This window comes from Anopheles ziemanni, chromosome 3 (genome assembly GCF_943734765.1).
Source record: "Anopheles ziemanni chromosome 3, idAnoZiCoDA_A2_x.2, whole genome shotgun sequence".
Taxonomy (NCBI): Eukaryota; Metazoa; Arthropoda; class Insecta; order Diptera; family Culicidae; genus Anopheles; species Anopheles ziemanni.
The window spans coordinates 34878343-34940019 of NC_080706.1; the positions used below are offsets into that span (position 1 = coordinate 34878343).

Genomic DNA, 61677 nt, shown 5'->3' on the forward strand with positions numbered 1-61677 from the left:
AGGCTCAGCAAAAGAAGCAGAGGAAAGAAAAAAGAAAGCGAGCGAAGGATACGCTATAATGCATATACTATAGTTTTAGCTGTAATATTCAGAGCATTTTTTATTAATTAAAATTGGACATATGTCGGTAAAACAATACAGTCTTTTCAATGACAACGCATTGGTCAAGGAGTATTTTACCATTCTTTTCGAAATATGCTTCAAAAATAGGTTATAGTCAAAATATATTCAAGTTTTTCGTACTACCACCACTATAGGAACACGATAGCACAACTATAGGAACCATACCACCATAATAGGAGCAACCAACTAGGAAGAAAAATACGCTTTTTTTCGTGTATTTTGTACGGTTTACGGCAAACATAGATGTTTTTCAGGAGAAAAGTTATGTTTCGATCATAATTGATTCAAATATGTAGAATATTGTGTTCTTAACACTCATAAATTACACCTATTTGGTATTTACAGTACTAAGTGCACCACTATTGGTACAGTTACCCTATATCAAACATGCATTATCAAGCAATGCAAGCAATCAGATAGACAAAACTGTGTAAGTTTTTTAACGCATTCTTTTAGTTCTATGCTTGATATATTCCGAACCCTTGTTGTTTTGATGCAAATACATGCTTGTTTGCAATTGATTTATTATAAAACATGTTTTTTCATTTATCCTTCGACTCCGATTGTATACCCGGCTGTCCTTTCATTATTTTGTTTTGGTTTTTAGCATTAATTTGTTTTTTTTTTAAAGTGTCGAATATCCCAAAGTAGGTCTAGGCCTCATTCCGAAGAGAGTTACTGTGACTGATAGATGGTCAGTAATTTTACCCATTTTCGTAAGACTGACCCCATTACAATTTGTTACTTTTCGTGCATTTAAGAATGTTGATAAATTATTTAGAATATTTTTGAATCAAACTTGAAGTACTAAATCCGGTAACAACTGTCTGTATAATTTTCTAGCTGTCTGTATGTGTCAATACACATTTTAAAGCTCATAAATAAAGGAATAAAGTCTAGTCACCTATCGTATTGTGCATATTATATTGTAAGGACAAAATAATTGACAAATTAAATGAAACGTACTTACTGTTCTTTCTATTTTCATATTCCATTAATACGTCAATGGAATAAATTGGTGCCTGAAAAAGAAAACACTAGCAGTTCTTCAATTATTTATGAGTACGAATACTAACTTGCGTTTCTCCTTGTTAAGGGCGGTTCAATTTATTAAGCGTATTTGGTAATAAAACTAGAACAAAAAGATGAATTGAGATGTGTCGTCATATCGTTATTGTTCCAATTACAACGATACAATAGTTACCATGCAGGCTGTACAACATCTATTATGTTTTTGTTTTATATCATGGTGCTCATTTTCTAATTTAATGAATTTACAACTATATTTTTGTTTCCGTGTGATTTAGTTCATTTGTTTCAAATTATACTATGATGTTTACCCTTTCTCGACATAAAAAAACACTCGTGGCCGATAAAGCGAAACAACCACCGGAATTGAACGTGGTGGCTTTATTTACTGCACGTTTCTTTCTTTCAATCGATTGAAACGGGCTTCCTCCGTGGCATTATTTATGGTGGATATTTACATTCAGTGAATATGCATCCCAATCACGGTCGCCCTGAGGACGCTTTCCCGCATCGACATGTCAACCTTTCAACGATAACAACGTCGTCGTCGTCGTCGTCGTCGTCGTCGCAGGACGAGCGTGACGTGTTGATTCTTCACCCTCGTGTAATCACACCAGCTTCGCTGGAAATATTTCTCCACTATGGCAAGACAAGAAAGACCGCATGTCCTGTCAGGGGTGAATCGAGCGAACGGTGGTCTGGGTGCCCGATCAACCGATAGTTATTTTACGCGCTTCGATCAAAGACCGATGCCAATTGATTGTCACTCGTCCTCGCGACGAAAACGATGTAATGTGGTGATTGCAGTGGTTTTGATTGCTTAAGGGGGTCGTTAAAGTGTCCATACAAAAAATATCTTGTTGAATGTTTACCACTTTGTTAGATATTAGTTTACTGTATTGCTTGTTGATGAAATTATTTTATTTAATGCCTTACTAAAAACCAATTTAAATTCCAGAAAAATTATGAATTCTGTAATAGACAAATGGTATTTAATATGACATTTTCGACGACTACCAAAGCAACGCATAAAACCTTCCCTATACCCTTCGCGTGAAAGAGGCTCTGGAATCTTGACAGGAAATGCTAACAAGTGTTTGGCATGTAATTGTCGTTGGTCAAATCGTTACACGCGGCGATATTTCCAGGCACTGGAAACCACTGTTGTTTCCGTGACCGGATGTACCGGGCTAGTGTGTGCCCCTCCCCGTCACTCCACTTCGGCATGACTTCGCGCTTAATCACCGACCTGGCAACCGAGCGAATTATGTGCGGTGACCCTCTTCCGGATTGGCATGTGCAAGTAGTGAGTAAACTTCTCCGATTTGACAAGGATAAGCACCACGGTCGACGGAATAGGGTTATGTTGGTCTTGAGAACGTGGCAGGTTTAGGCAAGGTATACCTTAAGTTATAACTTCTTCCTTGATAGGGGAAAACGGGAATCGGGTGGATCAGATTAATCGGAGTGCGACGAGTCGATGGGAAAGCAAACAGTGTTGAATAAATGATGTCCCGTGTTGCGGTTCCGCGAGGTTTTGGTCTTGGTCACACCTGTGGAATGGTCCCGGTCTGATCCGATATAAAAGCGTCGACCGCCGGCACCGCTGGGCGGTAGTGTAACTTTGGCATCCGGACGCAGGACAAATGTCCTCGGCGGTGCTCGTGTGTCGTGTGTGTGGCGATCGCAGCTCCGGCAAACACTACGGCACGGTGTGCTGTGACGGATGTTCGTGCTTTTTCAAACGGAGTATCCGCAAACGGGCCGTCTACACGTGCATCTGTAGGTGATCGCGTCGATCGCGAAGTTGTTGGAAAAGGTTTGATTCGGCTTTGTCGGTTGCAGCTGGCCAAGGTTGCTGCTCGGTGGATAAGGCTAGGCGCAACTGGTGTCCGTACTGTCGCCTGCACAAGTGCATCCTGGTGGGCATGAATGCGACGGCGGTACAGCAGGAGCGGGGTCCCCGCAAGAGTCGGAAAATGGTGACCCGCAAAGTAGTGCTGCCAAGAAAGTGCGGCGTGGATCGCGTGCAAAAACTGCCAACCAGCGGACACACGGGTAATTTGGCTCAAAGCCATTGAGATGTTGCGTGTGTGGTTTTTTCTGTTTTTGTTTTGCGGTTGATGCCAAAATGGCGTCGGTCTATTAAGTACGTGTCAGTTTATAAAATGAATTTTGCCTTCGATTTTAAATGCTTGGGTTTAAAAAAGGCGTTTTTAGAATCCAGTTGAACCTGGATTAGAATTAATTTGTTGCATTTAAATGATGACTAAAGTTAGGGCAAGTTGCAGGGAAATTCTGCTTTTTAGTGTTTAGATCTGCATATAAATAAAACAACTGATTTAGTTTATTTATTTTAAACAATTTACTTTAATAACACATAAGAATTATAATATTACATGTGTCTAAATCTATTTTCAATCCCATCTTTTTAATAGATCGTTTGGTTAGGTCTTGATTGGTTTTGATAGTGTCAACAAAGATCTTTTGAAATTTATGTTATCCGTGTAGTGTGCCCTGGACTTTTTCATGGAATATTTTTTTCAATTTTATGTATTCCGTAAGGCCAAATAAATTTAAAGTCTTAGTTGTTCTGTTCTTGACTCACTGTGCATTTGTGAAAATGGCGGTTTTTTTAAGCAAAAGCAATTTTATCGTATACATTATCCATCATGCATTGGTAATGTTAAGGGTCCAAAAAAAATGTTTGTCAAATACAACATGTTGAAAAATAAAGCAGGGAGTTGAGATTCAAAGTTCCAACACATCTAACAATCCGTGAAAACCTGTATCTTAACGGTGTAAGCAAAGTCTACAGGTTATGAATCGAACAATGGAGGGATAAGAATATATGCGCATTTCAGTCATCAGTGAAGACAAAAAAGGTATATCAGAACTAGTATTCAATGAAGACCGATAGTATAATTTAAGATAATGACCAGCTGTGCCCGATGTTCTGCTGTCGTTCATCAACCTAGTTGGTATGCATTCTGCCATTGGCATCCGGTCATAATAGCAATCCGTAGTGTGTTGTGTAATGATCGCTTCACTCTATCCCTATACCAACATTCTATGATAGTCCAAAGTGATTGAGTTATTGCTAACTGGATGCCTATCGACATCGTCGTCCATCTGGTTGATTTTCCGAGCAGCCCGGACACTGGGTACGGAAATTAGCACCAGGTGCGAGGGTACGGGGCAAAGGGAATACATTACAACGATTCGATTCGATGAACTCGCTCCAGCGACCTGTTTGCCAATCAATCTCCACTCGGTCGAAAGATAGGCCAACCGGTTCTGCGAATCCTAGCGACGAATGGAGTGTGCAATGCTCCCGGCATCGGCACGAAAAACGTCAATTTTCTTCCACTCGGTTGAGCGTGCCCTGCTGCATGCCCTGCTACTTCGAGCCGAACGCTTCTGCTTCGGTGGCAAATAATGCTAATCAAACAGAATCGCACCGTTTCCCGGTCGACCTCACCGGTCTGTACTCACCAGCCTCTTCCGTTCGGCCAGATGGGTTCTCGGTGCAGATTCTTTCCCAAGTGCTGATGGCGTGCATCCGGCAGGTGCGCCATAACGAACACTTTGCCATCTTCAGCCGGACGCAGCAGAACGAAATCCTTAGGCACGTCTGGTACGAGTGTTTTCTGCTCCGGGTGGCCAACTGGTCCATCGACATATCGGCCCTGGTCGATCGGTAAGTGTCGAGTCTGGCCTCGAAACGTCTTCCACCGACGCTGATGATGGTTTGCTTCCTTCCCGCACCGTACACCATGCCAGCTGCTGCGATGCCCATCTGCGTTCGGTGCTGGATGACATTCGGGCGCTTCGGGTGGATCTGATTGAAATATCGCTCCTTGAGACGCTGATTCTCTGCCGGAAAGGTTTGTCTGCGGGTCCTTCCCGTTTGCTCACTTTTAGCTCGGCCATGCCGGTTTCTAATGCAAACGTTTTCTTTCCTCCCCAACGCACGAACCCGGACAACAGAGTACGCCCAGAGCGAGCGGGAAGCTAATCAGCTGGAACAACTTGCCGAGGGGACCCTCGCTGCCCTCAGCCACTACAGTGTGCAGCGCTCGGAGGCGACGACGAGTGAGCGGGCACCCCCCACCGAGGGGGGTGGGAGAGCACGCCCACTCTACTGCCTGGGGCGCCAGTTTCGGTGCACGGGCACCGACTCGACTCGCCTCGAGCCGTATGCACTGCACGCCGGAACCACTTCCGAGAGGTCACCGGTGCGCCTGGGGAAACTGTTGCTCGGCCTGCGTACGGTGGCAATGCGCTTTAACGAGTTTTCCGTCCGTGCGATGCTCCGGGAGGTAATTAGTGACGAGGGGCTGACGATGGAGACCATCCTGGCGAAGCTGTAGGGCGAGTGTCTTAAATGCTTCCCGTTGCCTTGTTTGCGAACCGTTTGCAGCAGGAATCTAATTATTTACACGAAATGTTGCCCCAGCGGCCAGTTTTCCAGGGGCTGGCATTCTGTTTTCCACGTGGGAAAATGCAAATTTGGGTCAACACAGGAAAGAAAAGTGCAGCGTTTGCAGCCGAACCGGAGCTAAAAGGGTGGTTTGCGTAAAGGTTGCCCGTAATCTATTTAATGAAATTTAACTGGACCACACAAATGGAGGAAAATAATTATGAGAGAGGAACTGGAAAACCAGATTATGTATTCGTTTAGTGAGATTAGTTTTCAAATCACGCAAACGACCGAAATGTGCGGATGTAAATTTTACAAAATGTATTTCTTGAGTAAAGAAAGTTTAATGGAAGATAAATTTAAGTAAAATAACATTACAAAAGAAAACATAAAAAAATAGAAATTATACAAAGATATATCAGCCTAAACAAAATTACTACTAGCAAAACTAGTTTTAGTAATTCCTAGTTAATTAGAAGTTTTATTCTTTAAGCCAAATCCTTATATGCGTTTAAAATTTCTTGTTTATTTTTCCTTGGTTCTAATCAGATCCCGCTGCTCATTACATGTTAAACATTTTAATTTTTTAAATTGGATGCCATATTTGATCTCCCTTTAAGGACATTACTGTAGACTATTGATGCATGGAAATGGTATATTGTAGATTCAAACCTAGCATTTCATATGAAGATCTCATTTTTCACAATATACTAGATACTAGTAAATTATTGTATAAGAAAATTTAAAACCTGCGTTATATAATTTCTTTCGTTTTTCATATTCTCACATAGATGGTCAAAGGATATGATCAAAATGATAAATTTCTTTGCAATACAAAATTAGTTGGAACACAAGAATAACACAACGGGAGATTTTTTTTAAACTACTTATACGTTTGTTGTTTTCTTTATTTTCATCCAATAATATTCTCGACTATTGGAAAATATAAAATAATCTCTAACATCCATACAAACAGTGGCGTGTACCTCACCTTCCGCATCGACCGAAGTGGCGGAATCGTCGAACCTCTCGGTTCGCCTAACGTTCTCCCTCTATCTATCCGGTTTTAATGCAGTTGACGCCGGTAAATGCTATGCTAAACTCTGCCCCCCGTTTCGACGACTACACAGCACAAGATGATATAAATTTGTTTCTCTTCGAGATTCAGCTGTACATTGAACAGGAAGGAAGAAGACGGACTCCTCCGGTCAAAATATCGTGCGATGGAAAATAGATATATCTAGACTTTTTTGTTTGCACTTTTTTTGCATTTCATCCCCGGCTCCCATATTCAGCTCCCATCAGCTCGGTTCAAAGGTTCGTCTCCACAGAGAGATAGAAAAATAAAACACAACAACGAGTGGCGGTTTTTACTCCGCAAAATCCGCTCAACGGCTGTGTAAACAGAAAACAGTGCACGAACGGTGGAACAAACTTAACATCTTAACATGTTGCCTCGGACCCAGACCACCGCCCCAGAACATTGTTAAAGGGGAGGGCTTCGCTGTAAACACACATATTTCTGCTAGATTTTGCATGAAAAACAATAGTCAGCATAGGACCACAGCTTACGACCATGACTCTCAGTTTAGCAGGCGAGAAACGTGGTGCAATCTGCCTTTGAGTTGGAGTTTTTTTTCGTCTCGTGTACGTGTGTGTATGTGTAAGTATGTGTTACACTAGGTTTCCTAGAAAGACACATTCAGACTCAGGTTGACTTGCGGTGTTTCGTATCTAAACACTGTGCGCTATGCTACCTCCTCGCTTACACGATCGTGCCTAAGCTACGCTGGTGATGTTTATTTGACTTCACTCCGGGGCGCACATCTTCTGCTTGCGGAAGGGATATCGTCTACGTGCACGGAACGAGCAAGGTGCTGTACACAACATACAAATCTAGAAAGTAACACAGCTTAAACACACGAATATACCGTACGGGACGAGCACGGTTTGCAGAGGATTATGGCTCTGTCAATCTGTCAGCGATGGTTTACTTTTCTCGTCTCATCTCTGATTTCGTTCTTTTATTTGTGTGACATTTTCGTTAGCTTAAACTTTATCGATATAGTACATTCAAAGGCTGTCGCCTTGGCACCAGCTTCTCGTAGGAATTTTCTATATATTTTCTGATTTAAAGGAGCAAGTACCGTCCATCAATTTTTCCCAACTTATCTCAGCTCGTATCATTTCTGATAATCACCTTCTTGCTGTTTTCTGATTTGCTACACAGGGTTGTTTAAAAAAATATATTTTTCACTGGTAAAAAAAAGTACAGAGCGCTTTTTTTCCTTAAAGTAAGTACGATATTGTTTTCCGATAATGACTTTATTATTCTTCTTTTCATTCGTCGGCCTCGGGACAATCTTTTAAATCTTATAGCTCATTGAATTTGATCATTTGCCTTCGGGTTGGCATCTAAGACACGTACACAGCGACAGACACATCGATTAATTACACTTTTATTTACACAACACGGTTTGCATGGGGGAGAAACAAGATACAGTCTCTGCCAAAGGTCCTAGGGAAAGCGGAAAGAATAAGAGGGAAATGGGCGCCCCCTACCAAAGCTCGGGTACATTTTTCTGTTAATAGTTATTTTCAATTTCGTAACGATTGCTGTAAATGTACAGTACACGGATGGCGGAGCGAACCGTGCCCGCTTCGTTTCGAAGTCACGTTAGTCTGTTCTACCGGGGTTTTTCCTCATGTGTATGTGGCTGACAACGAACCGTAAATGCCTATCGTATCGTTACCGTAAATGCATACGATTATTGACCCGTTGGGAGTTTCGGCGGACGTACGACGGAAAGTAGAGGCAGGGGAGTAAAAAACGGCCCACTTCTTTTTGGAGGCAATATGGGACAAACTAATGAAAAATGAATCGAGTTGGAAAAACATAAACCCAGCAACATGTTTTAAATGTTGGTTACATCTTCCTCATGGATCGCAGAATGTGATGTTAAATATCCGATAAATGACATTCCAATGACCATGATATTGAAACACATTGTTTTCCTTAAGTATGGATCCCGTTTTTTATGTGGCCCCCGTTTAGATTTGTTGCCAATGTTATATTCATTACCCATAAAACATATTTCGATGAGAGATATGACACTTAACTGGGACAGTTTCGTGTGCCGAAAGATAAAATAATGTGTCGACCATTGGCAGACTTTTATCACCAAAAATGGTATGGCCCCAAACCGTGTGTCATCCAGCTCCAGTCCCGTGTTAATGACCGATTTTCCGATTGCCGAACACCGGCCGGATTCCCTTTCCGACCGGCCAGCAAGTGTGACTAATGTCTGACGTTAATCGGCATCTCCGGGGGTTTTTGTTTTTATCGTAACATCGTTTACCCGCTCGGCGAAACAGTCGGCCAATGCTTGCGGCGGAACTCATCAACCGGCGTCGGGAAAGATCCCACGGGGAAGGTCACGATTTATAGATCGTAAATGCTGCAAGCAAACCGATGGCCACGTGAAAACACAGTCCGAAAGCGAAAGGCCCCCGTAGAGCAACCAAGCCAAGCCCCCGATGGTAACACCGATTAGCACATGCCATCAGGACCGCATGCCTGTGAGGACGCTCGCGGACGGATGACGCGGAGGGAGGGCCCGGTTTTAGCACAAGTGGCCATGAAAATAGTTAGAGACTAATTAATTCTACACCCGTCCGTACCTGCAGAACGGGGTTCGGAATTCTTCGTTCTTCTCGTCAGACGGGACCGGCGGAGACAGCGAGTTCGCGCAACATATCCGGCTTAGCGCCCGGTGTTTCTATTCGACGGAGAAAAATCTCTCAAGAACCGCTCTGTCTGACGGACGAGGGAGCGAATCGGTCCGGGAAATTGTTTGTCGACTTTTGTGAATAAATAAGTAGTGTTTAAATTAAATTACCCCGACCGAAGGATACGAAGGTTGCCAAGCGCCCCCGGAAAGGGTTTTTGGGTGCCCGTGTGAAAAGTGAACCGCATCCTTCATGGGTCGACTAGATTTGCTCGTCCCGCCCCGAGCAAGGCATCGTCGCCCGCAGACAGGAAAGGCCAGCACACGCGGGGCGTGAGAATTGGATTAATAAATGATGATGTTGCGTCGCCTTTTCGCTGAAGTCGAGAGAGAGATAACCCCGGGGTAAATATCGCGCTACTTTAGTGTTTATCTGCCACCTGCAAAGTGAATAAGCGTCACGTGTTTGTGCTTTGCTTCGGTGTGCCGGTGATTGCTCTTTATAGTGTCTTTTTCTTGAAAGAAAAGTGCCACTTCAAGGGCGGGGGCGGGGGACGCCCCGGCACATGTGAAAATGAGAGCTCTCCATTTTTGGCTCCAGTACGTTTCGCGGTAATCTTCTTTTCCGTGTAATCCGATCTTCGACGGTGAACATGTGAAGGTTTGTTTTCTTACTTCATTCATTTTAAATGGACGAAAATTGCTACCGGTTAAGTACCTCAAGCGATAAACGAGATTCATCAGAATGTGTGCCCTCAGTAATGATTGTTGGAAATCGATGTGTGTGGGTGTTTAAGTGTGGTTGCTATTATTTTAATCTTTTGTACAAACCATTGTTTGGCGTAGGTAATCGGTGTTGTTTTGTAGCGTTAAGATTCGAGGAACGTGATAAATAACCCTGATCACTGGAGCGCATGCATTTTTTACTAAGCCATCCATTGAAAATAATGTAATATTTTTAAGATCAAAAATAAAGCCACAAATGTACCTTTAACACGTTGACTGCCAAGGGTTTTTGACACACTTTTTTAGAACAAACCTTTTTAATATAATTTGTTCATAAAATTTGTTAAACCAACGATTTTTGAAGGCTAAATAAAACCTTAGCCTCCCAAAGAATTTATATAAAATATAACTATAATTTGTATGTTGCATTTTCATTTATTGATGGGTCAAAAACTTTTTAGAACTGAGTTTTGCTGTCACCCACTTTTGGGTGACATGGCAGTCAACGTGTTAAATTTGTGATTTTTTTAATTTTAAAAGTCACTATAATTATTGGCGTTACTTCCGATCTTTTACGTCAATTTATGGCGTCTTTTCGAATCTTAAAAATATGACTTAATTTTTTTAAAGATACTAAATGCTTTTCATCAGTAGTGCAAAGCATGTATTTTTTATATTTAATTATCATGTTGTAAATATAAAAGTTGAAAAGAACTTAAATTCGCTCAGTTTTGCCTTACACCAAACTAGCGTAATGATGAAGAGGTGCAAAAAAAAAAGCCATAACGTCAAAAGATAGTCAACAAATATACTAAAAAGCAGCCGTTTCATTATTTGGAAATCTTAAAAAATAGAAAAGTTATACCGTCTTAAAAATACGGTTCAAAATAACAAATAAAAAGCAATAAAGAGGTTGTCAACTTGGTTCTTGGATCTGGCCGAATGAAAAAAAATTAAATTTTTGTATTTTAGGAAAGGTTTTTTTTTATTTCAGGCGTTTTTGAGATATTAAATTCGAAAATAGCGGTCAAAATAACCACTATTTGGATTTGAGTGGTAAAATGATTGAAGTTTAACCCTGTATACATTTTAAAATCTAAATCTAAATTTATTAAAGCCAATTGTTTTATAAATCACAACTACCCAAATGTGTTGTTTGGAAAGCAATAAAAAAGCCCCCCCCCCGCGGCCTCCCGTACCACCATAAGGTACTCGTTTAGCAATCCAAAAGACAGTTTCGGATCAAAACCTCTTTTCGGGTAAATCTAAGTATTAAAGAGCTATAAACAGCTGAAAGAAAGCTATAAAAGCATGATGGTAATTATGGATAAAACCCCGTCGTGTCGAAATCAACATAAGGTTTACCATCGTCTACCGCTTTTAGTTGGTTTTTGACTAACACAACAGCAGCAAAGGTGGTGCTACTGTTTCCTAACGTTGATTTCCGTAGTTGAGTTCAGATTTACGCAAAAAATGAAACAATACTGTCGTAATATCCGCGAACCGTTCATTGTGACACAACCTGTCACTTTCATCCACCCCATTTATGGGAGCGCATAACGCTCGAACAAAGACTTTGATGGGATTAGAACGAGGATTTGCGAAACGTTACATCACCATTCTGTCGTTCATCGTTGGTCAAAGCAAACGATGAGGTTCACTCGCTCGATAGGAACCGATAATGACGTACGGATGGAGCGGGATGTAACCCGGTTGCTGAGATCGCACGCTTCGGTGAAAACGCGAATTCAATTGGCGGGCGAAGGCATCGGAAGGGTTTTACAATGCCGTACACGCGGTTTATGACGCATAAAACACCCGCGTGTCAATGTTGCGCCGCTATTGATTGAGCGATCGGCGAACGTCTAGGAATTCGGTGAATTGAAATGTTGTTGCAAACCATGGCCAAAGGAAAGCAAAATGGGGCACGCTCGGTCGGGCCTTGGCCTGAAGTGCCGTTTGAACTTATTTTTATCATCATTGTATCGCTCATCGGGTGGATGATGGACGTCCCGCACCCGGTTTCCCCCTCTCCCTCCTCCAGAGCCAGCCTAATTGCCGGAAAAGTCTCTCAACGCCGGTATGGGTCTTCGCGAAACTCCCAACCTCCACCGAACCCGCGGCCAGGGCGGTTGGTTTTTCTTGTGCGCCCATGGGAAAATAAACACTATATAACCTTCGCTTTGCCGCTGGATGGCTTGTTGTTGATGTAGACGAATGTTTACGATGCCGCGCGAGTTGTCCCGCGAGTTTTCCACCCCGGGACGGACTACGAGGGCGCAGACGGCAGATGAAATGGAAAAACATACCCGAACACGTGCGCTGTCACGTTGCCGGGTGTAAATAATATCCACCGCCGAGTCTTGACGTACTGCCTCTGGTGCTGCTTCCCTCCGGATTCGCTGCGTTTGTTTGCGTAAGTCTTCTGTTGTTGGCGTACACGCTGTTTGACACAGATTTGGACCAGGCGAAAGCTGATACGTTCGCTGGTTCGCACCCGGTGTCGTGAGGTTCCGGGTTCTCAGAGCAGCGACACGGAGCTGGTCTGGTGTACTCACCGAAGGCCGAGCGCCTCGACGCTGAGCCGCAGTTCCTTGCCGTTGTGGGCCCGCTCCGCCAGCGCCGTCCCGTTGCGGAACGCTCGCCCCCGCTCGTTGATCTCCGACTGCAGGCTCGAGGTGCTGCTGCTTCCGGTGGTGTGGTTGAGCACGGCGAAGGACTGCGGCGAGAGCGGGATCTCCTCGATCTTCTCCAGGTCCTGGGCGACGCTGGCCGACTGCTGGCGGTGCATGCCGCCGAGGCACCGCGGCTTCCCACCCGCCGTCCCCAGCGACGTCGACGTGGTCGAGCTGATCGACGGGATGGAGGTGAGCGTGCCCATGCGGGCGAGCTGCTCGCGGTCGACCGATATCGAGGAGATGGTGTCGAGGGTGGCACGGTTCTGACTCGCGCCGGAAGTGAGCGCAGTGCCGGTTCCAACTCCCGCGGGCGCCACGTCGTCCTTGTCGAGGCTGAACTGGCGACGGAGGAAGCGCGTCGAGCCGGGCTTGCTGGAGCAGCTGTCCGAGCGCAGCTGGTAGCTGCCGTAGCGCGCCTCCGTGCACTGGGCCAGGTTGTTCTCGCTCGGGCTGAGACACTTGTAGTAGTTGTACGGCGAGCTGAGATCGATCAGCTCCTCGATGCGCTTGAATAGACGCGTCGAGTTGGCGGTCGTGGTGGGCGAGGGCTGAAGCCGATCGAAGCCGGGGTGTGTGGCGGCCAGGAACGACGACCCGTCGGCAATGACCTCCGAGAGTTTGCGCTGCCCGGGGCTGGGCAGGGGGGTCGTCTTCGACGGTCCAAAGTCGCCCAGGTTCAGCGTGAACGTGTTATTGCTCGAGCTCGAGTCGATGGAGAACGATGTCGAGAGGACGGCCGCATCGTGCCCCGGACCCGAATGGCCTCCCCCATCACCGGACGCCGGTGGCACGGGCGGGGTTATCTCCACCTTCACATCGATCGTTTCGCCGGCGACGGAGGGCGAGTGGCTGGACGAGTGGTTCGCCGTCGAGCAGGTGTTACTCTGACCGTTCACCTTGGCATGGTTCTGCTGCGACTGGAAGAGCGAGTTCTTCAGGATCGCCACGTCGAGGCTGGTTAAACGCGGAGAGAAAGGGACCCGAAAAGGTTTGGATTCGGATTAAACATTCGTATAACTTCCCTCCCTTCCTGCCTTTCCCCTTTTGTACCGCCCCCTAAGCGTGTAGATTAGTTGGGAAAACTTACCCGTGCGATTCCCTGGTGGCCGCGCGGAGAGCGACGTGGAGGTGATGCAAACGAGTCCCGAGTTGGTCATTAGAGTTACGTTGTTCGAGGGTGATTTAGGGAGATAGAAAAGCGAGCAGTAGAATGTTTGTTAGAACCAACCGGCAAGGTAGAGTGGCGGAAGGGTGGCCGTTTCAGGTGTTGGATATTCGAGAGCCACAATGGACACGCTGCGAACTTAAAGTGTGTGACCCCGAAAAGTTTCTGTTTGCTCTGTCCTCGACCTTTTCCGAAACCTGCCGGAGCGAATCGCACTCAGACGCTGGGTTTATGTATTTAATTAATCTCTGCTCGGCCAGTCGCTCGGGCAAGGGGGAAATTGATTTATTTCAATGCATTAGTTTTCAGAGAGCGGTGGAAGAATTTTGGCTGCATGATTTCTGAAGCTTATAATTGGATTAAATTTTGGAACTCTGTCGAACTGCAAATTGAAACTCTTTTGAAATATTAAATCAGGTCTATAAAAATCATTCCAATAATTCAGATGAACCATGAAAAGTGATAAGTGAAGTGAATGCTATAGTTGAATTAATTACAGATATTTCTTCGATGTGGCTAAGTAAATTTGGTATGACCAGCTCCATCAAATAGTTACCTAATATTACCAACGTATTGTTATAGAACAAGTTTTAATTATCATTTTAAAAATCATATTTTGATATTTACAATTAACTGTTAGCATAGTTTTTGTTTGTTTATCCGAAGAATTGTGTCGTAACTTAACCCTCTGATTAACATAATTTTTTATCTGATATTTGTTACACTTATCATTTTCCTTCCATGCTTTATGATTTTTGTTATGCCTATTTATGTTACTCGTGTTTCGCTATGTTTTTATAAAAATAAAACAAAACATTCAAAGAGCTTAGATAACTCTCTATTAAAACAATAAGTTGACCAATGCGTGTAGGAATATGTTTCGAAAGATTGTTTTCTGTTTGCCGAAATGTAATCGTTAGCTTTTCAAGAAAAAATAAAACACATTCTAAACAGGTAATTTCTTTATGCACCCATTCCAAACATCAAGCATCAACCAAAGTTTCCAACGACTGGAATGGAAATGGTATGCATCGAAAACTGGGCTGCATTAAGGTACCTGGCGAGTGTTACTTAACATTCATTCAGAATGCAAGCCCCACAGTTTACAAATACCGTAATTGAAAAGGTTCCTCTTCGAATGCCATCCTAATGGATCATTGTTTGCTTTTGCAGATGCAAACGAATACCGATAAGTTGCAGTGCAGCGTACGGTGAGTACGGGGGCTTACCCGATCGGTGGTGGAGGTGGCAGTGCCTTGTCGAAGCCTTTCTTGCCGAGCAGCCAGTAGGTGTGCATTTTGCCTTTGCCCTTGATTTCGATGGGTCCCCGGGGCTCGATAACGTAGCCGCCGGCTTTCTCGAGCAAATTGCACGTCTGCTGGGACATGTGAATCCTCCAGGACGAACCTGTTCGTTAGTGTGGGTGGCGCGTGGGAGTGAGCGAGAAGGATAGAGAGAGAAAAAAAACAGATGGAAAGATTAAGAGGGAGTGAACGAGATATAAAGCGAATCCCACACGATTTGGTGTTAGATAGATGAATGGGGGTGAAATATGTGTGTGTGCTTTTTTATTTTTTTCGGTTTGCTCCCCTGGTTTTCATCGTTAGTTTTCATTTCCTCCGCCATTCAGCCCGGCCTGGGGCCGAGCAGGGGCTGAAGAACTGAGGGAACACGGTAATTGCCATCATTCCTACCCGTTCGCATGCAGTTGGGAGCGATGAAGGTGAATGCATGGATGAGACAAAGAGGAGACCGTACACCGAAACAAAAACGAGACAAAAAAAAGTCGAAAGATTTAGCATGTGACCGTGGGGTTCGATGGAGGCGCCTGGTGCTTTATATGAAATGATGGAAAAACTTGTAATGGAGAAAGTTGGTTGGGCAGGAATGGAACCGCTCGATGAAAGGAGTGTTCCCTCTTGAGGTGATCGTGGTGTGGATACGGGCCCGATGTTACTGCCAGTGCCATCGCATTCAATGGGTGGGATTTATGCAATTTTTCGCCAACCAAGCAGGTGAACTGCGATGACGTCCGTCATGATTGCGCACACGAATGCCAAATGGTGGTCCGCATGAGGGCGATGTGGATGACGTTCGCAAAACCGCACACGTCCATATTGGCCGTCCTTCGTTGCGATCGGTGGCGATGCAGTGTGCCTCCCTGTTAAAGGGCTCACTTTTCACCCGCCCTATCTGGCCCACGCAGGATGCACGCGGATCGTCCGTCGTGCCCGTCGTGATAACGAGGGGCGATAATAACGCACACGCTGCAAAGTAAACAGCATTGCGTAATAATCCACCGCAGGGGCCGGAACACATTTGCTAATTAATATGATTTTCGTTGGGCCATCGGAACACGCCGTACCGGTGCACCCCGGTTTTGACTGATTGTGCTTATTTCCGGCGCGGGGCATTGTCGAAGGCACGGCTGCCCGATAAGATAAGGCTAAATCGTTCAGTGACGCCTGTTCGAAACATAATTGATTCTTGCTCCGGTCGAGCGACGGAAATACCGAGTATCGATCATCGACGGCTCATAGCTTTCAGCAGGTCTTTTGCGACCAGCTTGGACAGTTTTCACCGACATGAAACGTGCCAGCTCGTGGAACGAGGATGATTGATGCAGTACAGTGTTCAGGTTTGAGTTTATTTAGCTCGTTATTACCCCCTTCCAAAAGTTAACAATTTTGTGTGATTTGTGGTCTGTTTTAAGTATTTGATGTACGATTACTCGGCGATATAATTATACCTAGCACGATAATATCCAACAAATGGGAAATAATAAACATCATCGTGAGACGTGAGTTTAGAAACATAATAAAAACTGTATATTCTATTCTGTACAGTTAAAGACTTGCGTAACGTTCACATTAAAACGTAGACAAATTTTCGTCGGCGATAAGAAAAAAGTTAATCAAGCTAATTCAGTGAAGTAAATTTTTATCGTAAAGTTACATCTTTTTAAAACTTTTAAAAAATATTCCGGCGGCCAGTAAAGCGGTCTTACGGTCCTTGGCCGTAACTTTAGACATAGCCTATAAAACCGATCGTTTAAGGATGTTTTTCAATTGTTGTGAGGGATACATGAACAAATGCTACTCCGTTTGGACTTTAAAATGTTGGAATAGGCCCTACCTTTCAGTGCTGTAAATGTTTTTTAGAATGGATGTAATCTAAACGCCTTCTCGCTGATTTTCAGTCATGATATGGCTGTTCAAGCTGGAAGTTCTAACATATAATAAAACGTAGTTGGTTTAATGTTTTGGCCACTACGGAATCAATTGAACTGATAAAGTGATAAAACTTTTTTTTGAATTTAAAAGAAATGCTACTCTTTATTTGGTGTTCAACAAAAAGATGCTAACGTTTTAAGTATTTGCATTAAATGTCGCTAAAATTTGTGTATTTTTTTTCAGTACAAATGTTATTTTAATATACATGTTCTGATTTATTCTCATTATAATTTAATTACATTAATTTAAATGACATTGTAGTGTTCATTTATATTCTTTGGTGCAACGCCTTTCTTCTTCTTCTTGGCGTAACGAGCTTTTTGGTCATGCCTGCCCGTTAAGGGCTTACGAGACTTGTTTCCCTGTTGTACGTGGATAGTCAATCCTCTCGTACAGGGGAGGGTCCGATCTCGGTTGGGGTTCGAACCCACGCCGTCGAGGTGGTGAGCCCCGGCGCTCATGGGCCGATTTTCTAGCCGGCGCTACCGCTCGGCTGTCGCGGACCCCCAAACGCCTTTAAAATGTATAATTATAACCCTTGAAAAACTTGATTGAACATTGCTTAAACTTTTGTCAAAAAGTACACCCTTGGTCCACGTAGCTAGGTCAATATTTGTCCCACAAAAAGTAACATCTGGAGTAATAGACCAATTTTCATAAAAACATTTGATAGAAGCCTCTTACGGTAGGGCAGCTAACCTTACACTTTATTTTCACCTTTAACGCTCGTAACAAATGAAAGGTGCCGTTTTGCTTGCCATTTTATAGTTTTCTTATCCCCCATCTAAATCCACTATAAATGTGCTGTTGAAGCGAGTCTGGACTCACAAGTCCGTACTGTCACCAACAATATTGAATGGCAGCAATACGGGCGAATAATGCGACTCAATGCAGGCACAAGAATCGGGATTAATTCTATAAAAAATAAAACAAATAGTTTGTTAATTTATATAACAATTTTTTGTTAATTGAATTGTATATTGCAAACGGTTAAAATATGTCTCAAGCGCTTCGATTTTGCACTTTGATGTATTTTTTACTAAAAGCAAATCAACGGTATGAAACGAGTCAAAAAGACCCCGTCGGATATATATTTTTTACAAAAAAAAAGGTTTTCTATTCCATTTTCCAAACTGCTCACAAAAGGTACAGTCATGGACTATAGAGAAAGGTCCAAAATTTGCATATTTGATGGGCATAAATTGTTAACGATTTGCGACGGGCGCCTTTTTTCATCACGTTTGGATTTCGGATCAGAACAATCTTGCGCGGTTGGAGAAAATCGATGCACTTCACACCCGGAGCCTGGGGTGAAAACTTTCGGAAAATGCCCCCGCTGAGTGGCGTCCAAAATGCCTACTGACAGTTCCAATCCGCCAGAAAATCACATTTCCCAGCGGCATTGGAAATGGGTTCGGTTCTGCGGTTGAGAAGTCGAGCGTTTTCTCGCCAATCGAGTATTGGAGTGTTTCGATTTGGGTTCTGGGGGAGGGGGCGGTGAACGTGAAGGGTGGAACCGACGGTGCGCTTGAGCTCGCCGAACGAATGAACCATGAATGATTGATGACGTGAGTGAGTGCAAATGAACCGTGGCGCGGTCATGTTTGGTGTCCGAACGCCCGGGTATGCAAACAGCGGGATAATACCTGTTGATTCCATCCGGGAGGCCGTGTTGACCGTGTCGCCGAAGAGACAGTACCGGGGCATCGTTAGGCCAACGACGCCGGCACAGCAGGGACCTGGGAAGGCGTTGTCGAGGGGGAAAAATTTGAATTTGCCAGCAGGAGGCGCATAAGCGTATAGCGAAAGTTCGGCAAAGCGTGAGCTTGTTAGCGAGGCGCCTGATGGCGCACACTTACCGGTGTGTAGGCCGATCCGAAGCTGCAGCGGAACACCGGGCAGGTGGCGTACCTTGAAGTGGCCGCTCTGGGAGAGAAGGTCCAGCGCCATGGTGGCAATCTGCTCCGCGTGATCTGGCGTGCGGACGGGTAGTCCGCTCACCACCATGTACGCGTCACCGATCGTTTCCACCTTGTAGACGTTGTACGCGTTGATGGTGGCGTCGAAGCAGGTGTACAAATCGTTTAGCAAATCGACGACCTGGACGGGCGTACAGTGAGCCGCGATTGTGGTGAAGCCCACGATGTCGCTGAAGTAGATCGTCACCTCGGCGAACTCTTCCGGTTCCACGGCAAGCCCTAATTTAAGCTTTTCTGCAACCGAGCTGGGAAAATAGATGGTTTAATGTTTGCTTCTGTCTGTTAAATTAAATATTTAACACAATTGTCTAGGCGAACCAAACAGCCTTTGATAATAAAATATACTCTTTCTTACTCTCCCATTACGACGAGAATGGGAGTGAAATTTTGAATTCTCTTTATGCAATTAAGAAGCGTATGGTGCACGCAATTATTGTGAGGTAGAGACATAACAAGAGTCAGATGTACCCGTACAGTCACATATCCATGCTTTAAGTGCAGTTATCTCAAGAAATACATAACGTAGGGTTTGAACATTGAAATGGTAGATAAACTACTATTCTACACAATTCGTGCGAGACATTTCGAAAAAGTTACTCCCTTTGTTTTGAAAAAAAAACCAACTCAAAAGTTCAAAACCCAATTCATAGAAGTTTACCTACAATGTATCGTTTGAATGTTTATCCTAGATCACGAATTGCTGAGATAACCGGACTTGAACTTAACATTTGACTGAATGTATGCTCGATATAAAACAAGGTAGTATCTTGTAAAGCACTTAGGATGCAAATACGAATTCCCGCATGAGTATAGCGATGTGGATAGGGATGAGCACGGCTTACCTTGGCAGCATCCTATTTAGTAATTGTTCAGTCTTTTTCCGCTCGATATCCAGCAGCTCCGTCCGCTCGCGAATGAGCTCCTCGAGGTTGTTGGAGTACTTCTCGAGCATCTGGAACATCGTATCTACGAAGTTAACCTTTCGCCCGTGGTTTAATTGCTTGAACCGTTCGCAGATACTACCAGGCGCGAGGAAAATGGTGAATGGCGAGAGGAAGAAAAACGTGATTAAAAATTAGCAATTAACACGCTGTTGGAAACACTCTGGCGACACGGGCTATAACGGGCTCGTCGTCGTGCAACTTACGCCGCAAAATCGGGTCTCATTTCAGGATTCTCCGCCCAACACTGGCGCATAATGTTGATGGCCTCCGGCGGCGCGGCCCCCTTCGAAACGGACGGTCGTATCAGGGGCGGGGGTTTCTTGATTTTGGCGATAATCTCCTCCGGCGACAGGGACAGCATGCAGTACGGCTCACCGCGCACGACGACCTCCTGCATGATGATGCCGAAGGCGTACACGTCGGCCGGCTGGGTGCCCGCCTTGGGGTAGGCTTTCGAGTCACGGAGGGCTTCCGGCGCCGTCCAGAGCAGCTCCTTGGCGCTCCTGGGTGCCGGCGTGATGCCCTGGGCCTCGTAGAAGCTCTGCATGCCGTAGTCAGTAATCTTCAGCACCCAGCGCGCATCCACGACGCAGTTTCGCGACGAAAGTGAGCCGTGGACGCGCAGCGGAGACGCATGGAGGTAGCGCATACCGCGGACCAGGTCCGTCAGCAGGCTCAACCGGAACGACCAGTCCAGCTTGATCTCGTCCATGATGAGCACGTCCTGGAGGGATCCCCGCGAGCAGTGCTCGAAAACAAGCGCCGTCCGTGTCGGTTCGTTCAGCCAGCCTGAAGAAGAGTTGAATCAGAAGAAGAAGTTCGTTAATAGCTGATCACACTCAAAGGCTTTAGTCACAAAAGTTGTAGCTGATTTGTTCTGGACACTTGACACAAAACGAACAGAAATGTAAAACCCACCAGGCGTCTCCATCGCTAATAAGCGCGTCTCTTTTAGAACACGGGTAATGTCGATGTTAAACGGAGACGGTCTTGGATTGTAACTTTATGCAATCGATTTATGTTCATATGCTATTGTTTCGTTTATGTAAGGTTTTACAAATTCTCGTCTACACATGTTTTTAAACTTTTGTTCCTTAACACGTTGCGTACCAAGCGTTTTAGCACAATTTTTAGTACAATTTTTTTAATTGCAATTTGTTTATAATATTGGTTAAACCGATTGTTTCCGAAGGCCAAGCAAAAACTTGGCTTCCCAAAAAATTTATATAAAATATTACAATAATTTTTAGGTTGCATTTTCATTTATTTATGGGTCAAAAACTTTTTAGAACTAGAACTGCTGTCACCTATATTTGGGTGACGCGGAACGGAACGTGTTAAACGATGCTAAGATTGTGTTCAATAATATTATGATTTTATATTTCATTTGGAAAAAGCCTTGAAGTGAATAAATTTAAATAACAATAACTTATTTTTTGTTTTGGTCCTTAAAGACGAACAAGTTAGTTATGTAAATTACAATAAATTATTACTTATATCTGGTTGAAGGTTTTCTAGCGAAAGGTTTAGAACAGAGAAGGCCCAACAACTAGTTGCGTCAAATGCATTCGTTAGGGCACTAACAAGTTCCAACGAATGACAGCAAAAACACAGAAATCAACATGTGAGAAGCGCTTTATGCACCTGCTTTTCTGTGCGGTGAGCGTTTGGATTGCATCACAAAGTGCAACGATAGATCACGAACCATGCAACCGGTAGCCGAACGGTGGCCCAGGGACGGCAAGTTATTAATTTGGATCCCACGAGACCGCTTTTCTCTTCCGAGCATCCGTTATGCAATTCACATCCGGGATGGTTTTATGTCCGGTTTAGGTTCGTCCTTGAAACACGGATCTGGCGGTGCTGCGGTTCGTTTTGCATTACAAACGAGCTCGCTGTACAATTTAAACCGAATTCAATCAAATTTTGTTTTATGTTATTTTTTTCTATATCTTTCAATGGTTCTGGTGGTTTACATCTGTACCAGCTCTATGGCTGGGGAATCAAATGTATTATGAAACGGTTAAAGGTTATATATTCGTGGTGAAATAACGTTGCAAAAATGTTGAAATGAACGCTAGTTTACAATATGTTTTGAGTACATAATTTTTTAGTTACTTTTGAAATTAATGTTTCTTGTGTTCATGTTTAGAAAAAACCTGTATCTGTAACATCGGTGGAAACAGAAAATGAGTCATAAATCGTTTAATGGGTATGAAACCAACTACAAAATGACGAAAGTTATTGTTGAAAGCCAAAATATTTTACCTCACGGCAATTAAACTCATCGTAACTCACTCAAATTAAGCGATACGCATCCATAAAGTGTGAAAGAAAACTGTCTCGTTACGGTTAGCGTTATGTAATGGCATCCAAAACTCACGTCGAGGGTGAACGTTAAACCGCAAGGTATAAAACTAAACGCAAAGACAATATTTCGCCCGGAATGGGAGGGAAAAACTTTGCACATTCCAAACTATCATTACGGTAAATACAATTTCCTTACAGGGCTCTTATTGTGCTTTGGTGGTTTGGTTTCTCGAACCCGCCGCCGGCGCGACGAGTGATACTCATTAAAAGTTCTACATTCTCCGGTTGTTTTGTCGTTATCTCGGGCGGTGGGTTTTCAACGGGAAACATCCCGTGGGGGAAGGTTGCGTAAGGGTTGGTTATCGTGTTTGCTGCTCTGCCGTCGGTTTGATAACGATGCTAACGTCTGACGTGTTCATTTGTGTTGATTGTAATTGTTTATTGTTTTTTTCCCATTTCCAGTTTTCTGACAATAATTTGTGTAAATGTGTCAATTACGTAAGGAAATAGAAATCGTGCGCAACCGACCCCGGGAGAGGTGAGAATGAAGGAAGCACAAGAACACAAACCCGGCACCGGAAACTGCACGTCGAATCGGAAAAGTGTTGATGACCTTGCCCGTCTGCCGCCCGGAGGCACCCCGGATCGTTCACACAATTTTAATTGAATTAAAATTGGAAAATGGCTTCACTCTCTGACCTTCGGCGGGTGAGTTTCGGCAAATGGTGTCGACGCTGCGCTTCACTGGACGAACGTGCTGGATTGAACCCTCGCGGTGGCCTCCATCTTCAACTGAGTTTTACAACTGTTGCCGCTGGCCTCGGTGTTGGTTTAATTATCTGATTGAATCGACTGACCACTTTCGAGCTGGTTGCTGCCCGGGCGAAACTGGGCGAACATTCGGCGATGGGTCGAGCTGGGCTCGATCGAAAACCCACACTCCAGTTCATCTCATCACCGGAAAGGTCCAGGCGGTCTTTTGCTGGGGAGTTAATCTTGGCCGTAGATTTATGGAACGTCAGCACCAACAGGTCAGCCACAAAGGAAGACCGAGTGCCTCCATCGCAGTGAGATGCTCGGGTGCCTCATTCGTCGGCGTGTAGGACGTCGGCGAACAGCAGTGAGTGTGGTTAGGAAAATGCACCCCCGGTTGCTATCACGTCGTGCTCGGGTGGGCAAAGATAGCTTCCCGTTGACGGTTTCGAAGCGCAAAGGCCGTATAACTACATTGAGCGTACCGAAAATAGGATCGTCATGTGGAGTAGACTGGCGAACGGCAATGAGATTCACCCTTCACACGCGAATTTCGCTCTACTTTGGTTTTCATCATTGCCAGCATCGGCCATCGGATGCTGGACACTATGGACTAGTAGAATTCTCCACCGAATCTGCCCTGACACACCCACTGTTAACGATGGGGGTACCACTCGGGACCTCGGTTCGGTTTGTGTTCCAGCATGATTGGCCAGGAAGCTTGACCTTTCGTAAAGCGTTCGGGAAGACCAACGTAAGTGCTCCTTTTTTATGTAGTCCTCGAAAACCCAACCTCCGATCGATACGTTCGATGCCTCGGCTGGCAACGGCTCGGAGGGAAGCCATTGCTGAACGGGGGCCGACCGAAATCCGAAAATGAACATGTTCCGACGTGCTTGTTTACGGCCAATACGGCAAACAACCGCTGTCAAGTTGTTGCCCGAGCCCTTTTCCAGCCGGAACCGGTACCACCGGACGCACCGGGAAACGCTTCCCAGCGGAGGAGGATGCCATCTCCAGATAATAATTAAATGAGTGGAAGTAGAATTTTCCGGTTACACTGTTGCCGTTAGTGGACGTGAGTATGCACTGTACATTGTTGGCGGGTCTGGTTGGCGGAGTTCACTTGCCGATGAAGCGTATTGTGGTTCGGGGAAGCGGACGTCTATGGGTGCAATTATCGCTAGAACAGTAAACCTAGACGAGGGTTCGACCGGTCGGTGCCCTGGTCCGGTCAGGCATTAAACGAGGGTCGTTATATTTAGCACGTTTTATTTCCAGCACCAAATCCCACGGAAAATGGAGTGAAATGTGCTGTTTTCCTTGAAAGATTCCGTGCCCCGTGGGCAGCAAAGGGAGATGAACCAAATGCACTGTTTTAGTAGACGTAGCACATACTACAGAGAGCTTTGGAATTTGCTATTGAGCTAATTTTTCAATTAAACAAAATATTACTTCTTCAGCTGCACTATACAATTATTTACACTTTATGGGAGTCTGTTGCTTTGCATCCCGTAAGAGATATGCATATGGAAAGGGTGTCAAGTGCACAATTGTGGCCTTTGTTGCCTACCCCCTCGGTCTATTGAATGGCAGAAATACAACCCTACAATACAATACAGCATTGAGCAAAGCTTCCTCTTTACAATGTCACCATTCCAGGACCATCTTGCGAATGCACGTACCAGGGTGCGTTTCACTCGGCCCTAGGACCGCATGACAGAGAGACATTCCGCCCACGACACAGATGCAGCAGCCGTGTGCGATGTGGTGATATTCGATCTGTCACCACAATGCGCCACAAAAGCCATATTTATTGTGCTCGAGCAAACGAAACACTTCTAATTAATAAGATTTAGCTCAGCCTATGGTAGCACGTTTCGATGCGATGCGATAGTCACGATGGTCAGGCGTTGCCTAGTGTCGGTAGGAGGGATCGGTAGTGCGAAGCGAAGCTGTAGCCACTCATCAAACCACAATGGGTGTCTTTTCATTCTCGGTTTGTACCGATCAGCCTGGCGTCCTGCAAAAAGCAACCGTACATCGGCTGACATCGGAGACAAACGATGGCGTTTATCGCCTTCTGGTTCACCGCGGGAGGCTCCTCTCTATCGGGGAGGAAAGACGCTGCGGCAGGGAATATACGATACGACGTGAAATTAATAAACGCTCTTCGAAAGCTCTTATCACATCACGACGGGAAGCGAGTTGCTTCTCGCTGTGTTTGCGTTGCGTCCCGTGTCAATGTATCGCCGGATAATTTGATTGGCAAATAATTGGAATTAATGACTGGTGGTGGATTGATCACGGACAGGCAAGGTCTCCGGTTTACCGGTGTACTGCTCATTACCAGGGCTTACCAGCGCAGTCGGTATTGGGGATTTTCCCGGCCGCATGTCGAACTCAAAATGCCAAATGAAATGAAAACGGGGACCGCGTGTTCGCTCGGCGCGATCGATAAGCTTACTGGTAGCGAAATAAACCGGGATTAGAATTAACTGGAAACTCTGTGCTTCCCTTTTGAAATCGAAATACTGTGCAATTTGTTAGTGCACAAGGTGGGTTGTCATGGAATAATTATAGTTGAAGCAAGGGATTCACTTATCTGGCTCACATGCCCGATGATCCGTTCACGAGACATGAGCAGTTCTGTGCTGTTTCGCTTGCGAGGTGAAATTGAATACAAAGTATACAAGCTGTAATATAAAGCGGTACATAACTGTAGCAACAGACGATGACTATAGTTTTTGCAAATTCAAGCTTTTGAAATTAATTGTTTTATTTTATCGCTAAAACAGTATTTCGATGAATTGGTTCATAAATAGATAAATATTTTTTTATGCTTTGTAAATTTGGCTTTGTATGTGAATACTTGATTTTTATAATTACTGAGAAAATTTCAGTACGGTATCGTTGCCACGGCAAACGGCATATAAATTATTTGAATTTTCTGGAAACTTTAACTATTCATCTGAAATAATCTGTCAAAATTTAGGAATACCGAAACCAATTACGTGAATTTAGATACGAGCGAAATATACGAATACAAATTTAACAGGACCCATCAGCCAATGTAAACTCATTTAAATGTCACTGCTTCTTTAAATTGATTCTGATTAAAAAGGTCAAACGCTTTGAAATAGTTCGAACTGCTGCTGGTTAATTTCTTGGAACAATACCACTTAATATTTTCTGTTTAGATTGTCTCTGGCATCTACGGCATGAAACTGACATATGCACCATCGCATCTTGAAATGAGTTTGATATGAAATGCGACTTTCTAAAACGGTCTAAAACGGTTAGCCAAAATATGGTCCTTGTTAGCTACTTGTCGTAATATTAGAATTACGGAATTGGAAATATCAATGCATTATCTCTTCAAGTGTTTGGTGTTGAAACATCCATGCATTAACTTGAGTCTTTTGATTTCTGTAAAATTTGTCTTTAAAATGTTTAGTTCAATATATTGGATAGTCATGCTTGAATAGTAATAATTGATTGCGAATGTTACAACATGTTAATGTACTGATATGGTCTTTTCAACCTATCAGTATTCACGCTATATTCCATTGAATTTCCCCACAAAAATAAAACCAACACAAAACAGTCCCACTGTAAAAGATGCCATCCATTTTTTTGGCATCTAGCGCACGTTTTAAAATAATCGAATTTGTTTTCCCATATTAAAGGGTTAATTCGGCGATAAATTGAACCTAACACGATTGAACCTTCGATTAAACCAGTGTTGAAGCAGCTTAAAGCAGCATGCAATAGAGCTGAGCCAAAGGAATTAATCGAAGCAGGGAAGCTACCGGTATCCGGACGAACCCCTTTTGGGACAAAATTATGAGCGAAGTGGCTTTTGCCGAAATAGACCATAATGAATGTATTTCTATCGGGGGACTTTGATCTTGCCGGCTCGCAAAAACCTGCCGTCTGCAACCTCCGAGTGCTCCCGGAAGTCTGCAGGAGTGAAAGAGACAGGCTTGACTCGTGCCACCAGACCGGAACACCCGATAAACGAGCAGGTTAATGATGACAAATAGATCGAATAAGATGGGCCCGGCTTTATGGGCGCCCATTAGAGCGATGCTTGATGGTTTCGAGCAGGATAACGGGATGGGTGGCGCAGGATTCGCGCCCCTCGAGGACCACATCCGGCGTATATTCGAAGTGTGCTGCTGCTGCACAACGTGTTGTCGACTTTTTGACGAATTACAGGTACGTCGTAAAACGCGAATGTTTACAAGGCACTAAACGGGACACGGCGTGGAATGTATGTTTGTAGGGTGTTCTGGAATGTGGATACGTCGTCGTAAGGCAAGCACAAAAGCAGTGCGCAAAAAACAAACAAACAAGCGGAAAATCCAACAGCTACACTCCGGAAAGCACAGTGCTACAACAGGGGTGAATTACCGATTAGAGGATTAATGTTCTCGTGTCGTAAACCGTGCGCCATCACCAGCAGATCCATCGCCTTGGTTTTCAGCTCGTGGGACGCCGAACTCGAACTCGGGATCTCCTTCAGCTGCACCAGGTCGCCCTGTGAAGAGAGTGCCCAGGGGCGGTGGAGGGGAGAGATAAAAAAAAGATGATGTGAGAAAAAAAGGCTCGTAGTGCGAAGGGCGAACAGGCGCCATCATCGGGCGTCGAAGCGATTGGAATCGAAGTTGGAAGGCACCCGGTTTAATGGATGCTCTGGCGCGGTCGGGATCAAAATGGGATTTGCTTTCGGTTGTAGATAAACAACAAAAACACACACAAAAATGAAAAAGCACTTAACGGAAACACCTCCACCGGACGGTCGCGTAGTTCCTTACGTTGTAGCGCGCCTTGTGATCGATGGCCGCCGTACTGTGGCGGATTAGCGTTTCGCTGCCCGAGCTCGGCTTGGTCGGGACCGGAAGGCCGAGATTTTTGAGCGACCCGATCGAACCCTTCAGCAGGTCCGGCTTCTCCACCTCGGGTCCGCCAAACTCCTGGAGCTGCTGCAGCCAGCAGCACAGCATCGCCTCGATACCCTCGTCAACCTGTGCACGGCGATACGGGTCGGCATCGGGAGGTGTCCGGATGGAAATACATGCAAATTAGACCTTCATTAACGTTTCCCTTTTGCGGGTGGGGCCACTGCTCTGCTGCCCGCCTCGCACTTACCCTCCGCATGTCGACTGGGAACACAAAGTCCGCCGGCGAGAGGACGATCTTGTTCGGCCCTTTGGAGAGGCGCGTCTTGAGGATGTAGTTCCTGTCGATGGGAGGAGAACAGAACGAAACAGTTGGTTGAAACAAAAATACATTAGACAACTCCCTTGTCGTAACGGTTGCGGCCCAAAGGGCGACGTAGTTGTTGGGAACCATTTAATTAGATACCACACTCTCGCCCGGTTTCGATAACGAGTTCTCCTTAGGGAAACTATCCGAAACGGACGGTTGAGTTGGCTCGGATTGTCCTTCTGGCAATCATTTCCAACCGAGCTACAAAGAAACGAACTCTTCGGCGGAAAAGCCAGCGTTTATGCTTTGCGGAGCGAAATGAATTCAAAGAAAATTATTTCCGTCCCTTTGGTGTCCTGTTCGGGTTTCAGCGATGTCCTTCACTGGATTCCCCAATTCAGTCTCAGATTCGTTCTCGAAGGATTGCACACTTTAAGGTTTGATTTACGGTTTTGTTGACTTCGTTTGAACATTGGAACGATGAAAACGACAAGTGAAAAATACTAATGATCGTAAAATGTGTCACAAACCTGAATAATTTCCATATTATTTACGCACGATAGGACGGTTTTAATTATATCTCATCTTACTTTCAACTCCTACTTTTATTTCTAGTATTTATCTCTTCTTCGTTGAACATCGTGCTTTTTTCTAGTATTTAGAAGAAAACAGAAGGGTCCACACTTTTGCGATGCTGCCCAGTCCAAACCACTCAGGAACTATTTTTACCGTAAATAATCGTAATTTTCCCTCGTGACCCAAGGCGGGAGCACGGGACACTGCTTTCGGTAATCGGAAGCCGTGGGCTTTTGGCAACCGGAATCGTTTCTGAGCATTCCCGGAGGCTTTTCCAATAATGCCGTTGGCGCAAGACATACTTCACGGTAAGGAGGCAAACCCAGAACGCTAAAACCCAAGTTCCAAACAGTTGGCTTTTTTTCTCTTCCGGTGCGTCCGGCGTTTACCGTTGGAATTCTTTGCAATCGATGGCATGCGGCAAAAGGAAAACAAGAAATAACGAAATGCTCGCAGCCGTGAAAGAAAAGCGAAGCAGTGGGAGTCACGAAGCGCTCGGATAAATCGTGCTGGTAAGTCGGGACGGCACGGCGGAAGAGAAAGTTTCATTTTCTTTCTCGATGAAAACTTAATTGAGTGAGTTATGCTTTGTCCCATTGCAGGGACCGTACCCTTCCATTCTATTACACGCTTCCTTTCCTTCCGCTTCTGGGCATGTTTCCTCACGGTGAGGGATCGCCCCGGAGCGATCGGGGGGGTCATAACCGTGGCGAACCGATTAAGGCCCAGTGTCGCCGGTTCGTTGCTTTCGTTGGTTTGCTTTTTTTTATTTTATTTTGTTGACGTCCTTATCGCTTTTCATGATTGTGTGTATGTGTGCGCACATTGCCGGCACTCTCGGTCGACACAGTAAGCCACCCAGAGCTTCCCAGTACGAAGCGTTCGAAAAGTGCGTTAACCTAATCGAAGTCAATTAATTTTCCGGAGTCACGAGTTTTCCGCCAAACGGACCCTCATCATGTCACAAACATACACACATACCTTCCCGAGGGCCGCCTCACTTGGTCGGAGAAGGATGCGCAGGGACGAAAGTTACAAAGTTCAGAATTAAAAGTTCGGAATACTTTCACCGCCAATGGAAGAGAGATAAACACTTCATTGGAGTTTTCTCTTTCTTGCCCGGGGCTTTCCCTCGAGTTTGTGGCGTTTTTTTTTACACGCGTCTCCCGTTATGAATGGTTGGGACCGGGCAGATCCGATGATGAGGATACTTTCCCGAAACGAGCACCGTTCCGCCCGGATGGGACGGTCATAAATTCAGGGATGAATCGTTTGAGTGGCTTCCTCGGTATCGGATAAGTTTCCCCGATAACTTTGCGATACGGTGCAGTCAAAGTCTTGCGTGCGGATTGGAGCGAAGGGCAGGCCAGGATCCTCCGTTTGGACAGGCCATCAGAAGGTAGGCTGTACTTTTGGAACGGTGGAGGGACCATTATATGGCCGTCGAGTAATTTGTTACCGGGCGATAATGTGCGGCTCCTTGCTGACACCTGACATGCCGAGGAAATCGCTTCCGGAGCTGGCTTTTCCGAGCTCGAGCGGCGGTTGTTTAAGCCACGGTCAATCCCTGGTCAAAAGTTGACTACGATTCGCTATCGATCGAGATAATGGACTATCGGCCATTGGAAGAGCTTAAAAACTTGTTTCAAAAGAAGTACAAAAATGAACTTATTCTTAGTACTCCATAAGCTCTAGTAATTGATAAGTTTAATTACGGAACGGAACAGGTATTCTTAGGACAATCGCTTTTTTGGGGTTATATGAAGCTTATCAATGAACATGGCTTAACATAACCAATTGTTGCATGAATAAAATCGATTTTCTAGGAGTTACATCAGTTTGAAAAATATATCATCAACTTGATGCTATATAGTAGATATTTTTCATTTTCAAACATGTAAACGATTTTTATTAAATTTAAGGACGGTGAAACAACGATGAAATCGAATCAATTTTTGACAGAAAGATTCACAATTTACAGATTTATTTTTGGATACTGATTGCTCCTTTTTCCAAAATACTTATAGCCATATCATTTCAAAATTAATCATTTCCTTTCATTGCTGTTCACAAACAAGTACAAGGCGCCTCCATTATCGCTTGTCTGCAAGTTACGCCTAGCCAATTCTTGTGTCACGGTGTTAGTGGTTAAACTCCTCTTAAACGGATGGATCGTTTTTTTCAAACTTTGCACACATGTTTGTTAGGCATGAGAATAGGTTTTTAGCTATATCTCCCGTCAGGAAAATACATACTTTTTTAATTGATTACGATTTTCTATCGTCGTATATTGGTTTGTTTGTTTACATCAGTAATTACATATGAAGTGTAATCTCAACAGCACGCTGTTACAGAGCGTAGAAAGTTGATTACGAAAAAATTGTTTCTTTGCATTAACAAGAAGAATAATCTTCATTATGTGTCGGTAATAATAACAAATGTTGTTTAGTTTAAGTAACTTTTACATATGGGTGAATGTAAACATCGAATCAAAACATGCAAACGTCGAAGAGTTGAAAGTTAAAATACAAAACATTGGTTGCATTATATATGTTTATTGATCTAGCTTGCAACCCCACGAAAATGTAAGTGTAACGACAGGGTTTTGGAACCCTTTGATTTTTACAGAGCATAGCACCTGTAGAATGAACAATCAAAATGTGTAGTTAAAAACCATATATTTTCATCAGTTGTATGTCGTTCAAAAAATGTTTAACCAAGGCAGCTAGTAAATCATATATTCTAACCAAACAAAATTCGATGGAATATAAATCGATTGACATTACAGGTAAGTAATCTATTATCGTAACCTTACCCACTGAAGCGCGAGGAATTAATATATTCGCTTCGGTCAAACACGGACATTTTAAAAGATACATCAATTAGAGCCATTTTCGGTTTTTTCTTTCAAAGCGAAAGCGTTGGCGTCCCCTGTGCTTCATGGGATTAAATATTAATAATGTTCCCTTCGCTTGCGCCGTTGTTGTTGGTTTTTTGTGTATCTAAATTCCGTGCTAACTTATTCATACCGCATTGCCGCATCCGGCGCCGCCGAGGAAGAAAAAAAAACCTTTCCGAACCGGGAATTCCAGCGACCGTGAAGTGAATCGGTAAAAAGTATCATAAATTTGCGATACCCAAAACGCGGTGACTCGGAACAAGTTAAACAAACTCTGCCGATTCACCCGACGGTCGGACCGAGCTTCGGTTAATCCATTTTCCCTTGCCAATTTTCCTACTCCACCACCACCACCTAGTAAATGTCCGGGGCCTGGTGTCCGGATGGAATGGAACACATAATGGCTGGCCGTTGGCAACAGGTCAGCACGCAGTTGTGCATTATTTATCATCCTATATTCCGGCCGTCCGGGGAAGGGCAAAGTTTTATCATTTTTGTGGTACCCGAACCCAGCCCCAGCCCCCCTCTCCCCCAGTGGTTGCGGCTTTTTTGGCGAACGGCATTCGCTTGGATGCAGCTGATTGAATAAACAAACGCCCGGTGCGCGTATTGTGAGCGAAGGCGATTAAAACATAACCACTTCCAGCGAAACGGGTCCCACCGGAGCACGTAATAAGTGGACCCAGGCGGAAATTAGCCGATTAGCAGTGGCGAACTTTTCCCCCAGCCCACACCCACGTCCCATAATCCGAGTTGTCCACGAAGGACGACGAATCGTGTGATGGCATGGATTTAAGGATATTCTTTGCTTTAATACTTTGCCAGCAAACAAGGCCTTCTTCGAACGATCATGATTCGAAATTGATGGTTGGAGGGAAGGGAAACACAGAATGTTACGAAAAATTGTGATTTTTCCCGGGGGTGGAACGAAAAACACTCTTTTCGTTGTCATAAAAGAGAAACACCAAACCGCACCGTCTCCTGCAGGCGTCACCAGTGGGCGGATGGAAGTTTTTCGAACAGAAAGAAAACACACACACACACACAACTTGTTCGCCAGTTGTTTGCCAATTTTCGACCTCTGGTGTTTTCGTGTACTCATTTTATAGGAGCAAAGTAAAAAAAAATATCACAAAATAATAAAACAACACCACGAGGAACGGTTCGAGACGCGCCCGGTTAAACAAGGGTTTTGTTTTCCACCGGCTGCACGTCAATCAACGTTGGCTGCGTGTCCAGAAATAGACGGCTTTGGGTCAGAAAATTAGGACGAAATCAATTTCGGATTCAATTGCTTCCAATCGTGTGCGTGTGTGTGTAGGGAAAAGGTAAAGAGTGAGAATACCCATGCGTTTGCAGCTTGACAGCGCGAGCCCAAACCGGCACCCTGTGGGGGCGAGTGCCGGTCTCTCGAGAAAAGGGATGAACAATAAAGCAGCCAACTTACAAGCGGCACGAATCAAAAAAGGGCGCTCTACTGTCCCCGGGAGCTGCCGGTCGAAACGAAACGAAGCCAAACGGGCAGCCGGGCGTAGTTAATACACCTAGAGAAAAAGCTAGCTCGTGTCGAAAGGGTGTCTGGGGTTTGGTCTTAATTTGATAGGTCCCAGGGTGGGCGGAAAAATTTCGACCGAAACGAGCTGTCGGTCAAGTGAAGCGACCCGGAAGAATGGGTAGAAAAGATTGATGGACAGAACGGGCTGCCCGTTGAAAGGTGCCATCCAGCTGTCTTACGGTGGAAGTGTTAACTCAATAGCTATTTCCATCCGCACACCGCGGCCTTGGCAAATACCAAGCGGGGGACCGTATTTACTTCCAGCATGTAAATGACATACGCATCAGAACGCCCGAACACGTCGCACGCCTTCGAGAAGGCAGCAGATGTACTCGGAATGAAATTTCACTCCGTTCGCTCGACAAGTTCCGAGGAAAAATTTGCATTCCGATGTATTTAAATAAAGCTGCACGCTCAGCGAACCGTATAAATTGGACGCCGTTCGGGGAATTTATTTCCGAAAGCTTTTCCTAAACGCCACCCGGAAAGCCTGCATCGAAAACGGTATGGTGTAATACCCTCCCAACGAGGGGAACAACGCGCAGGGCAAGGAGTAAAAGGGTCGGTGGAAACTTTGATCTCGGGTATGGGCCCGGACAACCGTGTTCCGAATGTCGCCGGAACGTTCGTTTCGCGCGAGATGAATTGCGTCACGTTTTCATTTCACGTTTTGCAAGTCGGAATCTCGACCTGGCGGGAGAAGGAGCGTGATGACCTTCGGAAGGAAGGTAACTTCCGGGAAAGCGGAAAGCACCGGAAACACGTACGGTAACGTTTACATGCGCACGGAGCGATGTTGCCATCCAAATGGCAGGTAATTTACCTCGGCATTAATGGTACCGGCCTTCCGGAAATGCTGACGGCGCGAAAATCCCCGTGGAAAACCCCGTGGTCCCGATGCAACGCGGTGAAAGACTTACCGGACGGCCACGGTGAACACGACGCTACCGACGATCATGGCAACCGCGATGAGCGCCACCAGCCCGACCACCGTCCAGCACAGCGGGCCGCAGAACCAGATCGTCTCGAGCGTCGCCTCGACCACCCAGTCGGCGTACCCGGGCGGAACCGGATGCATGCTGAACTGGTGCCGGTGCAGCTGGCTCTGCTGCAGGATCAGGAAGGGGCGCCAGACGACGGCCTGCTGCGGGTGGTGCGGCGAGAAGTTCTTGAAGTCGAACGCAATGAAATCGAACTGCACCGCCCGGTGCCGCCCGGCGTCCTGCAGCGTCGCCAGCAGGAAGTCGAAGAACTGGAAGTGCTCGCCGAACAGCAGCCGGTTGTCGGGCCGTTCCGGTGGCTTACGGTAGGTCCCGTTGGGGCCGAGCATCCGATCGTAGCTGGCGAGGAAGAGCTCACAAAAGCGCTCGATTTCCTCGACCGCCGCTGCGAACGATTGATTCACGGCTTGGCCGCCCCCACCGGCCCCGATCCCCGGCCCCGACCGGTCGGTGTCATTTTCCGCCGATGATGGATTGCTGGGGGCGGTCGAGGTGACAGCTTGGTCCACGGCCAGCTCACAGTAGCTCCCGAACAGCGTCTGGCAGCGGGCGGAGTCGACGGTTTGCTTGAGGATCTCCTGCCAGTTGGCAACGTGCTGGAAGAAACCCTGGAAGTCGCAGCCTTCCGACGGCTCCGTACCGTTCGCGGCGACGTCCAGCAGGACCTCCAGCGCTCCGCGGAGTTCCTCGTCGTCGGACGCGCCCTGGTGGGCATTATCGCTGTCCGCATCGATACTATCATCGCCGGTCGTCAGGCGAATTTTCAGCAAATTCTCGCTGATGTGCTCGTAGTCGCCTAGGTCGACGGCATGCAGCCGGTGCAGGATGGTGCGAAAGTTCTCGGTCAGTATCGTGAGGACGAGCAGGTTGCGCCGGTGGCGTAGCGTTTCCCCCAGCAGCAGCTCCGAACCCGCTTCCTTCGCCAGCCGCCGGTAGAGGACGTTATCGCTGCTGAATATTGCGCCCACCATGTCGACCAGCAGGATCTTCGTGCTGCCGTACCGCTGCAGTTGATTGATTACGCTGATTGTTTGCGGCGAGTTGATCGACGAACAGATGATTACCACTGGGGAAAGAGAATGGTGCGAGAGGAGGAAGGAGTGTTAAAATGTGCAAAGGCCACCGAGTCGAATGAAAAAAGGCGGAAAAAGGCAGCATAAAAGTTCGTTAAACGCTTTTGTCAGCCAGTGAATGGGCAAATTGATTGGACCCCGTTGTCTGTGTGTTCGTCTGTGTGTCGTGGCAGTCGAGAGCCGAGAAAATGGGGTCATGGGCTAGGCGAGGCCAGCCGATGGACACATTTACTATTGCGGGTCGTAATATATTTATCCCTGCGAAACCAAAGAGCAAAAATAAAGCTATATTCGTAGTGCATAACTGGCCGTGAGAAATTGATACTAACGGCTTTGGGCAACCTACAACCTGCACAAACAAAACACCAACCCTCTAACGGGGCTAATGTTTTGATGAGATTGCGAAAGTATTAAGCAATAAAGCCCTGATGGCCGTATCTTTCATCCGGTTCCCTACACATATTTCTTCCGCGAGTTGCGCTTGGAAGCGTGGCCGTGATAGCATTTTCCTGGACGCATACCGTCCGCTCGCTGCCGGAGATGCAAAAAGATTCAATACAAATAGAAAGTAGCGTACTGTAGCGTAGAACTTGTTTCGCCTTCCAGTTACGGGTCTAATTAAATGAACACCAAGGACGGCAAGGCAAGACGAAAAGCAGGATTCATTTTCCAGCCCACCACGCACACACTCCGATGGGAAAGAAGGGAGCTTCACTATGGAAAAGACGGACGGAGGTGAGTCGAACGAGCAACATGGGAACGAAAAGAAATAAAAAACAAAAAACTAACTAGTCCACGCTATCGGCAAACTGGCACAGGATCAGTCGTCGGTGGAACATTTCGTAAATAAGAAGTTAATGTCAGCCCGGGTGCGTCCGGGGCGAAAAAGAAAAGCAATCCTGTGCAAATGAAAGCTCGGGAGCTGAAGAAAACAAACTGTGCAAATCTGTAGCGAAAGAACCATGAGAAAAAAACAAACAAAAGGTAATGGAATGTACCCGCTTTCAGATACACACCCACGTAAACAATGTTGCCCAACTGTTTGGGAAGTTCGTTTTCCATACCGGAACCGCCGTTCGACGTTCACTTGCGACTAGTAATCGGACACGCCGGGGGAACATCGAACAAGCCGGAAGTGAACAAACTTTTGCCCTTTTGCCGGAGCTCATCTCGATCCAACTTGACGGTTGAGTGAGCTTTAATGGGTTGCTCAGATTATCAGTGAGCCGTAGTATAAGTGTTTCCTTTTTTTGAATGCTTCTTTTTACTATATTGCATCGATAAACAACACTGCTTCTTTAGTTTGTGCTGAAGGTAGATTTGTTTTTAAAAAATTTCTTTGTATTTTTTATTTCTTTTTGGTAATTTTGATCTTGTTATACCCTTAATTTTAAATTATTAAGCAAATATTAAACAATCCAAAGCCACTACCACACAGTGCTCTCTTCGATGCCATGTTCTCCGTCCTTTGCTACGACGAATCGAATAGAAATCGAATATGATCGCCGTAGCAAACGATGGGGATCATGGAACGGACGACGGTACTTAGTGATAGCAACTGTTTTTAAATTAAAATGCTTTATACAACAGAAAGTAAAAAAGCATTATATACACATACTTTGTATGTATAACTACCGATAAAAGTCGAAAACTAGGGCTTTTATCTACTACACAAATTTGAATACACTCTGTCAACTGTCGAAAAATTCTAACAACTCTATCGAACTTTTCAGCAAAATTTTCACATTTTTTAAGTCGTTTCGCACTTATGTTTGATTTGAATTAATGGATTATCTTTGACAGACGCACATTGATATCACAATGAGCTTCATTGACTTCAACTTTGCGAATCATGAAGGGAATCAATGCATTTATACCATTTATTCCCGAGTTCTAGAATTGCCTTAATCGAACTCGGTGAACACGTTAAACAGGATGAATTGAGCCTGCATACCGAGTTTGGTTGCATTTGGCTCAATTACCTACAATTCTTTTTCAATGAGCTGTTTTCTCTTCATCAATCTTCCGTGGGCATATTTTGGCCATTTTTGCAAATAAGACATAAACACTAGGTTTAAAGAACCCGTAATTGTGACGGGATTCTAACTTTGCCGCTAACTTTTGATTTATTGCTATCATTTCCGAGAAAAGCTTAAACAACAAATTCAGCAATACTTTATTGTTACATAAACAGGCGTATGGTAGAAATTAGAATAAGTATGAATAAAATTAGTTTTTTTGAATAAATGTGAGTTTTAATCCATTCGTTAATTTGACGTCAGAAACGTTAAATCCCGTATGGACACCAAATACTGATTTTGTGCATTTTTCTGAGATCTCTTTTTTCATAAGATGGAAAATGAATTCACATGAGAAAAAGATTTTATGTTCTAATTGTTTTCTATTGTCTTTAAGCAAAACATACTTAGGAAGTTAACTTTTTTCAATCTGTATGCCAATTAACAGCATGCCTTTGATCTCATGGTTTTCAAATCATAAATAAAACAAATCAAATAACAAAACACTAAATCAATCTCTACCATTCATTGCACATGTTTTTCAAGTATGTATTACAATTCAATTTACAAATCTAGAAGTCAAGTCAAGTCATACCATTAATAAGCTTACTTTACTTTTTCCTTTTGTGCATGTGGATAGTCATTCATAGGGGATGGTCTTGGTAGGGATTCAAACCTAGGGTGTGCCAAAGCGCATTGTATGAATGTTTGAAAAGCTAAATTGCTAATATGTGGATAAAATACTGACTTCCTGGCACCATATTTCTGAAACATCATAAGACATCTTAAAGAGACTGTTACTTATAAGAGGAACTCTGGCTCTGATCAATTCCGTTTAAAATTTCATCACTCCTATCGGTGAAGAATTTTAGGCATAAAAACATCATCCCTTCACAAGGCCTCGCGGTGAGCCCTACGTTGGAACCACTTATGAAACCCACGAGAATACTTTAGTATCATAATTCAACCTCCCGCCTCCCCCCCACCAACCCAGTCACCACGAAAAGTCGCTGGAGGGAGATACAGTTAATTTGATTGGGGTTGAAAGATGAGATCGATGAAAAGCCTTCCGGAGAAAGCTTACCAGGGTTACTCCCGGATGCTTTACACGACGTTAGTCCTCACATTTTTCCCGCAACGCTGGGGTTTGCGGGGCGGAAAAGGCTCACCAAAATGTGGGCGCTTTTGTTGGAATCTTGCCGGAATCCAATTTTGATTATGGTAATCATCGTTTCATCGCGATTGTTGACGTACGCACAGGATGCATCATCCACAACACACGGGCATTTGGTCCGCCGAGGCGAGTCTGTTTACACACAGGATCAAACTTGGCAAAATTTACACACACACATTCGCACTAACATACGTTTTCCATCAACAATTCGTGTGCCTACAGGGACAGCAGGCCTGAAGCCGTGCCGGATCCGAGAATCCCATTAAGAAACAAAATCAATCGACTGCGGGTTCATTCTGGCAGCTGGAATTTTCCTACCATCGGCAGTTTTTCTTCCAAAAAAAAAGTGTGCAGGAGTATAATAATTGAAATTCGAATTCACATTTCATTCGCCATCATAAACTTATCACCGTGGAACGTCTCGGATCGCTTTTGATAACGATCTGGCTCATCCTATTTCGACTCATTTTCCGAGCCGCGTAAAATTGAGGTGTGTTTTTCGCTTCGAAATAAGATCCCAAGGGTTCTAGCACATTTTTTGTCGATTTTTTTATTTTATTTATTTATGTATCACTCCTTTTCGCTTTTGCGCCGATGCGTTTGCCATTCGCCGAGAGGACACAGCGACGACTGCCGATGAATTTCCTCATCATAAGCCGATCGATCGAGACGGTTAATGGGGCGTGAAATTATGTTCATATTGGTGGAAGTCGTTCTTGCGCGCGCGGTCATCAGAGTGATTAATGAACTTTCGAATTCGATTCGGGAGGGGATACCTTTCCGGTGGCGGAAAATTTCTTACCTTTTCCGTTGCCATCGCTGAACGAAGCCGGAATGCTGCGGACGTCGGCTGCTATTGCGTACGGGATGTGCAGATTGCTGGCCAGGGCGAGCGTCAAGGCGCGATTGGAGTCTGGGAAAGAGAAGGGATTCTAATGAGCTGTGCTATATGCATTCTTAAAAAGGTTCAAAAATTCGAGTTTGGCGAACGAATTCAGTTTAGAAAATTCTAATGATCGATAATAACATTTACACTTAATTTGTTGTTAAAAATGTCCATTGATAATTAATTCTTCTTATCATAAAAAGTATTGTTTTCAAATCGTAACTTTCCCATTTTGATCTTGGGAAAGAAAGTCTGGAAAATTATTTCTCTTCGAACCTGTTAAAATTAAATTCTTTAACCTCTTTCACAATATTACATATCACGGGATGTATGTTAGAAGATCTAGTAACTGTTATTTTTAGTCATTGAACTTAATAGTTTTTCAACTTGTTCAACTTTTGGAATTTTTTGCTGAATAAACCACTTTGCCTAAACAAGTGCAAATCAAACTTTGGCTTTTAAGCAAATGCAGCTAAAGAAATGTGCTCCTTGTAGCAATGTTAACCTCCAATGAAAAATCCAATCCTTTCGATTTAAATCTTTACCGTCATTTTTATACAACTCTTTCAGTCTAAGATCACCGTACATTCTGTTTATCATGTTTCTGAATGATTTTTCTAAATGTTTTATTAAATCTGAGTATGAACAATGACTCAATTTTCCAATATTTTTCGCTAAAATAAGCATTTAAGTTGGTTGAGTAATTTCCCTCAAAATATAAATTATTCTGTGTTATGCAAATGAATCGAATATCCAAGGGCGTATAGACCAAAGACATATTTCGCAATGTAAATGTGTATCCTCAACCCGGTAGAATAAATAAAAACCAATCAATTTAAAGCAGCATACACCACGCACGCACCCGGGCCAAAACCTTGATCTGGCGGGTTTGGCATCAATAGCACGATATTAAACGCTAGAAACCAATCTGTTGACTTTCATCGAACAAATTTCCGTCGCTCGCAGATTGTAAATATTTGTTTCGCCAGCAGTCAAGCACGCGGAATGCTCGATGGAAGTTTCGGCGGAACTGCCCCATCCCCGTAGGATCCGCGAACCATACGTACAATCCTCCCACCTACGGGAGGTATGTAGTGCTTTCCTATGGTTTGCGTTTGATATTGTTGACCTTATGATTTATGTTGAAAATGTATTCTTTTGTGAACATTTCTACTAGTTTCTTTTTTCTTGTCCCACTTGGAGTGATATTAGTCGTGAGCAATAAGTTTTTACCAAGTACATGTAAAACGGATACATTACGAGAAAATATCAGTGCTCGCAACAGTGTGACCAATTTATATAGATTGATGAAATATGGCAGTAGATTAAACACCCAACCACCACCCATTCAGGCATGGGCATAGGAAAATAAATCAACCAACACAAGCGGTACCGCGTGTTTCCCGTTTTGCTTCCATTAGCAAACATTTTCGATTGTTTGCGATGGCAATTGTGGGATGGAGAAGTTTATCAACACCGACACGAGTTTGGGTGTGTGTGGATTCGTGACAAATCTGCTCCCTGTTCACCGTTGTTTGCGTCGACTGAAGCACACGCTAGCATGGCAAGCAGCTCGTAAGGATTTCCTTTTGAACGGTACAACCCGAGCGGAGAGAATGGTTTCCGTTCTCGGAAAATTGATCAACCATTGAAAGTCCTCTCGAGCTTGGAATAACATCTCAGAAATCATCTACCTACGCGATTGGTTTCGAGGTTTCCGAGAAAATGCAAACAACAGGAAGCCGTACGGGACGAGTTGTGAGCTAATTCCTTTGGTTATAAATTTGTATCAATTTGTCATCCGATGGTGTTCCTAACGCGATAGGATCCGCCCGTTGGATCGGTCGCACTATCTCTCGTGCGAGTGTTCGAGTTCTTCCGTGGCGTGCAAAAATCGCTGCGTGTCCTTCGATCCGATAAACACCTCCTTGGTCAACGAATCACCCTCCGCCGCTCGTTTACGAGCTCATAATCTGCCGATCGTGGTCAACATGGGCTGCCGGTGGAGTAGCGCAGCGTCATCAATACGTGACAGTCGGGGAGCATAAAAATAAATTTCAATCAGTGGAAATTGTTTTCCCCGGGAGCGCCCCCACGGGCTCCATGCACTTTGCTGGCCCCCAAACAGAGCCCGGAGATGCCCGGGAGCGTGTTCGTGCCGTTAAACGAGCTCCAGGAATCGTGCACGCGGAGAGGTGCGTCTGATGGGTGGGCGTTTTGGAAGTAGACGAGCGACAAGTTGCCAACGGTTCGATTTTATCGAGACTCCGATAATCCACCGTCAGCGGAAAGCCGCAGTGACTATTGGCAAAGTTGCAGTTCGGTTTGTTCAAGGTTGCGATTTTCGATGTACCTAACGAAAATGATGTATAACAGATCGACTTTGACACCAAATTATATCTCATGTTACTGTTTGCTATTGCATCTCTACACGGGGTTGATTTTTTTGTCATAAGAAATTTGTAAAATTAATAGTCTAATTAAATTAAATTATGTGATTGGTACCGGTTTTAATTTTACTATCTATTAGAAAACATTCCTCTTTAATTTGACTTTGCTTAAGTTCTAAATTTCATTTTTGAATAATTGGTAAAACAAGGTAGTAAAAAGGTATTTGATGCATAACATTTCATTATGCTAATGCGGTCAATAATTGTTATTAGCTAAGAACAGGTTAATTTTAAGCTTAAACTCTCCGGTTATGTAAGCCATTCATAGCCCAGTTGGGCTTAAATAAAATAAAATAAGATAACAATAAGATAAGAAGCAAACGGACAAAGTTGAATTAAATGTATGAAAAAACGTGTGTTCTGCAAAAGACTGCAAAGTTTGTTTGTCTCATTCCTTTAAAAATTCCTCGTAAAAATTGTTTACAGCAATTTTTTTCTATTCATCAAATAGCTGTTCATTAAAATCTGGATAAAATGTTTGGAACTTTACATTTTGTAGGTTAACTTTCACCTTAAAGGAAACGTTTAATAAAGAAAGGTCCTAGTTCGTCCACGTAAGATAACCTTTAAGGCAATTTATTTTTACGAATTCAGTGAAAGTCTTGAACGAAATACATTTTATTAATTAAGCTTCTTCTTCTTTTTCTTGGCGTTAACGACCTCTTGGTCATGCCTGCCCGTTAAGGGCTTACGAGACTTGTTTCCCTGTTGTACGTGGATGGTCAGTCCTCTCGTACAGGGGAGCGTCCGGTCTCGGTTGGGATTCGAACCCACGCCGTCGAGGTGGTGAGCCCCGGCGCTCGTGGGCCGATTTTCTAACCGGCGCTACCGCTCGGCTGTCGCGAACCCCCCTATTATTTAAACTATTTATTGCTATTTGCAATATATTATTTATTGCTCTTTTCAGCCTAGTCAGAAAAATCTGACGAAATTTTGGATGATAATTGTAAATCTCATAAAGTTTGTATTGTGAAAAGTGTTCGTCATCATTTAAAACATTTTTATGGATGCAAACATAATCATGCAGTATGTAGAAATATTATTTATCGGTTCGTGGTGATTTTTACAATACCTAGCAGAATGTGTCATTACACATGTTGTATTTATCCTTTTTCAGATTGAATCTCTGTTTAACCACGAATTAATCGATGTAGAGTGTCATAAAGTATTTTACATGAGTAAACAAGTTCGTCGAACAACGCTGGAAATCTAATCAATTCGTGCATAACAGGCATTTAACTTATGGTCGTGCACGTTCTCTCGTTCCTGCTGCCGTTCGCATAAATTACCATCGAGTTTAGCAAAGTTCGTCATCAGTTCAATCGATGCCGTGCACACTTGCTTACTTATATTTATTCATCTTAGTTCGTTCCGTTCGATCCTTGCCCGAAAACGTTTCATTTCACGTGATATCAATCGGTCGAAGAAGGGAGGTCGTTCAAAAACACAGAGCGAGGGAGAGATCAAGAGAGAAAGAGAGTGAGAGCAATAGTGCTAGGGCGAAAGAGAACAGCTTTCCGTCAGTTCGCAAGATTCGCTTTCGCGTACGGGTTTCGTTGTTGTTATTTTGATTTTCCGGATTCCGACAGGCTGGTGGTGTTTGGAGACGGTCCAAGGTGGATTTTCTGGGCGGCTGGTTCGCGGGAAACTTTCACCATGCCATGTGAGTGTTATTTCTGATTTCTGTTTCTCTTGCTTCCTGCTCGTTCACCGCCTTTCCCATCCTTCTTCAGCTTCAGGCTTCGATACATTTAAGCTTGACAGGCAAATGAAAATTGATGCACGTATTGGTTTTATTGCACATCGCACACGCTACGCCAGCCGGCCTCAACGGCTCCTGGTGGACCGATACGTTACGGGGGTGGCACAAAGTTTCCCGGCTTTCCCACTGATTGACACTGGCGGCCTCGGCTAAGCCGGGGCGACTCCTCCTGGCTGGCAGCCGTAACGGGCGAGATATGGATTTATCTCGCCAATGTTCACGTGTGTGCACGCTGTAACGAGCTCATAGGAACCACCTAGCGAAACTGGGCACGGAAGATGGTCGAAAGTGGATCCAGCGAAATGGGAACCGGTGCTTCCGGTTGACGTCACGTAGGGTGCAGACGAAAAAAAAAAATCAGATTGTGTGCCATTTTGTCAATGACTGACGCGAGTCGCCCCGAGCACCAACGAAGAGATTTCAATTTCATTTTCGAACGACTTTGTCCCGTGCCGGATTCCAATAGCTGGCTTCGAAGGGAAAGGGACGAAAAGTTCAGAAAACAAGCGTCAATCAGCTGACGACTGTGAGGGCTGGAGCAGTGAGTGGGCGGAAATCGACAGTGATTTTGCTGTGCTTCCAACGCACACATTAGGTTGATTCTTCACATCCGTTCTGACATTTCGGCAACCGGCGAATCGTTTTCACGAGATGGATCGGCTTGTACCTTCTTCCATGGGAAACTTTTGGATGGATGGAAGGATTGGAATGAAATACAAAAAATGGGGAAACAAATCTGTACAACTGAAACTCTCTATATGAGGGAAAGTGGGGCACTTTACACCGAAGTTGTGCTCTTTCTTGTGTTTTAGATGATTTGTATTACTTAAGAATGTGCCAAATAAATAAATTTCAACTAGTCCTTTTGTAGAATTACACACCAATGCTATACGATTTACATAGAATAGGAGGTTAAAATACTTCTTAAGCCTAAAATAACAAATTAAATTAGAACATTATGAAGATCCTTTTTAAAATATCCGAGTGGGTTTCAACACAAATACCTTAAATATGTAACAATTGGAATATCCTCAAATATTTTCAGAAAAAAAACAAGATTATGAACAATTCACCAACAGAGAAAATTGCAAAGTACTAAGAACATATCATTGTTCAAAAAAAAGTATTCTTGAATAATTTTTTTGTATGCAAAAACAATCACCATACAAACTATACAATTTTTTTATGTTTTATGGATAGACTTTGAGAATATATAAGAATTGTTTGATAGGTTGCCATTGCCCCACCCTCTCCTACAATGATCGGAAAACGGCACGATCCATTCGAACGGGTCATGAATATTTAAATCGGCACGAAAGACCTAGCGACCATTGTTGCATCTCTTTCACCACACTTGTAACACCTTCAGCTTTGAAAACGGAAAAGTAAAATGTGGGACAACCGGCGTTTGCGTGCGCCAGTCAAAGGGTGATTGTAACCATCGCTCAACGCTCGTTAACAAGCATGTTGAGTGACAAAACATCCCGTGAGTGAGCAGTTTAATTTTTAATCAGTTTTACAATCGATATTCTTTTGTAGCGTTAAAATGGGTATCCTTGAATGGAGGAAAGCTGGCTTTGGAAAAGCTTTCAAAAGAGTTTGATGAAATGATTTCTCGATTTTTAAGAAAACTTGCTCACAATGACAACCGTGGAATTATTTTAAAAGAATGTAACCCATGCAATGTAAGTCCGTTTTCGAGCAAACGGGAAAATATGGGTAGGTTTCCCAAACCAAAAATAAACACCACACGAAGCCTTTCCCCGGTGGATGGATTTCGCACATACAAATAACACTCAATCAAAACAAAAAACAGTTTTGTGGCCGGCAACATTTCAATCGTATTTATTTTCCCTACATTGCAGCGCTGATGGAAATGTGTTAGCCCCGTTCACGATCGCATGTAATAACACACTGCGACCGCCACACATCATGCTGGCTCAGCGAGTACCAAACTTTTCCTTTATCGATGCACCTTTCGCGAGCGCCAACTTTACGGCGCAAAGGTCGTGTGGAAATCAAAACGTGAAACGCCCGATTCTCAACGCCCCGGCAAAGGGTAAAGAGCGGAGGGCCCAGAGAAAAGCGGTTGCAGAAACAATGCCGGAATACCGGCGCGCGGAAACTCGTCGGCGCGGAGCAGCAAATAAATCCAAACAAACGTGGCACGTACCTAAATAAACAATGGCGTGTACTTTACCGCCACGTGCTCGCTGCAGCGGAGCTCGGTTCGCGTCCGGATATGACACGGAAGCGGACCTTGGTGGTTGGATGGTATCCGATGGTTTCCAGCCTCTAGTCTCCGGGACCGGCAGCATCCAGAGGACGCCAGCTCGGAGCTACATTTTTTATTTGTAGGGTAAGTTTTAATGGAAAACGGGAGGGCGGTTGGAACGGTTGCTTACTTCCGGGTTAGGTTGGCAATCTGCGGGCGGAACTGATGCGGCGTAATGCTTAATTTTTCATACCCTACGAGTTCCGGGCACCATCGTCTAGAGAGTGATCAACACTCACGCACACATGCAATACAGCCTCAAATAGGATCAAATTTCTCTACACACCACACAAAGCTAGCGGTGCACAGGATTCGATTCCCAAACGTCCCCGAGCTGGCCGGGCATGGTGTTTCTTAAATAATTTAACAGAGTCCTACCCAAGGTTGGGCCTGTAAAAGTGGGGTCCAAAAACCCAACGGCACGTTTGCGTGATCCTCTTTGCGTTGCCGAAGCACTTTTCCCGCCATTAGGAAAATGGTCGAATTGTCTGGCGAATTGTGGGCAGTGTTTGCGCTGCTTCTTATCGGCCTACGGGCTAAGGCCGCACGAGTGGCCTTGGAAATTGAAACCCCAAAGCACTCGAGGCTGGGCTTGCATGCTTTTTTCTCGCTCTCATCCTAACATCTTAGGGGACAACAAACATTGGAATCATTTGGTCAAGCGACTCGATCTTGTAGCGAACCGATGTAAGCGAAGGATCATTATCGTCGGTCGCTTTCCGCAAGGGAAACCACCAGCTTGGACTCATGTACAGGCCAACTTTGTTTGTGTGCCTTTCTTCCGGCATTGCAAGCAAAGAGGACATCGTTGTAGGTGTACTTGTTTTTCCCCTCCCTTTCTAAGCTTTTCCTCTCCGATGGTCACGTAATGGTGGGGAGGAGGAGAAAAGCGGAGAGTCGCAACAACTTTATGAAATAATTCGAACCGTCAACAAACGGTCCCTCGGAAGCTGACGGTGGTACTCGCTTTCCATTCGCTTCTCATGCCAATCACAAGGAGGTTTCATTTTCTCGCACCCAAGAAGTTCGGACAACTGCGCTGAAGGACTTTCCATTTGTCAATGGTTTAAGTTTCCTGATTGTCTTGTACAACTTTCTCATACTAATTTATCCCGTGCTTTGTTTGTCTTTGTTTTTCATTTTATTTTCTTCGATATCGCGAAAGTGCGCCGCACACCAAAGTTCTTCACTGTCCGTGGTGTAAGGCTTGTAAATGTAATATTGTAGTTTTTGTGCTATTTTTGCATAATTGACGTCAACTGCAGTACGTTTGCCAGACCTTCACCCTATCTGGCGAGGGTGTTGTATCAAGCGTACAAATAATATTCAACCCTACTCATCTGTCTCGCACTGACATCCCGGGTCTCCACGTTTGGTAGAGTGAAAAGAGCCTTCAAACACGTCCAGCACGCGCCACGGAGTGATTTATGTATTTATTCCACCGTTTTCCTCCACGTCTCACCACCGCCGAGGGCACATTTTATTTAACTGCAAAGGACACTTACCTGTCGCCAGCAGGATCGCCTCGGTCCAATTAAGCTGCTGTGCGATGCCTTTCACAGCGAACGAAACGGTTTCGTAAGAAGGAATGAACTTTTCCGTCGCCTGCAATGAACAGAATCAATAAGATAAGAAAAAAGAACTACAAGATACAGGGTGGGTTTCTTTTATGGAACAACGCTACAACATTGGCAGCAACGGGAAATACATTCTGAACTTGAAATTTGAAACCATCCAATGATGAAATTCGAGCTTGGGTGAAGTGAGTCGACTAGTTGCTACTATTTCTATACAGTTGACAATGGACCAGGCAAGTTGTTTTTGACAGACAGCGATATTTTTCTTTCGCTTTTGGAAAAGTGCTGTCCACATTGTCAGCTGGTTCGAGTGTATCGTTGAGAGACATTTGATACTCAAAGGTCAGCTGCACACGTGTTGTTGCTATTAATTTGAGTTTAAGTCAGTTTTCATGGATATCTTCATCCATTCACGATTTTTAATCCGACTAAGTCAATTTTAAAATAGAAAATAAAAAGGACGATTGAGGTATATTATAGATACAGAGTTGTGGTAAGTATATATAATCCATGATATAGGAAAGGTAATTATCAATTTAGATTTTTAATTTACTGTCAACATGAAACTTATATACTCATGTAAATTCAATTATAACTAACAGATGAGCACAATTATTTAAAAGAAAATTTAGAAAAGTAAGTTGAATAGTTAATTGATAGAAAAAAGTGTATGAAACATTTCCCGTTTGCACTAACAATTACACTTACTCAAAATACAAAAATTCATTAACCATATGGTTAAACGAGGCATGTGGGCTAACGAAGGAACATAACAACGACACCAATATTGAAGGGAAATTAGTGAACTAAAATGTTTATCAAATCAAATTATCAACAGTGCACTCTTGCTAATAAATGGTGGATATTATTTTCTGCTACTTTATGAGATCAATTTAACGTAAAGAGTTACTTACAGAACAAAATCTTAAATTAAATTATTATATTACAGTCAGAGCTAACAGCATAGATTGCAGGTTAATAATCAAGTTATAACATCGTTTTAATTACACAAATTAAAGGCTTTTTTAAATTTTCCCAATCTTGTCATCAAGGACTTATTAAAGCTTGTGGAAGTCTATTGAGTAAATGATTTTACCTCAATCAACACAGTCACAAAGCAATGCAGGAATGAAAGAATGAAATAAGAACAATGCAACATACAATAATTACATATTGATTCTTATAATTGAAGAATTGTTGATCTTAGATCTATATTTTTATAAATGTGGTTGAACGGCAAAACAAAAATAAATTTTCAGCTAACTGTTCATCTGTAATATATTCCAAGCTATAAACATTTTGTGAAAATTAAAGCAATATCCATGAATTCCCCAGTATTTCACATAAGCAGTTGTTTATTTTTTCCGTAGTCTAAAATTTACCAATTTTAAAGCGCTTCGAAAGTTATAAGCACAAAAGTCAAATTAATACAATGCTGAAAAGCGGAAGTATCGAGTTTTGCTATCCAAAACTCTAGAAGAAAATAAGAAATAACTCCTCCTCTACACTGGCGGGGTGTTTTTTGCGAGTCGATTGTTGAACTTTTCGGCACAAGATCTCACTCCAATTCCACTCCGCCCACCCGGGGAGCTTTGCCCGGAACCCGGAAACTGGGTGCCGGATGTTGTGCGAGGATATTAGATATTCCCCACCGAGCACTCGACGAACAAACCGCACCGGGTAGGCCTTGATGATTGGCTTTGAAGTGTCTGCGTGCGAGCATAATCGTGCCACGGCGGAAGGAAGGAAGTGACGCGACTTCAGCACGACGAGTGATGAAGTTATAAAAGTTTTCCACTGTTGAATGTTCGTTCACGGCGGGAATCACACTTGGTGAAAAGCGCCGGGTGAGTGATGGCGCAAAAGAACTTTCCCAACGGGCAGGCCCTTTTCCCTCACTCCCTCCCTTCCTTCCCTCCTCACTCCATCACTCTTTTGGACGGAAGAATTATGCGACTCGCTGGCGCGCGCTCCGTCACGTTGATTCTTCGGATTCATATTCCATTTGCTTTAGATTTTAAATCGTAGTCCCCTTGCGGTGCGGTGTGGGTTTTGCCCGTTTTGCCTCCGTCCCCAACAGTGGTCGTTGTCACCTAGTCGGCTTAGCGCTCGCTTGTTTTTGTGGGTGGGCAGGAAATCGTCGACGGAAATTCTTTAAAAGCTTTCTCCAGAAATTGCGGCAATCGGAGCAACTTTCCGTGGCAGACCTCAACATTGTACCATCGAGCCCGAGCAGTTTGGTGTGGTGTCGGAGTAAAAAAGTTTCACCGCACCATCCTTACCATCTTCCCGCTGACCCTCGGCGTATATGCTTTCCGTTCCATACATTTCCCGTTATGAAACATGTTAACCTTATCCTATCGTCTGATCGTCATCCTGATTCGTTATGAAAACGAGCAGACAGCGTCCGTTTTGTGGGGTCCATTTTTTTTAACTTCCATCTTGCAAGAAAAGAACCTAGCCGCTGGGTAAGCGTCACCCAGTAATGCGACTTCAAAAGAGCACCACTACCAATTAACGGGCGGGGGATGAACGTGCCTGCGTCCGGTTCCTCTGTTTACCTTTTGCTCATTACGATAATGATGTAATCAATTAACAGGTGCTGATGCTGCCACTGGACCGACTCGTCGCCATTTGTTCGCTGCCATTGGTTGGCTATTTCCGTCGCCCGTCCGGTCCGCAGGGAGGACGGTTCCTAGGATTTATTGTTTGTTTTCCGAAGCGTTTCAACAAGAACGCCATCTAGCCAACGACCGTCCACCTGGAGAAGGAGAGCTTTGCTAACCGTAGAGTAGTCTCAGTGAAGGAGTCGGCAAATGGTAGCCCAACTTCCAGGAGATCTTTCCATTTCCATCGCCATAAGACACGTAAAGGTGGAAAAAATGGACATAGAGTTTAATTTGATTATTTAAACCTAAAAAGGTATTAGACAAGATGAGCGGAAATCTGCACCGGACCATAAACTTCTTATACCAGGTACTTAGGCCAGCACACCAGCAGCATCAACTCAAAGGTGATATTTAGGAACAGTTTGAATTTATTTAAATCAAAATTTTTTTAAGAAACGGTGTGGGGTTTAAAAACGTAACAACACGAAATAAAAATGTTACCCCAAGAAAATAATTTAATTATATGCATAAAAAACTCAAGCCCTCATTAGAGTTCGCAAAACCAGCATAAACCAATCCAGGCATTTGAGCTTTGCCGGTTTTTTTGAATGTGTTTTTTTTCGAAAGCACTCGTAAAGAAGGTGAAATAAAGCGAGTGACAAAATTGTTGAATAAAAAACATCGCACAATTTGAAAATGTTGCTTCAAGCTCCGGATCAGTCATCGTGGCGCTTCTCTATCCGGATTGTCGTTTCGATTGTAAACCTCACCCTACCCCTCGTCGACGTTCCCTCCGTCTAAGGCATTATAATCAACGTTATCGTCATCACTGGGCTTGTTTTATTTTTCCTCACCGCAGTTTTACTGCTTTTTCCCAGTTTTTCATCCACCACTCTAAGGAAAGCGACCGGACGCGCAGAAGGTTCTCGAGCGCGTTTCATCGTCGCCGCCCTTGGATTGCTGATTGCGGCGTGGTTATGTAAATAAAACTGCATAAATTATGTTTCACCTCGACGTCTGTGTTCGCCTCATCGACACTCCGGCAGCATCTTCGCCCCTTGTGCGGATGCTGCGGGTCGCGGTATATAAAGCAATATGCTTGTGTTGGGCTTACGCACGAACATCTTTAGCACCTTGTTCTACTTTTAATCTTCCAACCGGTGGGTGCTTTTAAGGCTCCGGGATGGCAAATAAAAAACAGAACTTTTTTTTTACGAGTCAAAAAGAAAAACAGTTTGGTGCGTCGTCCGGTCATTGCTACGATCATGCGAAATCTGCGGGTTCCATTCTGGAGCATTATTTATGCATTGGCAGTCGCCAATATCATTACGTCGCTGGTGGACTGGGCCGGGAGGAATTTGGTTTTTGGATTGGTTTCTTGCTTGTTTTATGCGAGTTTCGTTACCTGACGATCATGGTGGACAAATAAAATAGTCGGAACACTGTAAAACAAGCAACGATCAATACAAATTAAGTCAGTGCATATTCTATTGTGTATTTTATCAGGTGCTGTACTGCTTAAAAATGGGCAAGATATGATATCTTTTATATATTTCAGCTTTTTTTTGTGAGGAGTTTTGTGTACACTAAAAAGTCGACCAATACTGGACTATCGATTCTGAAGCTTTACACAAAATCAGGTTAAGTACTGCAGATGTTGTTGAAAATTTGTTGTCTATATGATATGATAGTCTATTTAGACGCATACAGGGTTCTGAAAAAATAACCCTAAATCCTCGTATGTATGCATCGCTGGCCACTACTGATGACTAATGACAGCGACATATGTCAAGGTGTATTCATCAAAAGTTATACAGCAGAGTGTATACAGCACAGTCGATCAACCATTTTAAATCGATGAAATAAGAACCATTTTAAATGTGCAATAATGAAATCTTTCAAAATAAAGTTCTCAAGATAACTAAATATCATAAAATATAAAGTTATAACCAGAGCTGGATTGTGATCGGTACGTCTAGAAGTGTTTCAAATAAAGTTTTATCGGAAATGGCCAAAGCACAACTTTTGAACAAGAGTAAACACATAATTTTAAAATAAAGAGTAAAAACACAACTTTTTCCTCCTCGTCTCCTTAGTCGAGCATAGGCGGACCATTAAGCTAGTGCCATCTATAATATATAACTTCTCACTTGATGTGCCGGAAGATGCTCTACCATTATTATCTTGTTGTTGAAATCAAAACTCAACATACATCGGCAAACATCACACTACACGGCTTTCGACTTAATTACCCAAACGCCATTCCTCCCATATATAATCCAGGAACCCCGACTGTCGGTTTCATTGAAGCACCGCGTCTCCATTCATACCGGAAAACTGAGCTTGTTTCCAGGAAAACTCTAGCCTCTGTCTTGCGAGTGCTTGGTGATGGAACGCTTCCCGCGAAACTAGTTGATTGATTGTGGGGTGAAGTTCAGCCGCATTCCCGCTACTGGATTAGCAAACTTGGTGAGTCACGGCATGCTAAAGCGTTTGAAAGTTTTCACACTACTCAGCCTAACTACCTAGTGGGTAATACGCAGAATGTTGAGAAATGGGATGTAATCGATCACCGTCGGAACTAATTGGAAGACGTTGCGTTTTTTTTTTCCTTCGTTCAAACGGTTATCGGCGTGAGATATTTGGCGGCCATGGAGAACCAATTCGTCGAACGAGAACACCCACTATTGAAATGATTCGATTTGCTAGAAATCACTTCCCGTCAACAATGTTTACGGCCCGATCGCAGTAGGCAGACTCTGGCCAAGGTTATTATTTCAACACCGCATCGCTTGCCGCAAATCGATGGCTTGGAGTGGAAAGAACGACCTGTTCGGGCTGCTGGCCTTCCCGGAACGTCCGGGACGATGAGAGACAACACATCTGCACCCTGAGCTGAGGGAACTTCCCAGGCTTACCTTCATCCGCGGGCACGGCCAGAAGAGCACCGGCTTCCGGTAGACCGCCGACAAGTGTGTCGATAAGCTGTCACAATACCCGATGAAGCTGTCACTTTCGTCCGACATGTAGAGCACGCTCCCGAAGGTGGCATCCTCTAGCCAGCGCTCGAGTGATGCCATGCCTGTTGGGCGAAGAGAAGAAAATGTATGAGGATGAGATCGAAAGTCTTGGACGGAAAGATCCTCCGTGAAGATGTGTGTGTATGCAGGAGTGTGTTTGTGTGGAAACGAGGAATGCGTCGGACTTTCAGCAGATAAATTACGGTCCTAATTTATTGATTTCTTTCGAATCGAACGAGGGTGAGAAAATCATACCAGTAGTGTTGTTATAGCACGCAGGGCAAATGGATACGGTCGGGAAAATTAGATATTTTCTAACGGTGTTCGCATGTGGGTATGGTAAGTGAGCTCGAAAATCGAATCGAAACCAATCGAACCAACCCGAAATCGGGTTTCAGCCGAAGGTTATCGAAAAGAGCGAAAGGGGTGGAATGACATTTTTCCCTACTCGAACTGTATTTTGTTTGCTCGGAAAACAGCGCGCGCCCGCAATGTGATTCACCAGGGCCTGTCGGACGCCGTTGACGGAACGCGCGACGACGGATAAATTGGATTACGTCTTCGGGAAATAAAAGTGGAAAGCGGAGCAAAAAATCGGCAAATATATTAGATAGATAAATCAATTACCGAGGACGGCACTGCTGGAACGCAAAATCGTGGCTTCCCGCCCACTTCTAGCGTCTGACAGAGACGGAGAGATGGAGAGACAATAAGAAAGAAGAAAACATCGCGTGTGAAACGGGATGGGCGGAATGATTGACGCTCGTTAAGCGATCAAGACACCGAGAATGGAGGCAGATTTCGAAAAGTGGTTTAAATGGACTCGTGTGCGTTTAAAGTGGCCCCGGGACGGGCCAAGGATTTGGCCAACGAATTCGCCCGGCGCACGGTGGAATGTGGAAAATGCTGGTTTCGCGAGTAATAAAGTTATTCATCGAATCGCGGTAAAGCAATAACAAGCTGACGTCAACGCGCCACGAGGCCGGATGGTGGAATCGTTACATTTATTATGTTTGTTCGCAAACAACCATGAAGAAATGTATGCGAAGTTTTCATTTCCAAGTGCCTTATGTTAAAAGTTTTATTTGGATAGAAAAAGATGATACGGTTATTGACTGAAGTATACTCGTTTTTGACTGGCTCTTGTTAAATCCTTTGATTTGCTTGGTTTTTCGTACTGAATTGTATTTGAAGGCGGTGTTCATAATTTGAAAATTGTATGTAAATATGATTTCATTACCATTAATAAAAATGTAGAAGAAACTGTATCAGTTTTTGTTTTGGTTTTTTAATGCTACAAACATAACAGTAAATCCTCGCTGAGTTGGTGGCTATTAAACCAAACATAAAGAAAAATGGGACAAAATGCTCCGGTGGGATAAAATGCACCATAATTTGTTTATCTGAATTAAACCATTTCAAAAAATGAAGCAATAGAGTATGTTTATCGGCTTGTCTAATACACCATATGTTATTTTCACATAGGATTTTACAACATGGTAAGGGAAATTATGCCTGAAAACATTTAAGATTTTCCTACGATAGTTCGAGCTATAACAAAGGTTAGAATGTAATGAAGCAGACATTAAACAAGTACGTTACTTAGGTATATAGTTAAGTATATGACTTAATGAATACGGAACCGAATGGGATTCAAAATCCTTGCATTCTGGTTGTGGAGACAAAACTGTAAACACCCTCCACAGAGGGAAATATGCACCGGCTTATGTGGGGCAGAGTGCACTGCCTCAAATGTTAGAAAAAATATTAAACTTTTCTAAAATGACTCTGTGCGGCACTGTCTCAACTCTAATTCCAATTTGAACGAATTGCACCCACGACTAACCAACTATTAATTAAAGATATTTCATAATGAAATATATGATGTCAATTTCAATGCAAATCGATTTAGTTCCACAATTTAAGATGACGTCTGGAGAAGAATGCTCTTGAAAATTCTTGTCTTGATTTTCAATATAAGAGTCTTAATGTTGTTTTATTATGTTTTGGTAGTAGGGATGTTTTTCTTGAATGCACTGCAAGAAATTAATGTTGTTCGTTTAAGGGGTGCATCTAACTTTACATTACCGAAATGAAAAAGTCATAGACATTATGGTTTTGCTAAATTTATGTTTCATTATTGTGTTATATCCCGGCAGAATAAAGTAAATGTTAGTGTAAGACAATTTCTAATTTCTTGGTTTCATTCATTGTTGCGGAGTTTACTAGTTATGTAAGAGTGCATCAAAGTACTTTATGCAATGCAGCTCGTAAACCCCCCGTTATGGGTTGAGAAACTCTGTTATGAGACATTTGCGACTGTTTTGGAAACTTTTCTCGCTCACTTATTTTTCCGTCTGTGTAGAGCATTTTTAGCGGCGCTTCCAAAGAAAACTTATTTTTAAAAGTTTTACGTTTAATTTCAAACCAACTGGTGCCAAAGTTAAGTTAAGCACGGTTGGTCACCCGGAACAAGTAGTAAAAGAAAAAAAAATAAACAAAAAACGACTGGTACAAAACTAGTCACAACTTTATAGCAGGAATCTAATTTGAAACTTCGTTACACATTATGTCACACCCGGTGCTTTTACACTCGTCCCCTTGAAGCTGGTGTACCGTAACACGATTTTCCTTGTGTTTTTGCATAACAGGAAAAGTGGAAGTCTGTCGGAAAAAAACTCAAACAAACCGTTGGGAACAGGTTAACAATGAAAAAAAAAAAAGGAAAAAGGCTCCCGTAAACTCTAGTGATAGTGATAGCTTTATCATTTAAGGCGGTTGTAAGGAATGAACCTTTGTTATGGGTTTAATTGGCTTTAACTTGTAGAAATCTGTAGAGAAATGTCTTTGTCGTTGGACGATGAACTTTTGATTTGATCGTGTAAGGGATGTGATGAAAAAAAAAGTCCTCTTGTGGTATGATTTCATTGTGCAGAAAAAGATGCTAAACTTACCTTGCCAGGGACGGAACTGGATCCGACTGTCGTGAAGAAGGGCCGTCAGTTCGTCCTCGTTCGACTCAACTGCCCGGCCGGACTGGAGTAGTCGGACAAAGTTGCTGAACTCCCGTCGAAACTGTACGCCGGAGAAGTTTGCCGGTATCACAACCAAAACTCGACCAGCTGAGGCGTTGATGGTGGTGTTGGTAGATGCGCTATCGCGGGAGGCTTGGACCGGTGGGCTAGGGGTAGCGGAAGTAGCAGCACTCGTACCGCTCACCGGGAAATCGGTTGTGGCGTACGATGGAGACGGTAGGGGGTCGTACGGCTCGGGAAGGTCGGTGGAGAAGCCAACGACGGTCGGGGTGGTGCTGCCGGTGGTAAAGTTTCGCTCTAGGCTAGTGGTAGTGAGAGGGCGTGGAAGGACGTGACCATCGATAGTGGCGAGATCAGTGAACAAATTGAGGAGGAAAACTGCACAGATCAGCAGTCTTTGGCCAGCGTTGCATCTTCGGATGAAATGTGGCTTCATGTGGATGATCTAGGTTGTTCGCATCGGGTTATTTTTCTAACGATCCGCGGGACCTCGGCTGGACTCGGCGCAAACCACGTAGCACCGGGCGGCGTTTCGCATATCCTGCCGTGGCGCGTGCACCGTACACTGATATGCTGGACGCAACAGGTCCACCCTGTCGATGATACACACTCTAGTTTGCACGGTGGCTTGCAACGGACGGTGATATCGTGAGCATCATGGCGCCTTCTTGCCTCGCCTCACTTCCTTCCACCGTTAATTTATGCTAGCAATGATCAGCTCATCGAGATACGATTTTTTCGTTGTGCGTTGTTGCCGCATGAGCTTTTGGTCACACTCCAAAGCAGCTGCAACTATTGATTCAGCATGTTTCCAAGCGAGCTAGCGTGCGGAAGAAAAAAGAATAACGGAAACGAAACTTGATTAGAGTGTCAACACTAAAATAAGGTAAATAAGTTTGGTGGTGGAACATTGTTCCTTTCATTCACATTTATATTATTTTGAACATTAAAAAAAAGCTTATTACACAATAGAATAATTTCATAGCAGCGTCAACGATTATTGTGCATTCTACTATCAGGATATAAAAGCTTTGTATGATGTTCCTTCTATACTTTTAAAAAGAAGTAGTTTAATTTATGTATTACTCACGAAGAACAAAGTTTTTTCCTATTATTCTCATATCAATATTAAGTTGAGATCAACAAAAATTACAACAATCAAAAATATGTGAACAAATAAAATAGTTTTAAAATAAATATGCACACTAATAATCTTAGACTAAAAACTTTTTTTTCCATAGCAATCGGAAAATTACTTTGAAAACAAAACCAGAAGAGTTGGAAAATTAAGCCAGCTCCGACGAAAGAATATTCTTTGAACCTCTAGCTTGGCATAAGCATGTGAAACATTGCAGAATATTACTAAACATTGTTACTAAAATGTTACCGTTGCTTTAAGATTATAATATTTATTTCTGCTTTTAAGAATATTCAATGGCTAGTTTTGGTTGATTTCAGAATACAAACACAAGGAGTAATTTTATGCTATACAAATTATTGATCATGAGAAAACCAATTTTGTTGTATAGTTTCCTGTACAACTCTTCCGAACACAATAATCAACGTTTATCTACCGATTTGACCACACCATATTTAATTGAACCTAAAAATAAACACATTAATCAAATGGAAAATATTTAAGAAATCTAAAAAGAAGAATAGTTTGAAAAGTCACCATTTCATTAACCCAGTAACACTTACTTTCAATCCGAAAACAAAACATCGATACTCAGTTTGTACATAAACTAAGTTTGTGTTTTTAAAAATCGTATCATCAAAATTCACAGTATGACAGTTAGGTCAATAATCCTTAATACACGATACTTTTATCCAATGGATTTTATTGTTAATTGATAATTCCTAAAGTAAATCTGGCAAACCTTTTACATGTTCATCAGCTTACATCGAAACCGATCCTCGCTAATCGTGCGTTCGAGCAGTCGTGCGTTAATTTTCCTTTTTACACAAAACTCAAAAACTCGTCAAGAAAAAGCTACATGTTTGGGGAGGGGAACCTCCTGGCGACGTACGAAATTGGTGAACCGTACCCGATTATGGATGGAAATTGGAAATTTATCAACCCGGCTTCACAGTTTTCATATGCCCCCAGCTAACGTCACCAGTGACACCGTGTACCTCCAACACGCTATCAAAAGCGTTTATTTTTAGTCAACCGGTGAAAAACCGGAGCGCTATACAAATTTCCCCGAGCGTTATGATGGAAATTCAATCAACATCTGCAACGGAAGGCCGTTGACGTACGGAATTAGTGGAGTTGGGTTGGGGAGCGAAGGAGCGTGGTGAGGGAAAGGGTGGGAAAATGTGAGAGAAGAAAAAAGCACCAACGTAGTGTATTAGTATCAGCCGATAAAGGCGACCGAAGAAGAGAGAAAACAAAATCAGAGTCCCACTGAAAAGGGACGCGAAAAACTCAAGGTTCATGGCCATTACTCCAGGACGGTGGATGGCTGCTGGCATTGATTCAATATTAGCTATTTTCCTTCAACGTACCTTCTACAGTGTATTATTGATAGATGCTATCGAAGCAGACTACCGAGAGTACTATTGAGGAGAATTTATTAATCCCTAATGAGATTCGAAACCTTGTCGTCCCGCTTTCCTCTACCGTGCTTTACGGAACGGTATGAAAAATGAATTTAGTTGTAAACACACCGAAGTGAATGCACTAAAAGTGAAGCACCTGCGCAGCAATAAATTCATTAGCCTCCATTGAGCGCAAGTTGTTCCCGCGGTGCTGTGCATGCACCACACTTCACCATGGCTCTCATGGCTGCCGGTTTGCTACGGGTCGCGGCCAAAGTTCTGCCCTACTCCCTCGGGTGCCGTGAAGTGGCGCAAAAAAGCATTTGGAAAAATGGCAACGCTTCCAGCGAGAAACGAGGCACATCCCGTCTCGTCCTTTGCGTCTTCGTCGTGGGAAGCAAGACAAACAGGAAGCAACCTCCACGGGCCACGGAGAATTGGGGTCTCCCACTCATCTTCCATATTTTGCCGCTATCCCGAAAAGCACGGGTCGGCAAAGCTGGCAAACAGGTTTGCATTAAGTCCCAGGACCAAAGTAGGCCGGGCTGCGTAAAACTGCGGGAAACTTTCGGTACGCCAATGCAGCCAGTTTTCACTAAAAGGTGGAAGAGGGGAGTGCGAGGTTGAAAACATTTCCGCAACAGTCGTTCCCCGGGAGGCTGAAGGCACGATGGTTCCCCGGGAAGGTCATACTGATCAAATGTTGAAATAATTACTTTTCTCGAAAGTACTTTCAAAAGACTTTTAATTAATTCCGCGTCCCGTTGGGAAGGGGGGGGAAGGGCGGAGAGTGAAGGATGCAGGATGTGTTTCGGCATTTGCCACATCCTGCGGACCGCAGTGCCATTCACGGGCAAGGGCTCATACTTCGTCTGACAACACTCCGGAGAATCCTTACGATGTTTAACCTTCGACGGGCTGGCGGAACGATGGGAATGAAAATGAGAAAAATAAAGTGAACTCGGAGGTTAAACGAGTGGCAAGAATGGGTCTTGAAGGTGGCGGGGGAAGGCAGAGGGGGGGGGGGGGGGGGGAGGGAATAAAATAATACGCAAATCGCTATGTGTCACGAGTTGTTGCCATCGGGGTCGCACCTTCCATCGTGCAAACGCGAGGATAATATCTTTCTTCCAGCTCGTACGTTCGCAGACAGGATCGGCCACATTCGTAAGCGATTGCCTGCTGGCCAGACCTCCTCGAACACTTGAAAAGAGTACTCACAGACACACACACGCAAACACACTAACTGAAGCGCACACGAATGGCCCTGGAACTCGGTAACGCGAGGATGCCAGCTCGGTTACGTAAAAATAAATGCATATGTAATGAAGCGCATAATCGCTGCTTTCCACTGTACCACATCCTTCAGTCTCTGTGTGTGTATGAATGCATCCTGGTTACTCCTGCTCTATGTATTTCCACTACCATCCGGTACGGAACGGGCGGGATTTATCCCCACCGAAGCCGGAGGAACCGAAATCAAGCGACGGGATCCTTCCGGTTCCGGGCCTGAGTTCGCAAAGGACGAGGAGGACGCAACGCGGATGAATGCGGATCATAATGCACCGGGGTGTTTGTGTACAGTACGCGCAGGGGTGGAAGGTGTTTGTCGAGCTCGACGCAATCGTCACTCGAGCGGAAGCAGGAATTTGCCAGGAACGAACATTGATAACTTTGCCACCGAAATGTCCCGGCCAGCCGAAGGGAAGAGCTCGGGCTGAACGGGTGCGAAGTACAAGTGGACATATCTCTTCAGTCATCGTCGACGACTCAGCACAATCTACACACACACACTCACACACAAATGGAGGAATAAAAGTGGCTTGGTACACTTTTCCTGCCCACAGCTTCTGAAAACGATGCCATCGAAAAGGGTAGCTTTCGACGGTCTTTTACGCCACTCCGGATGCTGGATCGGGTGATGGTGACGAAGAAAAAACCTTGCCAGCGGCCTAGTAGGACAGACAGGTTGCATTCATCAAGTGCACAAGGTGCGGTTTCAATGCGATACATTTTCCGCATCTCCCAACAGCACCTTCCGCGCACCAATCCTATTAATATTAATAAGCAGTTGATCAAAGCCTAATGCCACCAAGGGGCGCAGCATAATGGGCTCGCCATCGTAACCTTGAGGAAGTTATGTCGCACGGTGCGGTAGACCACCGATGTCCTGAAACCAAGGAGCAACCTTCCCCTTCGGAATAGTGCCCTTCAATGTCGACCATACCATTTTGAAGTGGAAGGATTATAGACACCTTTCGAAGGAGCTGCCGGAGAAACCTCTGCTCCGTTATCGGTTTGCGCAGTGATTGTCGGCGATTTCATACCCACGGTTGGGAACGAGCACTAGTGCTTCAGGTGCGTTTTAAACGGAACCGAAAGGGTAGTACAAGGTCATGTGGGAAAGAAGAACTTGCAGTTGTAGATGCAGAATTCCACTTTACTTTAAGTGGCAACGATTTCTGTACGAACATTGAACAAACCAACGATTGGCACGCATGGACGAAGAATGCATTATTTTCTCATCGAAAAGCATTAATTGTTAGTTTGGAAAAATTCTATTGGGGCTGTGAGTAGACACATTTTAAATCTTTTTACATAATTTATTAACTTGCTTCTCTTATTTTTTTTTGTTAACTTACTGTTATTGATTGATTGATTGATTGATTAATTTGCACTTCGTAATTATAGTCGCTATTGCAGACAAGATGGGGATTGTTTTTTTTACATTACCATCAAATTGTAAACTGTGGTTCTTGGAAGTAGTTTTCAAGTGCCCGCATACATTCAAATCATAGTCCAATTTGCCGGTCATATTCAGAAATATGACCTAGAAGATATAAGACGATATCCATGTTAAGGATTCAAATCTCTCTGACAGCTAATAACTCATTCTTCATGTTTCAAATCTCAGAAGA

General features: G+C 44.0%; 2 protein-coding genes across 2 annotated transcripts; one reads left to right on the top strand and one right to left on the bottom strand.

Annotated features, from left to right (window-relative positions):
• Positions 1 to 2798: 2798 nt before the first annotated feature.
• Positions 2799 to 5525, top strand: LOC131284638 (retinoic acid receptor RXR-beta). Its single transcript, XM_058313502.1, has 5 exons — positions 2799 to 2934; positions 2998 to 3123; positions 4651 to 4852; positions 4936 to 5039; positions 5143 to 5525. The coding sequence occupies exons 1-5, from the start codon at positions 2799 to 2801 to the stop codon at positions 5523 to 5525; spliced, it is 951 nt and encodes a 316-aa protein (XP_058169485.1).
• Positions 5526 to 12583: 7058 nt separating this feature from the next.
• On the bottom strand, positions 12584 to 56651 carry LOC131284639 (uncharacterized). The gene is made up of 15 exons (XM_058313503.1): positions 56135 to 56651; positions 53079 to 53242; positions 47480 to 47579; positions 39404 to 39514; positions 34256 to 35402; positions 28246 to 28336; positions 27912 to 28121; positions 27508 to 27634; positions 20232 to 20817; positions 19927 to 20103; positions 18965 to 19329; positions 18752 to 18844; positions 15102 to 15279; positions 13795 to 13806; positions 12584 to 13661 (listed from the first exon to the last, which is right to left on the bottom strand). Exons 1-15 carry the CDS (start codon positions 56649 to 56651, stop codon positions 12584 to 12586), a joined length of 4956 nt encoding a protein of 1651 aa, XP_058169486.1.
• Positions 56652 to 61677: the final 5026 nt, after the last annotated feature.

What these genes read in the sequence shown, in the direction of transcription:
- LOC131284639 (XM_058313503.1), bottom strand. Translation starts at nt 56,651, where the DNA reads ATGAAGCCACATTTCATCCGAAGATGCAACGCTGGCCAAAGACTGCTG. An exon ending in CCAGTTCCGTCCCTGGCAAG is followed by an intron (nt 53,243 to 56,134) that starts GTAAGTTTAGCA and finishes TTCGCCCAACAG; the next exon opens with GCATGGCATCACTCGAGCGC. An exon ending in ATCACAAGGCGCGCTACAAC is followed by an intron (nt 27,635 to 27,911) that starts GTAAGGAACTAC and finishes CTCTCTTCACAG; the next exon opens with GGCGACCTGGTGCAGCTGAA.
- LOC131284638 (XM_058313502.1), top strand. Translation starts at nt 2,799, where the DNA reads ATGTCCTCGGCGGTGCTCGTGTGTCGTGTGTGTGGCGATCGCAGCTCC. An exon ending in GGAGCGGGGTCCCCGCAAGA is followed by an intron (nt 3,124 to 4,650) that starts GTCGGAAAATGG and finishes TGTACTCACCAG; the next exon opens with CCTCTTCCGTTCGGCCAGAT. An exon ending in GCTGATTCTCTGCCGGAAAG is followed by an intron (nt 5,040 to 5,142) that starts GTTTGTCTGCGG and finishes CCCGGACAACAG; the next exon opens with AGTACGCCCAGAGCGAGCGG.